At 35.9% G+C, this 72,089-nt stretch overlaps 1 protein-coding gene and 1 long non-coding RNA gene across 2 annotated transcripts; both read left to right on the top strand.

Annotated features, from left to right (window-relative positions):
* Nucleotides 1-1,413: 1,413 nt before the first annotated feature.
* On the top strand, nt 1,414-7,200 carry LOC116263135 (uncharacterized). The gene is made up of 3 exons (XR_004174572.2): nt 1,414-5,408; nt 6,680-6,760; nt 6,851-7,200. It is a non-coding gene; the product is annotated as an uncharacterized LOC116263135 (long non-coding RNA).
* Nucleotides 7,201-31,803: 24,603 nt separating this feature from the next.
* LOC116263365 (tRNA (carboxymethyluridine(34)-5-O)-methyltransferase) lies at nt 31,804-69,483 on the top strand. The gene is made up of 6 exons (XM_031643074.2): nt 31,804-31,904; nt 33,600-33,887; nt 34,034-34,133; nt 65,170-65,274; nt 65,570-66,735; nt 68,930-69,483. The coding sequence occupies exons 1-6, from the start codon at nt 31,804-31,806 to the stop codon at nt 69,012-69,014; spliced, it is 1,845 nt and encodes a 614-aa protein (XP_031498934.2). The 3' UTR covers nt 69,015-69,483.
* The last annotated feature ends 2,606 nt before the right edge of the window (nt 69,484-72,089 follow it).

Genomic DNA, 72,089 nt, shown 5'->3' with positions numbered 1-72,089 from the left:
CAAACGTGAAAAATATGAAAATAAAGGTGAAATACTAAAATAAACGTTGCAAATTTAAAAAAAAAAAAATTGGGGTACATGGGGATGATGTGGGTAATGCGCACACATCACCACATGCTAATGTGTGCACATCTAATAACATTGATTGGTGAATTTGCCAACTCACCTATTCAGTTGAGTCAGATAAAACTATTTTAAAAAGCTTTGAAAATGCAAAATAAAATAATTAAAAAAGTTAAACTATGTTTAAAAAGGAAACGAAAAGCTGACACCTTGCATTCTTCAAGCAGTGAGGGAATCGAAGGGCTCAAGTGTAATTGGATTTGGGTTGTGGTCTGATCCGTTTAATGTATCATCTCCTATTGCAGAGTTAAAAGTGGATAGTAAACTAATTATTAATTAAAATTGCTATAAAATGAGATGGGGATGGACATGGAAGAGGTTGACAAAAGTGAATATATTGACGAAGTTTTTCATTCTTTTAAAAAATTAGACTTATTTTGCCTCTCATAATAAAAGTAAAGAATCCAATGCCATGAATAAAAAGTAGACTTTCTAAATCCTCGTTTGATGACGACTAAAACAACATTCCTATGAAAAACCTAAGGGGTATTCATGCCCTTCCCAAAATGTAGTTTAGCTAAAATTGGCTTTTCAGAAATCGAGTTTTGATTATTTCCCATGCAGACTTTAAACATCATTTCGGAGGTAAAAGAACTCAAAAGGTGTTTAAGGGTGTGTTACAGACCTACCCTTGAGAAGGCTGAGAACCACAGCCGATGGTGCCGAGAGCAATCGGGCAGCGTCGACCAGGGCTTTAATGTATGTAGGCGCTCTCGTCTAAGGAGGTTGACTTGGTTACTTGTGGTGGTATTGAGGGAGGAGCGGGTGGAACATCATGAACTGGACATGGGCAACGAGAGGCGGATATACAGGGCGACCAAGGACTTATACTGGTTTAGATCGAGTGAGTCATGAGTCTAATCCAAAACCAGGTCACTCGGACAACGAGAGGCGGATATACAGGGCGACCATGGACTTATACTGGTTTAGATCGAGTGAGTCATGAGTCTAATCCAAAACCAGGTCACTCGGACAACGAGAGGCGGATATACAGGGCGACCAAGGACTTATACTGGTTTAGATCGAGTGAGTCATGAGTCTAATCCAAAACCAGGTTACTCGGAGTAGCCTAGGACCGAGCCTAGGCGGGTTAAGGGCCCAAGGCCAAAAGACTTACTTATGTTTGGACTTCCGAGACATATCGTCTCGAGTTATGTTTGCTTTCGCACTTTACTTTATGCTTGGTGTGGTGTGTGTCTCGGTTCGGTTCATTTAGAAAACCGAGACGATGTAGGAACTATTTAAACTTTTCATGTATTTTGTTTTCGCTACGTTTGAATAGAATTTTGGACCAATTGGGCATCAACATTCTCTCTCATCTCCTTCATCCTTCTCTCGCACCTCCGTCTTCTCTCTTCCCACCTGAGTCCTCTTCGTTTTCCGACGTTGGCCGGAGAGCTTCCTCACCACGAGATCGGCGACGGCCGGTTTCAACCCCACAAGATCGTCGGCTTCTTCTTTGTTCTCATCCCGCGCTCTACTTCTCTTCTCATCTCTCTTGGCCGACGGTTCGAAGGTAGAAGATCCCACGGGTTGCTGTCCAAGGCAAACTAAGGAGTCTTCTTCTTCGCGTGTTCATTCCCCGCATGAGTACCCAAAGGAAGATCTACGAGCGCTAGGTGCAATCTCCTCCAAACACAAAGGAGATTAGAGGCCAAGCACTCCACCGAGAAGGCTACAAGACTCCAGAATCCAACCACGGGTCACCGGCGTTCCGAGGCAGCGATAAATTCTCGAACTCCAAAAAATAGGCAAGTACTCGATTCCGTTTGGTTTAAGCATTTGGGTTAATCAAAAGTGAGGAGGATAGGCATTGATTCGAGGCCCTAGGAATCGGTTTGTCCCTCTGCTAACACCGAGAGACAGACCTTTGTCTGAAGGCTGAAAGTCACGGTTGTCTTCCTCGAGAAATCCCTCTCCCTTGGCCAAATGAAGTCTGGACCTGTCCACAAGTTGGGCGTTCGGAATCGTGAACTAAATAGGGGGCGTAGTCATCTCGGTTTTGGGCCTGTTCGTATCGCCGGAAAACAGTCATAATCCGACGGCTATAGTGATAGATCCGGGTGTGATCACGGTGCAAAAGCAATACCCAAAGCATCTCCCGGTGTAATTTGGTGTCCAATGGAGCAAAATCGAGGTTGTACTAGCCTGGGCCAGAATCCTTCGTATTCCGGTGGCCGCTGGTACTATTCCAGCCAGTTTATCGTCATCGGGAGATATTCTAGATTTGCCTCTGTATTAAACTTAGCATCGTTAAGGGAAATTAATATCGGGCAGGGGTAAATCAGTCCAAGGAGTTAGCCATTACAGTTAAGTATCATCCGATAGCACCTTCCTTAGCCGTTTCCACTCTCCTCGGCTAGGAGTGCCACCTCGCCATCGTGCCTCCATCCTCGCCACTCACCATTCCACGTGGCAAGCATCCATGAAGCCTACCAGCCACTCGCCCCTCTCACGAGCCTAACCCACTTAACCCGACTCACTCATACCCACCTAACATGCGTAACTCTTGACCCTTCTTAACTGTGAAGACATCGAGAATAAGAAGGCCAGAACCTACCGAGCGCCCTTAGCCTCACTTAACCCAACCCGAGCCATAGTTGCACCAAGTCCTCATCGTCGGCACCTGCTCGTCCATCGCTAGCTGCGGCTGCAAGCTTGTTAGCAACCTCGGCCTGCGCCTCTCTCTCGCCACCGTCGTCGTTGTCATCCTTGTTACCCATGGCGAGGAGGGTCGCGCCATCGCCGGCCTTCATCGTCATCTACTCGGCCAGGAGGGCCGAGCTCTTCATCGCTACGTCCTCGCCGTCACCACCGGTCGTGCCCACTGTCGGCCCGCGCATGCTTCTCGTTGGTGCCTTCGACACTCTCTTGCGGCCAGGGTGGTCCCAACTGTCTACCACATTTGTCCATTCCTCTCAGCTAGGCGGGCCGAGACCCCAACTTCGTCTTGGTCATCGTCAGCTCGGCCCGCCTCAACCATCCACCTTCATCCGTGCGCCACGACCACTTCATCCTCTTCCACCGTAGCTGAGATACACCGGGGTCGGCTTAGCCGAAGGTTTTTCCCGGTGTCATTTGCTGTTCAGCCGAGAGTCCCTCGGCCGGTAATCCCTTCTCCCCCCTTGTAGTTCTAGAGCGGTAGTTCTTGCTTATTTGTTTTCTGTATTTTGTTTTAACCTGACCTAACCCATTGTTACCCCGTGTGGTTCCTCTGAGGCTCTCAGCTAAGGACACAACTCCCGACCACCTATTGGGTTTTGGGTTTTGGGTGTGCTTTGCACGTTAGTCGTGGTTTGTTGTGTGACTTTGTGTGATTTGAGAGTGTTTTTCTTGTATCAATTACGATTCTAAAGATTTTTACCTTTAGTCTTGTAGTAGATTGTACATCTCGCAGGTTGGAAAGTATTCACTGTATCTTGTCCTACGGGTTTTGCACCGGGGTGTCTGTTCGGCCGGGTAGTTATTTGTAATTAACTCTCTTAGGTTTCAATTTTTTGATTGGGTCACCTCAAAGATCCTAGCACTAGGGCTGTATCGTGGCCTAGAGTCGGTCGACACTAGGTATAGTCCGATCAGGGTGCGACCAAAGCACACCCTTATGGACTCATCAAAGTTGTTTAAAACCTCAAAGGCACTCATATTAGGAAGTGCCATTTCCGATATTGCTAAATTGTGAATTCGCCAATTCAAATTGAATAGGCTCAATTCACATTCACTTTAGGAGCCAATTTGATGGCCATAAAAATCACCCCTTCTTTCATGAATTGGCATAACTGATCAAGAATCGTGTGATTCACATTGAATTGCTTGATTTTATCACTTTCAAAATCACAAACTACTGCAATTTGAACTATGTTCTTCTTTCTAGTCATTTTTTATTTCGAGTAGCGGAGCTACTTATTGGCTGCCGTGGGCCACTGCTCATGCCAGCCCATCAAAAATTTCATTATAACGTGTTAACTTCACGTTGTTATGATAAAATTATATTAAGTGACCAAACCAAAGTTGTGTCACCAACGCAAGTGCCCCATAGATGAAATATCTTCGCTCACCCAATGTCTATTTTCTTTCATCTTGATGGAAGCATGCTCATTTGAGAACAAAAGAGCATTGTTTGCTTGTTGAGCCTGTTGGAGGGGATTGCTAATTGGTACTTGCAAGTTGTAATCTAAAAGAGGTGCATTCAAAAATTGAAGGATTTGGAGCACATTTGTGACTTTTTTTTTTCCATTTTGGTAATTTGGAGTTCATGCTAACATTGGATAGCTTGTTTGCACTTTTTTACTTCCTTGTTGAAATTGTTTGGACCCGACGGGATTAAAGACGATTGGGCAAATAGGAACACATCAAGGATCATGCGCATAGTGATTTCCCTTTATTAAATGCTTCAATTCTTTCTTTTTTGGCCTATATTTTATGAATGCGAGAATGCGAATGGTTCTTTTATTGTGCAACGAAGTCCAAGGTAACCTCATGTTCATTTCTCTAGCTATTAGTGTTTGATGAGTTGATAATGGGAAAGTTGTTTTGAGCAAATATGCAACTTTTTTAGTTGGACTAAGTTACATTGGTGTGAGTATGAGTATGGGGAAATGGACACGTGCACAACAATTTTAAATAAAAAAAGGTGAGAATAAAAAAAGGTGGGTATGACGGTAATAACAATTATATATATATATATATATATTTATAAAAAGTGAGTAAATGAATTGGTTTGAGTATGAGAATGGGGAAGTGGACACGTGCACAACAATTTTAAATAAAAAAAGGTGGGAATAAAAAAAGGTGGGTATGAGGGTAATAACAATTTTATATATATATATATATAAAGTGAGTGAATGATGATTGACGCTAATTAACTAGAATTACCACAAATAAAAAAATTTGTAAATTAGGTGACAAAAATATTCTCTCACTTTGTTTTTTTTTTAACCATCCTTCAAGTTGGAACAAACAGATGACTCGGTAAAAAAAGCAAAAGTTACTAAGAAATAAACAAAAGCTACCTAATTAAGGCTATCCAAATCATTTAGATGATTAAAAAACAACGATGGATATATATATATATATATATATATATATATATATATATATATATATATGCTGCCCCAACGACAGCTCCGACCAGCGTTCCCGCCTGACGAGCTGCCCTCAACGACAGCCTCGACAAGCCCTCCCAACTACCCACCTCTCGCCTGAAGATCTTCCCTCCGCGATGTCTACCAAGCTCGACAGATGACCAGCTCCGAGCTGCCCTCCCGCCTGCTCACTCCCGCCTGAAGGTATGCCACCCCTTCGCTTTCTCTCTCGCTCTGCGATTTCGGTTAGGATGGGGGCTGCAATCTGGCAGCTCCCTTCGTTACAATTTTGGGAAAAAACGAAATGGTTTTGCCATCCCTTCGTTTTTTTCCATTTGGAAGGGCTGCTGCGTACAGCAGCCCCATTGGATCATGTCCGTCTGCCCCATTGGCAGACAAACATGATCCCTCTCACTAAGCGGCAGACCCTTCCTTTTTCCATGCACACCAAATGTTTAACAATATTCATGAAACTCAGAGCATGGATGTGATTTTCGGCAACTTCGATCGTTTGTTCTTTGTGTTTATGGATGTGAGTTTTTATAGAAAAGGAAACTTATGTTTTTTCAGTAGTTCCTTTCATCGTTCACAATGACAAAGGTGGTTTTTCTCATCCTGGTTCTCCGACCGGTGAACTTTCTGACTACCGAATTCATTAGCTTCAAATTTAAATCTCATATTTGTCCAGATACTCGTTTGTTTGAAGGCTACAACATCAGAGAGTAGCTTTCATGATAAAAATTTGGTAATATATTTACTGGGGTGTTGTTGGTTGATGAGTTGACTGTTGAGCTTATTTTGGGCAAATGCGATGACAGAAAATTCTAGTTTGATTGTAAATATGATGACAGCATAGTTTGATTGTCAATACCCTGTGTTTTCCTTTGAAGGCTCTCTCTGTGTATACAAGGTCTTTCATGGATATTTTTATGAATTATCATAATTTTTGGTGACATTTTTGCGGAAGATTGTTTAGTTTGAAGATTTCTCAATTTTTTTAAATTTCAATTTCAATTTCTTAGTAACATGATCTTGAGAAGAGGTGACGCCAAAGATGCGGCATGTGGACATTAGCAAATTCTCCACATTAAGCCTAGAAAATTGTTAAAATGCAAGTTTGACTGATTCCTACTGCATAGTTTTTAAGATTTGGAACTACATCTATCAGTTTTGCAAGGAAACCATGTTAAAACTTGAAAAAGGGAAACCATGTTAAAACTTAAAAAAAGACATTTTGCATTCTCCACCATGCGTTTAGCTGAGCTGAACCCTATTTCCCTCAAAGACTACTATGAAACATGCCTTATAATTGTCAACATGTAAATTTAAGATGTAAGTCTCAGACACGATCTTATGCAATGTAAGCTCTTTTTTGGGCAAAAGTGTTCGCTTACCACTGTTTATATGCAACTATGCAATGCAATCTTTTAGCGGAACTATGCAATGCGATCTGACACCATAAAATTTGTGCCTAGGACTTTGTTATATCATTCCTGAAAATATTCTCTCCCAATAAGCTGGACTGCGTACTCTGTGATTGTAGGGAATTGTGGAAGGTAACCAATTTTATTATGATGTTCTCCTAAAATATTGTTTTTTACTGCACGTTTGCAACTTATTATTCTGATATTCTGCACACATTTCAGGCTGACTTTGGTTGAGCACATCAAATTTGATCATGGATATACAACTAAAAGACCTGCAATAATCAATGTTACCAAAATCAAAATTTTTCATGAGCACAAAGCCAAGTGTTGCTGTGGGGATACTAGTGCTTGTTGGTTCGAGCCTAACCACTGCTGCTGTTATGGTTCTCTTCCATCTGACTGAAGCTTGTAGGTGGAATTAGTGGATCTTAGGCTATGTTACATAGGTACGAGTGCCGTTGCGAGTACAAGTACAGACCATTTTTAAAAAACTTGGGTGCGGGGGTACGACCGTACACACACTTGCACATATACATATATGTGTCAAAAAATTTTTAACAGAATAACATATTTGCACACACACACATATATATATATATATATATATATATATATATATATATATATATATATATATATATATATATATATATATATATATATATATATATATATATATAATTACAAACAAAATAACATATTCATAAATCATAATCTAAAATTTATCAATCTTGATTCTCATTCTTCTCAGTCGCATAATTAACATTCAAAATACATAAGGTTTGTTGATTCTCATTCTCCTCAGTTGCATCATCAAGATTAGAAGGAACAACAGGTTCTGTAAGATCCGTATTAAGAGCATGCAAATCATGTTCTCCTTCGAGTTCTACGTCAATGTCCTCTGGATTAACGTCCCAATACTTGGATGATCCTGAACTCTGCAAGTTGCAACAAAATCAAAATATGATTTAAGTTAATATTAACTTTAAACAACCAACATAATATACATATGTATACATATCAAATATATAAAAAGAAAGAAATACCTGTAATCATCTGAAGTACGTGAAAGTAAGCGTAGGTTGGAGTGGACATAAACTATATTTTCTGCTCGCTTACTAGTTAGCTTATTTCTCTTGATGTTGTGAATTTGAGAATAAGTGCTCTAATTTCTTTTACAACATGAAGAGGTTGCAGGTTGAGATAATAACTTCAATGCAAGTTGTTGGAGATTTGGTGTCGATGCTCCAAAACATAACTACCAATTAACAGGATCTTCTTCATCTTTTGCCATTGCAGCTTGTATTGAATCATTTCTTCATCTCTTGCCATTTGTATTGAATCATTTCTTTCACCAGAAAGCTCGCAAACTCATTATTTATTAACTTCAATCGATGAGAATCAAAATATAGTCTTCCCAAACATATCTCCCTATTTTTTGATATTTCTTGATCTTGATTGGGAGGAACACGACGAGTACCTCCTGCCAATCATGTTTGTCTATAATATTTGAGATTTAAGGAGTGTACCATACAATGCAAATGGTTATTGCTTCTATTCCATCTTATTAAAATTCTATATCGAAAAACTCAAAATCATTAAGTGCAACATTCTTCTTCTCATGTCTAAGAATGATGTTTTGAATTTTTTCAATCATGTTATCCTACATATCATAAGCTTTATGAAGCATGGACCCTTCTTTATCAACTTTTCTGAGCATCTGTAAACTGTAGAAAATATGTAACTTTATCCCACCATTTATCATCTAAAATACATTTTTTAATTTCTTGAGTCTTCACAATGTCATCACTCCAATAAAACTCTCAATCATTGTCAGTCACCATAAGTGTTAATGCATGTTTTACATGCTTTATTCTTTTATCATTACAATAATACATGCAAAATGAGTCTATGCTACCTTCAACATTTTCAAATCAGAATGCCTATTAAATAAAGCAAGAACATTGTTGTGGTTTACAACAAAATTTCTAATGTTTCTGACATCATGCTTAAGCTCCTCAATCCATGAACACAAGAAACTGGCATTTGGATCATCTTTTGATGGGTTACAAATTCTTTTAAGTGCTAAATTTATATTGTGTCACAAAAGAGTTTAAAATATGTGACTATACTTGGGATCACTTGTCAAATTCATCCCTGCTCATTGGCAAACTGGAGCATTATCAGTAATAATTTGCACAACATTATCTTCACCCACTTCTTTGATGACTTCTATAAATAGTCTTTTTAAATACTTAACATCTTTATACTCTCCAGATGCATCAACACATTTCAAGAAGATTGATCCATCAAGCGAACAAACAATAAAATTTATCAGTGGCCGCATTTGTATATCAGTCCACTCGTCAGAAACAATGGATACTCCATATTGTATCCATGAAAATTTCTTCTTCTCTAATAATTTTTCAATGTTTGTCTTCTCTTTTGCAAGAATTACTGTTCTCAACTTCTCTGAACATAACCACTCAAACTGCAATTAGCCAAATGTGCTAATGTTTTTCTTTTCTTTGAACTATCTTCACCTTCTTCAATAGCATAAAGAGGAACAAATACACTTGACTTGACTGAAGATTTATTGTTACTGCATTGTTCTTTTATGAATATCTTAATTTTCTCTTTGGTAACTTTTAGGCATGGTCTAATTCCAATGCCTGAGATATGCAACAAATGTGCCTTGCAACGTGTATAAGAGCCAATGAACGTCATATCACAAAATTTGCAAGAAAACATTACATTCCCACCACCACCTGGTTTTTTTCCTAGTTTTTTTTTTTACATAGCGCCAAAGAGGCTGAGATGGATTATCATTCTCTACTGCAATGGTATTAACACTACTACTGCTGCTTGTTACATTTCCACTTCCACTTGTAGGCATCATTTCTTTTCCTTTATCAGCCTATGTCTGAAAAGCACCTAGCAAAAGAGCTGACAGAACCAATAGAAACATGGATCATTCCAAATAGACGAATCCTCTCACAAAACGATATATCACACCAATAATTAGGGAAGACGCAAAGATGATAAATCTGCAAGAGGAGACTCAAACATGTCTCATTGTTAAGTTATTTGACCTCTTAATCAGAAAACGGCCATCAATTAGCCAAACCGGTTGCCGAACACATTTATCAACACATTGAATAATTCCAAAGCTAGAACCAAAAATCAATAATAGACACAAAAACAAAAACTAGAACCGAAAATAGAAAATAAAAACTAAAACCATAATGAGAAACAAAGGGAGCAGAAAAAAAAGACGCAAGATGGCCGTCTTCCGTCGCCGGCGGCAAAGGCAGGGTAGAGCCGATGAAAATGAAAAGAAAAATGACAAAAGCAAAAAAATACCATGACCGTTCGCCTCTTGTCGTCGCTGATCACTGTTTGCCGTTGCCAGTCGCCACTGCCGTCGCCGGTTGCGGTCCCTGTCTTCGTCGCCGGACATCGCTCGGTGAGAACAGAGAAACCCTTAAAACGAAAACATGTTTTAAGGGTTTCGAACTTACATTTTTTTTAACATTAAAATGGTTTTAAACGATAAAATCTAATCATCGTTAAAATTTAAAAACAAACACGTTTGGACTCGGTCAAAGTTGACCGTGTCTAAAAAAGATAAAAAATGACTTTCGGTGCGTTGACCGTACCAGGTACCGTCAACGCCGCACCATTGGCGTACCGAGTGCTGTACCCGTACCAGTATCGTATTGGTACCGTGTTGGGAGGGCTGTACCCGTACCAGTATCGTATTGGTACCGTGCTGGGAGGAGTACCCGTGTGACGGAGGTTTTAGGACAACTTCAATTGAAACATATGGAAGCTCTGTTTTCTGCTAGTGCATTTTAAAATGGGTAAGGGTGACATTTTAAATTGTGGCAGTGGAATTGCAGGTCAGGTTGGACCAGAGTGACTGGAGACATTAAGTAGAAAATCAGATTCATTAGAATTGAAAGTAGAATCCATTAGAAATTCCATGGATTCCTGTATTTACATATGATTGAAACTTTCATTTTTGTAAACACACATGCTCAATGGTTTTGTTCAATTATGAATAATTTTTGGTTGTGTAATGTTGTTATTAGTATTTCTCACATTCTTATTCAAATTCGACAACAAGCAGAAATGGCGAACTCCTCCAAGTATCAAAGTTACAAATGTAAATGTGGGTTGCCGCCATCTTTATAAAATGCAGTGCACCCGTTCTGTACTGGAGATGACAGGATGATAAAATTGAGTCATAACACAAGTATCAGTAAACAATCAGTGATTAACATAAGCAATCAAAACAAGAACTTAATATGGCTGTTAACACGCTCAGCAACACTTAATATGCCCAATGAAATGAATTTCTTCTGTGTCTTCTTTTGTGTTTTGTTGACCAAAGAACTTAGCCAACTTTTCAACGCATTTAATCTGAAGATGGTTAAGGCAACAAACCAACACCAGTGGAGGATTCCCAACCATCTCATAGCCTAACAAGTCCACAGAGCAACATAGGCTTATCATTCTCTTAAAATTTTCAAAAAAACAATGGAATTCATCCTACATCTGAACAAAAAAACTATAGGGGGATTAATCCTCCTGCAGCACCAACGTATCTTCCTTTACAAAGAAACTTCAGCGCTAAGATGGCAGCAAAATGGAGTGTCATAAATTGGCTATATCTCTAGGGATGTCAACATATCATATTCAGATCAGATATACCTTTTATCATCTAGTTTTTGAAATAGTCAATATTCATATTTGAACTTGGATTTAAATGCGGATGAAAAAAAGCTTATACCATATCTAAATTATACTTTAAGATCCACATCCGAATTCAATTAGAATCCAATTTTTAACTTATATTGGAATCGGATCCGAATCCGACTTTTAAGTCATATTCGAATTCGATTGGAACATGAATTTTAAGCCATATGCAAATGATCCAAATTTGACTTTTAAATATTATCCAATTTGAAATGTAATTGTATTAATTACCTAAGTTAAAAAAATATGTGTCTACATTCACAATTCGAATATTAGCCAAATATAATAAAATAAAACCAAAAACATATTTTCTTTAAATGTGTACCAATATTGAAGTAACGAGTAAATAATAAAGAAATGTATTCAAGTAACTATGAGATAATATGTACGAAAAATATACAGTAAACACCAAATGAATTATGAAACCCAATCTTAACCTTAGCATCAACTCGATTAGTGACAATTGTCAAACTTATTCAGAGAGAGAGAGAGAGAGAGAACAAACAAAAAAAAGTATATCAGTTACACTACATCATGAAACTAAACTTAATTCTCTACAGCATACAGATTTCAATTTTCAAATTTGTACGTGACTATTATTCATTAATGCAACAAGAGACTAGACAAGTCACTCCTTGACAACTTCAACCAAAAAAAAAAAAAAACGTTTCACCATATAATACTTGGCTATTGCTCTTTGAGGCAAAATACACACCACCACTTTGGCTTTCTCATAGAAAGAACAAGTAATTGAATTAGGACTCCCACAGGTTGGCACTGAAATACTTTTGGCCCTGATTGCAGAAACGCATCCAATTAACACCAATTTTAATTACTAATAGTGAAAGTGGTTGTCAAATAACCATCAAAATTTTGAAAATGAATTTGATATTTTAAAGAGCTAACTAGTAGAAAGCAATACCTGATGAACAAAGAGAAGTTGGGGCTTGAAAGATGATAAAAAGCAGTACCAGGTAGAAAGCAATACCTATATGTCAACGAACTTGAAACTTAGCTGGAACAACATAAAACTGAACCCAGCTCGCCAGTGAGAACATCTTATCTGCAGATCTTGGCCAGGGGTACTGATTTAGTGAATGAACTCAATAGGTGCGCGTACAGGTCAACCACTCTCTGGATGTTGTTGTTCAATCCTCTAATCAAGCTCGCTTTCCTGCTCAAGTTGTCAGGGATTCTCGACTCGTGGTTTTGGTTGATCTCGTGGATCAGTAACCCGTTCTGGTCAAGAATGTTCTGCACCTGAAGAAAACTCGTTTGGAAAGTCTGAACGACCTAGTACCATTCAACATTTTTGGTGCCATTTTTCTCCTGTTTTCCTGTTCCTTACAAAGACATCTTTTGTTACAAATCCCCTTTTCAACTTTTTGAGTTTTGCAAGACCCGTTTTTACTTTGTCCGACTTTTCTATTTCAGCAATCAGATTTTCTTTTCCTGAATATGCGTTCTATCCTTCTCGAGAAACACGATCTCCCACCTCTTTCCCTACCTTGGGAGGGTTGTTTTGGACGCCTGCCTTATTAAGAAACTTTAGGAAAAAAAGTTCTAGGTCCTTGATTGTTAAATTCGAGCTCCAAACTCTTGATGAGTGGTTGTAAATGAGTGTTTGCTATGTTCTTTGAATTGCATATCTGTTGCCGAGTGAATTTAGGGGATAAAAGGGAGGACCTCTACGCTGACCTGTCGAGTTCATTCCCTGTCATGGGGTCAATGACAAAGGTGCTATGAAAGCATCTTATCTGCAGATCTTGGCCAGTCTCAATCTTAATGAATTGGTGATAAACTTGAATCAATACTCCCACTACTTCTATCAGGGTCCAACCAGTAAATAATTCTTAAACCAAAGAGGATAGACACTCAACTCAAAGAGGACAACAGCCAAAAAAGTAAAGGGAAGCAGGTTGTGAGGAGAATGCTGCTTCTTGTACCCGCAGGACAGCTCGGCTTCAGCTTTATCTGCTTCCCTGCAATATCACTTCTATTTAATGCTCTTACAATAGAACAAAAAGAGAAAAAAAGGAATAGAAAGAAACGAGAGGACAAAAAGAGAACCAAAGAAACGAAAAGAGAAACCAGGAACATAAAAATCAACCTCAAAACAAAACAAAGATTTTCACCAGTCTCTCTTTCTTCTTTTTCAACAGTCCCTCTTTTAGTAGTCGTCTAATTTTTCTCCCTCCAACTTCAGTTGGGTGGTGTTAGAGAAGAAGTGTTTTGACAAAGAAGCGAGACAAAAAAAGAGCCAATAATCTCTACTATCGTACATGAAACCATCAATAAAAAAAACGTTTTTACAACCACAGGAGAATGAGCGGGAAGCTTCTTTATCATTTTTCTTTCAATATGATAAAGCTTTTAAATCATTTAAATTTTTTTAAATAAATGTTTGATTTCTTAATATTTTTCGTTTTTAGTTAAAATTTAATCATTCCGAATTCGCAAACGATTTCAATTAAGTGTGCTTGGGCCCATTTCAAATTTAGCACAAAAAATTAAAATAATTGAAATCAGACTCAATAAATTAAAATAATTGAAATGAGACTCAATCAAATGTCAATCTAGGCACCGGCCCAAGTGCAGTCTTAAAAAATGATTTTGACAACATTGGTTTAATTACAAGTCAAACCAAGCTTGAGTCGAGTTTTTGTAACTCAAACTTGACTCATTTAACGTTTCAAGTATAAGTTAAACTTGAGCTTGATTTGTTTAGCAACGACTTGAGTTTTTTTGAGCAAATTTGAGTCGGACTCCTTTTCATGGTGTCTAAGCTACTGCAAAGAACAGCTGTTGATGCATTTATTGATTGCATAAGATAGTTTAACTAAATAGTTGTAATTACATAAAATAGTTTAATAAAACTTGGGTTTAATTCTTAATTTAGAAAATTTAAGTTATTTCAAATACTTCCTTTAATCAATTCTCTTTTTTCTAAATATTTATCTAAAACAGCTAGTTTATCAACTAAATAAAATTTTTATGGGGTTGCATGTCTATACAAAAATGATATGTTTGATTAATTATTAAAGTAGATTGTTGAATAAATAAATTATTCATATGACTTTCATATTTTTTCTATATTAATTGTGCATATTGAACTATGATTTTTATATTTTTCAATAATTACAAATTTTAATTTAGTGGACAACTTTTTTTTTGATGATCATTTATTGATAATTATTAAATCAGGTGACCCATATTAGTTCTCATTTAAAAAGTACATTATTTAAGAAAATTTTCTCATTTCCTTCAGTTAATTAAAATAATTTGCTTTACATATGTATAACAGATGTTCACTGATGTCAAACCTTCGTTAGCTCCACATCATCACTAGTTCTTTGGGTTAGTTCTTTTAGTATATTAGTTTGCTTGATTACATAAATAAAATAACTTATAAATTGATCCATTTGCACATTTCACACTCTGAGTTATTGAATTGATTTGATGATTCAAATATTCAATCAATATTTTTTTCTTATTATTTAAAAGTTTTTGTTTTTAAATTGGTGGCTTATGTGTTATATATCAAATCAGTAAGACTTTTAGATAAGTTGTATGATTATACAAAATAATTGATTAAATAAGTAATTGATAAATTGATAAACAAAACCTTTTTTAAGAGTTTTGCAATTTTTCATATTAAATACATTTATTTGATTTTAAATTTCATATTTCTAAAAATGCCAATTTTGTTGAAATTTCTTAATTGAAAATTTCTTTATTATTTACAGTTAAATAAAACATTATTTAAGATATCCTGCTTATTTGATGTCTTAACTATAATAGTTTGCTTGATTATATAAAAATCTCAATTGAACAATAATATTAATTAATTAAAATTATTTTGTAGGGTGTAGTTATAAATATTTTAAGTCAAATAGTGTATGTGGCAATTATATGACCACTATTATTCATAACTCCATAAAAGTCATTAGCAACTAGTCGAACTTTTCTTCATATAAAGTTTATATTCTTGTCAAATCATGATGTTAAGTTGGTGCCTTTGCATAGACCTTTTGCCCAAAACATCCTATCATTATAGTGGTTGCAATTTCAAAACATAAAAAGTCACACCAACTCATGAATATAAGCTGGTTCCGATTCATATATCATATCAGGTTATAGTTCATATTCACATATACTTGTTAAGATGTTTAATATTTGTTTAAAACCAAATCCAAATTTCTTAAGCGAAGGTTAAATTTCTTTCTATATCCATTTTTTTTAAAGCAATTCGGATGGCTATCTTATTAGAATCGGACCCGTTGACATCTGACCATGGCAGCGTTCCCTTGATTGATGTTTTTTTCTCAGGCACCACATATGGTGGACCTGGACCTCCATATTTCCGTAGTTTTTCAAGCTCTATGAACAGAAAGATCACCTCCAAATTCAGGTGACTCCAACATACCAGTAACTCTGCCGTAATACAGACAAATCCAACATAAACTCATCGAACTCCACTTTGATAACTGTGGATAATTAACATATCGGTTTCTAGAGGACGATTTAAGATTCTAGAAAAGATCATTGATATTAACATTTAAGCATATTCATATGATTTAATGAAGTTCACACTCAAGGATGAATGGAGTTTCATGCATACAAGTTCACACACATGCTATGAAAGGAGTTTCATGCATGCTATGAGTTGTACTCTGATTGTTCAAAGAAAATTTAAAATTAGAACCTAAATGAATACGGTAATCAGATAGTTCCCCGGTCAGAGAATTCGGATGAGAGAAACCACCTTTGTCATTGTGAACGATGAAGGGAACTACTAAATAAACACAAATTTTCTTTTGTGTAAAAAATCACATCCATAAACACAAAGAACAAACAATCGAAGTTGCCCAAAATCACATCCATGCTATGAGTTTCATGCATACTGCCAAAGATTTGGTGTGCATTGGAGAAAAGAAGGGGGCTGCCTCTTAGTGAGAGGCATCCTTGGGGGAAAAAAAAAAAAACGCATAGGGATATGTCCGTCTGCCAATGGGGCAGACCGGCATGATCCAATGGGGCTGCTGTACAGGCCATTTTCAAATGGAAAAAGCAAAGGGGTGCTGCCCAAAATCGTAACGAAAGGGGCTGCGAGTTTGCAGCCCCCATCCTAACCAAAATTGGAGAGTGATACGAGCCTACTTAGAGCCCGTACTTCACACATTGGCACTTCCGCCGAAGGCGCTCAGATTTGTTGTGAGGCTAACCTTTGTGTTTATGAGTTTTGCGAAGAACAAGCGGGAGCGACTTCTAGCAAGCGTAAAAACTCTAGAGAGGTTAACTTTCGTAGTTTCTCTCTAGCGTTTACGGCTAAGGCATTTTCTAGCGGAGTTGATGAAAAACGTAGGGAGGCTAAACTCCCAAAAGCGTCTAAGGCATTCTCACGTGAAGGCGGTGTTTTCTCTTGTGAGGTTAACTCTCGAGCATGGTTCGACTTGAAGCGGAGTGGAAGACGCGTTGCAAACCCTTGTGAGGTTAAGAACGCGAGGTTCGAAGAAGACCTAGGTTACCTTGACCTAGGAGACCTAGACCCATCATGTCTAGGTACGAAAGACCTGGGCATGCTTGGCCTAGAGGATGAAGACCTAGGCGACCTTAGCCTACAAGAAGGTGGGCTCGGCATGAAGAGGAGCGATGGACCACATAGTGCAAACATGGACCAGCGTGAGGAGACAAGTGGATCCGGATCTAGCAAGATACAATAAGAAGATTGGAAGGACGGCCATAAGGGGATCCGAGATCCAAGAAGGATCCACACGCATGAGATGAAAGACGGGTCCAAGATCCAAGAACATGAGATTGAAGACTTCATTTGGGATCCGGGAGGAGCACCCAAGACTATTTTATTATTTTATTATTTTGTTTAAGTCATTTAATTCATGTACCGTTTCTCTTTTATTTGAGTCGGTTTTTGTAAGTCTCATACCGAGACAAGTTAGGAACCGGTTCGGCCTATGTCTATAAAGGCACGAAACCGAGACGATGTTCATTATGCATTGATTTTGAATGAAGTGAGAGAAGCTCTCTATTTCTCCCTCGTGGAGTTCCTTGGTCCTTAGGGCGTGGCTTCCATTGAAGCACTACACAGTAATACTCACCAAGCCGTGAGATTACTGGAGGTCTTCCATCCATTAATGGCTGCCGGTAGCCATTAAAGAAGAAGATGAACATCGAACCCGAACCAAGGAGTCCTTGGGTGGTCGGCTGTGTATTTTCCTTGATCACGAAGGGATCTTGAGGCAGCTGCTCCAGAGGGAGGTGAAGAAGACGACGTGCCGTGGTTCTGCCCGCCGGTTCTTCATCAACGACATCCGGCGAGACCTTCATCCTAAAGCTAAGTATTCCACCTTCCTAAGTACTTAGTGGAGGAGTTCTCGGTTTCGCCCTACCCACGACATCAACAAAGGTTCAAATCTTGCATTCGAGAGTAACATCTCGTCTAACTGGATTGGGACCAGCGGCATCGAGTGGAGAGGAAGATTTAGTCTTGGAGGCATCACGAGAAGGAAAGGAATCATCCAGCTGGTCCCTAGACAAGCAGCCTAAATTCTGATTCTTCTCTAGTAAATCCTGGCTAGATAAGGCTTTCTACATCCCCCATTTGAAGATATGATCTATTGAGGAAAGGTTGTGGGACGAGGAAGGAGGAGAAGAGAAGAAAAGAAGGCAAGTCGCGGAATCCAAAAGAGGAAACGCGCAAAGGCGGAGCCTCTCGGTTTTCTGAAGGAGGCAACAGCAGAAGCTTCTGATCACAGGACCATATCTCACTATCCGTTGTGAGTTAGAGGGCGTACAATATACCGTTGGAAAGATCTCGACGTCCTCTACAACATACAGATTTAGCGGTCAATAGAGATCGGTAAGACACTCAAATCTTAGGAGAAGGACGACGGTGTCGGAGAAGGCGATTCTCGGATTTTTGAAGGGAGCGCCAGAAATCATCCCTGATAAAATAGCTATATCTGGAGATCCACTGGGAGTTTTACAGCAATTGATAACTTGTTGGAAAGATCTCGCCTCAACTACAACATACTTAAATTTCAGCGTGATCGGACCAGGGCGTGCCAGGCAAATCTGCCGCAGAAGTTCGCTGTTTCTGCCGCCGCCGCTCAGGCGCAGTCCGCCGCAGAACCGCCATTTGAAGAGGCTGTTTCCGGCGATTCCGGTAGAGTTTTCAGGCGAGCCATATATCGTTGGATTTGTAATTAAAAGTTCTACAACATATCCAAAAATCAACGTATTTGGACTTCATTGGCCATTGAATCAGCGACTGCAAGTTCTGGGCGCCTGTAAGACTGTTTGCCAGATTTCATGGAGTAAATCAGAATTCCGGTCATCTTTCCGGTCAGATCCGGTAACTTCCGGCCTGAACCGACCACTGGGTACTCAGTTCCAAGTCTGCCCTTGCTATATCTTGATTTTACTTGAATTAATTCTTGTTTAGCATGGGTAAATTCGTCTGGAGATGAAAAGGCCGCCCTAACGCATAAGTGTGCCAAAAAGGTAGCATTTGGGCGACGTCTCCTTTCCAAATCCTTTGGCTACATTTTTGGGCAAGTGAGATCCGCAGTTGATCTTGAGAGGCCAGGTGTCAACGCAGGGAGGAAGGAGCCACCAGTTAGGGTGACATTTGTGGAAGGCGCCGCAAGGCACAAGGGAGGCGTGACAAGTGTCCAATCGTTCCCAAAAAGGAAGCTTTTGGCGCGTCCTACCTTCCTGATCTTTAGCGACAATCTTAGAAGGGAAATCTTCTACGCTTCCAGATACATCGTATCTGGACTCCATCAATAAGAGAAGAGGTGACGGGGCAGCTGGAGGCGAAGACACGTGGGGTGAGGCCAGCTCATCCCCACTTTGGCGAGATACCCTTCCTAATTTCCCTCCAATGAAATAGGAAGGAGATTATCTCGGAAGATTAGGTGCATTATACCTAGACGCAATCCACTAAAGGTAAGAATCTCGCCTAATCTCGGGAGATGAATCACCAACAATCAAGAGAGATCTTCCACGTGGAGATTGAAGGAATCTGAGCTCGCACCAAGATTGGAAGGAAGGATCTCGTGCACCAAAATAGGAAGGGATCCCTTGTAACGAGCAATCAACATCATTTGGGCAAGTCCTCGATCATCAGTCCGATCTTGGAAGATTCTACCACAATCATTGGAGGTGATCCCTGCACCATCTTTGGGAGGAGTCCAAATTGGAAGGAGGAGAACTCAGAAGGTGGACCCACCTACTGCTTGGACCTAGAAGGCTCGAACCAGCCAAACTTACCACCGGACCTACATTGAAGGAACCGCGTCTGCCAAGCGATATTGGCGATTGCTTCCCCCAACTCTCTCTTGCAACTTGGGGTCGATTAGGGTTTTGGTGAATGCATCTACCTTAACACTCTTGCTTGTTATACTTGATCGAATAGTGATTCTTTGTCACTTGACTGACTTAGCAAGGTGTACGGAAGCAAGGAGCTGGACATTCATGGCGGATCGTGAATACCAAGGGGGCAGCTAAGGCTGCGGTTTTCATCCTTGGTGATAGCAAGTGGAGTCCTCGGGCGTGGCCCCGAGAGGTGAGATTCGTGTCATCCTATAGACACGGGCTAAGGGTGTTATTGCTTGCACACCAGCCACATTAGCGTGTAACCAGCTGAGTTCCTCCAAAGCCCTCTTGGCCTAGGACACAACTCGGGGTTACTTGGCCTACCTAAGGGTTTGGAGCATGGTTTGTTTCGCCTAGGCATGGTTTGAAAGGATGGTTTGCTTGAATAAATGGTTTGAGTGAGTGAGGAGTGATTTCTTGTATCACTTATGTTTGTAATAAGCCTCACATCTTTTTAGATTTCTGTAGTAGGTTAAGACTTGGGCGGGTTTAACCTCACTTGTTCATCTTGACCCAAGGGAATATTAAGTCGGGGGACTGTCCGGCAGGGATTTGAAATTGTAAATCTTAACCTCACTTCGAGTGGTGCGCCTCCCTCCATAGATCTTGGGAGTAGGTTCGGTTGCTTTTAGACCGACCCTACCAGAGAGCGAGAGAGAAAATGAAGGGGTAGCATACCTTCAAGCGGGAGGTGAGCAGGCGGGAAGGCAGGTCAGAGCTGGTCGCCTGTCTAGCTTGGTAGACGTCACTAAGGAGGCAGGAGGTGAGTAGTTGGGAGGGCTGGTTGAGGCTGTCGTTGAGGGCAGCTCTTCGAGTAGGAGGGCTGGTCGGAGCCATCGTTGAGGGCTGTTCTTAAGGCAGGAAGGTCGTTGAGGGCTGTCCTTCAGGCGGGAGCGCTGAGGGTATGGGAGGTGGGCGAGCGGGAGGAGTGAGGGGAATGGATGGTGTATGTACATATATAAATATATATATAACGTCTCCTCCGCGTGTGTATATGCATGTTGGTTGAGAGGCGTCATTTATTCGCCAAAATCTTTTTAAGGGGCAGTCCACATATAAATAATTATGATGTATTAATATAGACATATTCAAATTTATGTTTTGCATACACAAGTCCATATATACCTCCGCCATTGATGTGTATGCAAAATCCCACAAAAAGTCAAAATTAAAGTAATATTTAATGTAAATAAGTAATATAAATAAAAATAGTACATGTTAATGACCAATAACTTGCCAAAACACAACAAACTCTGAGTAAAAAAAAAAAAAACTAAATCCCATAAACATAAGGTGCTTAAGGTGTTTGGATTAGTTTCACTCAAAAAAATACGCAGATGTGATCCTACACGTTTTGCCTTGTCGCCCCAACCTACGTATAGGGACCTTACCTAATTAAGTACCCATGTCACTTACTCCTCATCCTGCACAATCGAAGCTTGTGATGCTTTTATAATTTATACTATAAGTAAACACCATGTATATATTCTTTACTTTTCAACCACATCTTCTGCTTAGATTGATATTTCAAATTATTATGGTAATTTCTTACAACTGTTTCAAAGTTTCTGGTTAAACATGAAATCAATGTTGTTAAATGCATGTGCATTGAGGCGTGATATGCATGCCTCGGCAAGCATCAGACCTTCAAACGGATCAAAAAGTTGGTGTGAGGAGCATGCCATGCGCATCAGTCGAATGCACATGAAGTGCCTAATGCCCACACATCTGGCCTTATCTTTAATCCCTTTTTGAATTAATGTTTAAAACATTAATTTGGTTTTAAAGTCAACGTTTTAAAGAGTTAGGATTGATCAAAACGTGACAACAATGTTGTAAAAGGCAATAAGGAGAGGCGAGGCAAGGTGAGTCGTTAATTGAGGCGTAAGCTTCATGGATAAATTTGTGAATTATATAATATTTATAAAAATAACAACAAAACTGAAAAAAATGACTACAATACTAAGCATATCAATAAAGAACAATACACAACATATGCAAACTACAATAATTTGTAGTCCAAACAAATACAATGTCATAACATATATAGTACAAAGAGTGCTTACATAATTGGCGCATAGAACGACCTGTCCTAAATAGTTAAATGTATAAAGCTATCATTGAAAAACGAATAACTAAAACTAAGAAAACCAAGATTCAGATGATAATATCAATTAAGAAAATAAGTAAATAACAAGTATTAGTGATCAATAATATAAGCATATTGAAATATGTATATGTACAAAAAAATTATAAAAAGTAACTAATTTGTGAAATTATCAAGTGATATTTAACAAAGTTCAAATGACTTTTATAGGCAATTGGTCAATTGTATCTTCATCATTGTCATCTTTTTTAATGGATGACAGTCCATCTTCATTTGAACCATCCATATATTGAATAGGTTCATCTTTCTCTTCAATTGCTTCATCATCAAAACTCTCATGTTTTAAATCTTTTATTATTCATTTACCTTGATATAAAAACAATAATACATAACAAAATATAACAATTACTAAAAAAAAACAGACAATGTTCTTTACCTTTATTTCAAAAATTACAAACATATAGCATTACCTTTGTCAACACTTTTTTTTTTAAGATGAAACACTTTCACATTTTTTTATAGACCTTGATATATCTTCGAAAGGGTGGATATTAATGTCTTTAATCTCAAATGACCAGTGCAACCAAGAATCATCTAATGAAAGTGGTAAAACAGAATGTTCATGTTTAACAACCAATTCATCATCTGAATCAATAGTATCAACACATAATGGATCTTGAGTACTTTTCTTTCTCATTTCTCTTTCATTTAGCTTCATATTATATATGATCAAAACCAAAGAATTAAGTTTTTTTGCTCAAGGCGACTTCTTCTTTTTGTATGTACCTATCATGTAATTGCATAAGTAAACATTTAACAATTATAAAAGAAACATTTGAATGATAGCACAATAAATGATTTGAAAGTTTCATTTGTTTACCAAAGAGAATGAATTCCAATTATGCTCACAACCTGATGCACTGCATGTAAGATTGAGAATCTCATAGTTCATTCTTTTGCATCTTCACCACACGTATTCCACCAAGCAACTAACAAAAATAAAAAAGAAAAGTAGTTTAGAGAACTTCATTTGATCCACTCATAAGTTCATAATATAAATCAAAAGAATAAAAAACATTGTACTAAGATGTTTTTTCTTTTTTTGTTTTAATTGCTAATGATCTGCCGAACTCACCAACTTCATTCTCATATGAACCAAGTTGAACTAAAATATCACATATTTCTTATACAGTAGGCACCATAGTTTCTAAGCATTTCATTAGCCCAGCCTTTATTTTTCTATCTTTGATGACATCATCGTTATAATGAAAATGTGAGTTCAAATGATACCTTGCAACATGTAAACGATGTTGCATTTGATTATCCCATATATTATCAATTTGCCAAATTTTTATGTACCTTTTCCGATCATTATCTACATGGTATGCTATTTCTTCTTTTTCCCTTTTCATATTATTATACAAAAATCCCAGCTTTTCATCTGAATCAACAAATCCCAATTTCTTCACTAAAGGTAATGTAATTTTAATAATATATGATATTGTCTTCCAAAAACTTTCATCTTGAATAACAATTCACATTAGCTCTTTACCTTTGATATTTTTAGTATAATAATCACTGCCTTGAAATTTTGAAGACAGAAACATGTTCTTCAATACTATTTTGTTTATACGAATACTCTACAAAGTAAGATACGAAATAGCAAAATGTGTAATAGTAGGTCATAGAAGTTTTTTACCATTTGTATATTTTCTCATCAAATTTAATACCCATGTATGTCCATATATAAATTTATTTACAACTTTCACTTTTTCAATAATTTTCTTATGCAAACTTATCATAGCAATGACTTCAAGAATTAAATATAGGAAATGAGCTCCACATGGTGTCCAAAAAGTATGCTGAAAGCCATCAATTTCTTTTAACTTCATACCTGCAACTTTCAAGTTATCAGTATTATCAGTAACTACATGCACTACGTTTTTCTCTCCAACTTCTTTAAGTATCTCTATGAACAATAGTTTTACCAAATTATCTGCTGTCTTTTTTACACTACTAATATCATAAGATTTTAAAAAAACTATGCCTAAAGGATTATTTACAAGAAATTTAATCAAATTTCTACTTTTACTATCAGCATAACCATCTGCCATTATGGTACAACCAGTCTTCAACCATGTCTTATTGTAGTCCTCTACTTTCATTTGCACTTTGTCAACTTCTTCTTTTAGGATCAAAGCCCGTATACTATTGTAGGTCAGTGACTTTAATCATCGACCATAATTTCCCATAACTTCAATCATTCTCTCAAAATATAGGCTGTTACATAAGTTAAATAATAAAATATTCACAAAAAAGAATTGACGTATGACATAATATACTTGCTTTCTTTCCTCTTTCTTGAAGGCATTGTTGATTGTTGGTTGTCACATATTTGAAGTTATAAATTGATCCATTGGACCTCATGAAATTCCAAATTTATGAACATTGGTAGATGTAAGGCCACCACTAATTGTTCCTTCATCCAAACATTCATCTCTACGCAATTCAAGATTGTTTTTTTTTTTGTATTTCACTTTTTTGTACCTACAAATAATTATTAAAAAATTATAACACTTTGTGGTGCTTTGTCACATGATTTAGCATCTTTTTTTGTTCTAGCTAAGTGCTGTTTCATTTTGCAAACACCACCTTTATAAGTTTCCTTACAATAATCGCTATAACACTTTGTGGTACTTTGTCACATGCTTTAGCATCTTTTTTTGTTCTAGCCAAGTGCTGTTTCATTTTGCAAACACCACCTTTATAAGTTTCCTTACAATAATTGCACATCAAGTTTCCCTTTTTTCCTTTGCCATCAGGATCTTCTTCAATACAATGTTCCCATGCCGGATCTGACTGTGGCATTTTTTCTCAAACCTAAACAATGTACTACAAATACAATTCAATAAACATCCAATGAGTTTAATTATATTATGCAAAAGCTCAAATGGCTAAGCATACCCAAATATTAACAACACATAATGTAACACATATTAAGACCATACGACAAATTTGAATTATTAAAAAATAACAACATATTACAAACTTAACGCAAAACAACTATTAAAAACACATAAGAATATAGACAGATTGTCTACCACAATGCATCAATTGCCATTGCCATGTTCTTTAATATGATAACTATACTAAACAAAAGAGAAGAAGACGGACAACTCTTCCAAAATGAGAACATGTTTAATATAGAAATAAAGAAAAAGAAAAAAAATATAACCCAAACAGAAAAGAAAAAAACATCGACAAAAAAATATATAATAAAAAATGTAATTGTAGTAATGTAAATTTTTCTTGTTTCTTTATTTATTTATATAAAACAAAATGTAATAAATACTCTTGAATTGATTTGGTAAATGATTGAACATAGTTGTTGAAGCACAAAAAAAAAGGATGAATTAAGACCAGTAAAAAAAATTGAAAGAAAATATAATAAAGTAAAGGTACATTAAATGCCAAGTCATAAGGTAAGAATACAAATTTCAAAACATATAATAAACTAACACACCACTTGGTAACAATGAGAGGAGGACCACCAACCATGGAGTACACGTCCAGACTCCAAATGATGACAATAGTAAAATAAAAATAATTAAAACGTCTTTTTGAGATGATATGTAGCATGAACGTGTAATATGAGTGCAAGGATGACACACATGAAGAAAATAAGTTCTATTTATAAGCCACATTGCCACAACACGTAAGCCACAACACTAGCTATACACACAAAGTAACAAAAGTCATAGCAATGTAAGCCCCACGGTGACACTCTAAGCCACAGGACCGATCACAACCACGCACACAAAGCATGAAAGAGGGTGGCCAGTCATGGCCTGAGAATGAAAGGGTGGACATGGGCAGCACCGGCCATGGACAACATAGACAGAGAGAGAAAGGTGGCCACCTATGTTCGGTGACAGTCATGGAGAGAAAGAAGCTCAAAGAAAAAGACTTATAGCTGCTATGTTCGGTGACAGTCATAAAGAGAGAGACTCAAAGAAAAAGACTTATAGCTGCTATGTTGGGTGACAATGAAAATCCTGACATTGGGCGATGGCTCCACCTGCCGTAGCTCCAGCGTGATGGTTGAAATCTTCAATTTCACATGTGATTCTTGGGGCTACATGTGAATCTCGCTTGACCAGTTTTATTTATTTTTTAATGTTTTTAATTAAAAAAATTAAACAAACTTCGTCCCTGGAGCGTACCCCTCAAGCACTGAGCGTGCTACCAAATGACAAAGCCCTGCCTCAAGGCAGTTTTCCTAAAAAAACGCTTCGATTTTGCGTGAGCGCTTCTTACAACATTGCCCAAGGCCGCGCTGCTTCACACCAGCGGTGCAGAGGCCAGACGGAGGGTCCCGCCCCTCCCTCCAACTATCTGGTGAAGACACTAACGCCGCCGTCTGCGACTCCCTCCGACGAACAGTCCGGTGGCGGCAGCTCTCTCACCGGCAATGTTTTTGTAGATGTCCGATGGCAGCAACTCATAGAAATCGGTCTTTCAGTAGCCCTGTTTTTCTGCAGCTCTGCTCAGCCGGTCATGACAGCTGTCTCAACGACGACAACTCAACCAGTTATCACCTCTCCCATCGCCTGAGCCCTTTCAGTTTCAGCCGGTGCGGTGCCGCTCTTCGTCCATCAGGTACGACTTCTAATCTAAACTTAACAACATTGCTAGAATCCCCTTTTCTCATCTAAACAAAACCTCTCAAAGCCTCACCAATGATCGTCGCTCTCTACAGGTGAAGTGGTAATAGATGAGCACGTTTACCTTTTTCTCTCTTCTCTCTCTCTCGGTTTTAAACTGCTGGGAAGAGCGGTTTTAGACTGTTAGAAGCCAAGCACCGTGAGAGAAGGAGAGTGGCGATAGAGGAAGGCGTTGAATGATTGTAATAATTTGAATTACTTTACAAAAGAGTGCAAGACTGAATATATACAATGATTCCCAACGTCTCTAATGTTAACGTTTAGATTGTTAACGTCTAGGTTGAGAATGGTAAGAATTGATTTTTATTACAAAATTTCTATGTATGGCATTTCTATGTATGTCGTGTCTCTCATGCCAATGGTCAGCCATGGTCCAGCTCTTGACAACGGCATGTGTGGGTGTCTCATGCCAACGGTCTGCCATGTGTCCAGCTCTTGACACTCCCCCTCAAACTGGAGCGTAAAGATTTTTGATGCCCAGTTTGCTTATGAGATGTTGAAACGCTTCTCGTCTTAGAGTTTTAGTAAATAAATCTGCAAGCTGGTCTTTGCTTCTAACATAACATGTCCGAACCATGCCTTGTAGGAGTTTCTCGCGAACAACATGGCAATCCAGTTCAATATGTTTTGTACGCTCATGAAAGACTGGATTTGCCGCAATATGTAAGGCTGCTTGATTATCACAATAGACTGTAACAGGAGAGGTATGAATTACTTGAAAATCATCCAACAAGTTCCTTAACCAAGTTACTTCACATACGACGTTCGCCATTGCCCTATATTCAGCTTCTGCAGAAGATCTAGAGACTGTTTGTTGTTTCTTAGTCTTCCATGAAATAGGAATTGAACCGAGGAACACACAGTAGCCAGTGACTGAACGTCGCGTTTGTTTACATGCTGCCCAATCAGAGTCACAAAACGCACTTAATTGCATGTTGTTGTGTTTGCTCATCATAATCCCTTGGCCTGGATTGAGCTTGAGATAACGAACGACCCTGAGAGCTGCATGAAGATGTGGGAGACGTGGTTGTTGCATGAAGCGACTTAACATATGGACAACAAATTGTATGTCAGGCAGTGTAATACTAAGATAAATCAATCTTCCAACTAAACGTCGATAATATGTAGGATTTTTAATGAGCTTTCCTTGATCAACTTCTAATCCGTGGTGCTGCTCCATTGGAAATTCCATTGGTTTCGCTCCAAGTAGCGCTGCCTCATGTATAATATCCAATGCATATTTTTGTTGCGATAAATAGATACCTTGGTTAGATCGAGCAATTTCAATTCCCAAAAAATACTTCGGCTTGCCTAAGTCTTTCATGAAGAATTTTTTACATAGAAATTGCTTAAATTCTTCAATGACATCTTCTTTGTTCCCTGCAATAAGTAAATCATCAACATATACTAGCACAACAAGGAATATAGTTTTTCTTTTATATGTAAACAAAGAGTGATAAGCTTTTGATTGAGTGAACCCGAATTCTTCAAGGGCCATTGATAATTTGTGGAACCAATTTCTAGGAGACTGTTTTAGTCCATATAAGGACTTATGTAATTTGCAAACCTGATGCTCCCCCTGTTTAGCATATCCTTGAGGCACTTGCATATATATTTCTTCATATAGATCACCATGTAGGAATGCATTGTTGACATCCATCTGACACATAATCCAATCTCGGTTAGCAGCAATTGCGAATAGTGTACGTACCGTTACCATTTTTGCGACTGGGGAAAAGGTCTCATTGAAGTCAAGCCCTTCTTGTTGTGAATAACCCTTGGCAACCAACCTGGCCTTATAACGTTCTATGGATCCATCGGATTTGTACTTGATTTTGTACACCCATTTGCATCCGATCGGCTTGACACCTTTTGGTAGGGTAGTGATAGTCCATGTTTTATTATCCTATAAAGCTCGAATTTCAGCATCCATCGCATCCCGCCATTCTTTGTGTTGAATGGCGTCACAATAGCTTTCTGGTTCAGACTTAGATACTAAAGATGTGAGAAAAGCAGTATGTTTAGTAGAAAAGTGTTGAAAAGAGGTGTAACTTGATATAGGATACCTGGTTCCTTTCTTTTGTCCTGGCGCGCAGACTTGATTGGTTGATGGTGATGGAACAAGAGAACAATGGAAATCTTTCAGCCATGGAACGGATTTTCGGATTCTAGTGGACCTCCTAACTGGCTCAATGTTGGTGGGATCTGATTCTGGTGGAGCAATTTGAATCTCATTTCTATCGACATCCAGAACCCGTTGAGGAGAAATGTTTTCAACTGAATTTGGTCTACTATCATTTTGGTGGCTATCAGGGTCTTGATGATCGATTTGGTCATTATCCAAAGGTGTGTTGTTTCGTAAATTTGAAAGATGTTCATATGCATCTTCATCTAAATCACAAGGCATAGGGAGGACGACTTCTCTCTCACAGTCCTTTGTTTCATGAAAAGGAAATATATTCTCGTAGAAAACAACATCTCTACTAGTAAAAATTTTATGAGATTCTAAATCATACACTTTGTAGGCCTTTTGTCCATCCGGATAACCTATAAAAATACATTTATATGCCCTTGACCCGAATTTATCTTTGTTGGGACTTATTTTGGTAGCATAACAAAGAGAGCCAAAAGTACGAAGGTGTTTGGAAGAAGGTTTTCTTTTAAAAAGAATTTCAAAAGGTGTCTTTCCATTTGTGTTGGGTGTTGGAATACGATTAATTAAGTAGGTTGCGGTCAAGATGCATTCTCCCCAAAAACGAAAAGGAAGATTTGATTCAAACCGTAATGCCCTAGCTACCTCAAGTAAGTGCCGATGTTTACGTTCTACAACACCATTTTGTTGTGGTGTTCCCACACAACTATGTTGGTGAACGGTCCCTTGTTGGCACAGAAAATCTTTCATTTCTTGAGAAAAAAATTCAGATCCGTTATCGGAACGTAAAGTTTTTATTTGACAATCAAATTGAGTTTTGATCATGAAAAAGAAATTTTTAATGGCATGCAAAGTTTCGTATTTGTGTCTCATTAGAAAAATCCATGTTGCACGAGAGAAGTCATCTACAATGCTTAAAAAATAATGCGCGCCTGATAGAGAAGCTTGGGCATACGGCCCCCAAATATCACAATGTATTAAATCAAAAGAGCGAGTAGCCGAAATCTCACTTAAATCAAACTTTAAACGAGTCTGTTTAGCACGATGACATGCATCACAAACAAAATGTTCATTCAATTTAATGTTCAAATCAAGATAATCATTAACTAACTTTAAACGCGTCAAAGAAGGGTGTCCTAGCCTTTTGTGCCAAAGCTCGTGGCTGGCAACAGCTAAGCAGGAGTTTTGTTCAATTGTCTCTGGTCGAAGCATATACGGTCCTCCCCTTACATCACCTCTACCAATCATCGTCTTCGACACCAGGTCCTGCATAACACAGTAATTAGGAAAAAATGTGATAGAGCAATTCATGTTTTTAGTTAGCTCGCTAACAGACAGGAGATTCACTTTGAATGATGGGATATTTAACACATTGTTAATATCAAAATTAGGTAGCGACACCTTACCAATATGACGAACAGAAACCACCTTACCGTTTGGTAGTGTCACCGGTGTATCACAAGGTCTTAATTCTTTGAGAATAGATTGATCAGTACATATGTGCTGACTTGCTCCTGAGTCAATGATCCAAGGAGAATATTCAAGTGTTGAGGTGGTAGCGTTACCTGCAAAGTTGATGTTTGGTGTCTGATTTTTGACCAGTGATAGCAGTTTGTGGTACTCCTCCATCGTAAAAGCTGGGGCTGCCCCTTTAAGGTTTTGTCCAATGCTATTTGGCCCATGTATGCTCTCGTTGGGAGCCATTTGATTTGATGTAACATTGGCTGCCACCACAGGTTTGAAGTTTGGATCATAGAATCGATGTCCTGGAGGATATCCGATGAGCTTAAAACATTTTTCTTTGACATGACCTATGCCACGACAATGACTGCATGTGGGTCTAGCTTGCCGACTTCCTCGACCTTTCTGAAATCTGAAATTGGTGGCGTCGCGATTGGCAACCTTGTCATGGGTTGTTTGTGAGACGGCTAAGGCAGCAGTCCCTCCATTTGGTGTACTCAAGAACCTAGCTTCCCGTTGTTTTTCTTCTTGCAAGATTAACGCATAAATTCTCATCACATTTGGCAAAGGGTCTAAGAGAAGAATTTACCCTCTAATGGCATTGTAGGAGTCATTTAACCCCATCAAAAATTGAATACTTTTTTCCCTTTGAATCTGGTCTGAATATACCTCATTGCCCCACATGAGCATTCGGGAAGTGGAGAATACGATCCCAATTCATCCCACAAAGCTTTCATTTTGGTGAAGTATGAGGTCACCGACATAGTTTCTTGCTTGTAAACGAGAGATGGAACTTTGGATTTGATATATCCTAGTGGCAAGGCTTTGGTTAAACCTTTCTTTTAGATCTTGCCAGACCTCTCTTGCTGTGGTAGCATAAATAATGCTGGTTGCAATATCTTTGCTAATGGAGTTTAAAATCCACGATAATACAAGATGGTTGCATCGAACCCAATGCGGATATAGTGGGTCTGTTTTCATAGGTTCCGTAATTGAACCATCGATGAAACCCGTTTTGTTTTTGGCCGAAATAGCCATAGACATGGCCCTACTCCATGTACCATAGTTGTCCTCATTGAGAGGTTGCGACACCAACATATTTCCAGGGTTATCTGAATGGTGAATGTAAAAAGGATTAGACATCACCTGGTGTGAATCTGAACTAGTGGAGTCGCCATGAAATGCATCGCTCATTTTTGCTCCTTCGACGTTCATGCTTCAATGCTCTGATACCATGTTAGAAGCCAAGCACCGTGAGAGAAGGAGAGTGGCGATAGAGGAAGGTGTTGAATGATTGTAATAATTTGAATTACTTTACAAAAGAGTGCAAGACTGAATATATACAATGATTCCCAACGTCTCTAATGTTAACGTTTAGATTGTTAACGTCTAGGTTGAGAATGGTAAGAATTGATTTTTATTACAAAATTTCTATGTATGGCATTTCTATGTATGTCGTGTCTCTCATGCCAACGGTCAGCCATGGTCCAGCTCTTGACAACGGCATGTGTGGGTGTCTCATGCCAACGGTCTGCCATGTGTCCAGCTCTTGACATAGACTGCTCGGAGAATGGCAAACCTCCAGTCAGTAGTCAATCTTGCCGGCTCTCATGGGCAGATGACGCCTAGATCCATTGCTCTCCCTCTATCTGTCTCTCTGTGTAGCGCATGGTATTGGGCTACATCATCGTCTCCCTGTTGTGAGGGTTATGCCCTCTTCTTTAACCCCTTTTTCAGTAGCCGTGACATGCATCTTGTACAGTTTCTAACAGATTTATTGCCTCGTTATTGTGTTCAACTTCATATCTTATGTGAGCTGACTTGTCCAAATGATCAAAATTTTCACCGTTCTACGAGCAATATGGTTACGTCATGTGTGTATTGTTCTATCCATTTGGCATATTGAGTCACTACAAAAAAGTGGCACTTTCTTCTCATTGTTCATTATTTATGTAGTTGTTATTTTTCATTTTTTTACATTCCAAGGATATTATAAACTTCAAAATTTTAATTGTAACTCTTTCTTCACATTGATCATTATTTATGTACTTGTTATTTGTTATTTTTTACACTATTTTAAAATGTTATAAACTTCAAAATTTTGGACATGGTTGATTGTTCATTATTTATGCAGCTATTATTTTAGTTATTATTTTTCATTTTTATATTATTCTAAGAATATTATAAACTTCAAAATTTTGATCCAAATGCTTTGTTTACATTGTTCATTATTTATATATTTGTTATTTTCGTTGTTATTTTTCATTTTCTACATTGCTTTAAAGACATTATAAACTTCAAAATTTAGGTCGTGATACTTACACATCACCTTGCCTCATTGCGCATCGCCTCTCCTCACATGCTCAACACATTACTTCATCTAAATGCACGTAACAGTATTGCACAATGTTGTTAAATGCACATGCATCCAGGTGTGATGCACATGTCTCGTAATGTGCATGCCTCGGACCTTCAAACACATCAAGTTGGTGACCCTGATTGCGTACCCCGACATCAGTCCAATGCGCACAAAGCGCCAAATCAGTGAGCATCAGGCACCGTTTTTAACCATTTTTTTCTTTGAATTAATGTTGTTCATTTGGTTTTCAAAGCCCAACAACATTGTTTCAGCAGAGGCCAGACGAACCCTCCACCTGTGAGATCTAGTTGCATGCACATATGCCTATGCACAAAAGTTTTGTGCACATGATGCTGCTGTGTGGAGTCGGATGTTTCGAGATTCGATCATGGAATCGTGCATATGTGGGGTCCAATAATTATGTTCCAACATTGTCCTCAATCAAAGGAAGAATTTATAGCGAGAACCTAAATGCCCTTTTAGTGTACATACACAATGGAAAATAAGAATTGATCGCCTTAACTTAAATGCCTTTTTAGTGCATAGACGCATGGAACATGTATTTTCCTGTCTTATCCTCTCGCTTGTTATGTAAAACTCGGGCAGGTTTTTTGCAGGCATTCAATATTTCACAATGTCAATGTGCTCTTTAGGGATTGAATTTTTTTTGACCGATGGACACTCGAAGATATTGAACAAGCTCTTCCAGACTCCATGAAGCTCAACACTACTTGCACATAGAAAAAAACATGCAGCCAATATGTACGACACTGTCCCGTACACTATCACCCATGTGATCAATGATACGGTTCCACACTCACCATATACACTCTCTCCAACAAGATCGCAATTACTATCATTATTTTGTCGTTGATACATTTACCACTCAAACTATCGCCATATTATCGCACAACTTATCCCAGTTCTCGCTCACTGCATCGCTGTTTTTGGGTGTGTGCAATTTTAAGCATTTGGTGTGTGCAATTTAAGCATTGATTCTGAGATAGCATTACTATCGTCCTTTCATCATCATCTGAAAGCAGCAGTGAACAATCTGATTTGGCAGCAGAAGATTGTGAATATGACGAAGAAAACCAGTGTTCATTGCATGTGGCTGAATGTTCACAGGAAAACTTATTGCCCGGTGATTATCCTTGTAAATTGATGAATGATAATAGTGCATATGCATGGGCAGGAATAGATGTTCCTGTGGTAGGCATGGTGTTTGACGATGAGTCCGATGCTTACATATTTTACAATGATTATGGACTTAGACACAAATTCAATGTTAGAAGGTATAGGAAATATAAAAATGTAGAAGACATTGTTATGAGAAGGTCATTTGCTTGTTTGAAGCAAGATTGGAGGAAGATGGATAAAAATGTAAAAAACATAAGATTGATACAAGATGTGGCTATGCATCTAAATTGGTGTTGGGAAGGACTTCCAATGGAAAATACTGCATCAACACATTCATAGATGACTACAATCATCTGTTGGCACCTTCTCATATGAGTCACATGTTGAAGTCTTATCGCAAGGTATCTACATCCCATTATGTCATTGGTAAGCTAGCTGAAATTCCAAGTTCATTTTAAGGGCATGCCAAGTTTGACTAAGAGATTCACCAATTTATAAATCACATTTTTCAAAATTGACCAAGCTGAATTTGACCTAATAAATGAAAACATTGAAGGTAAAATGGAAAATAAAGATTTTAAGTTTGTCTATGAAATCTAATCACACTGATACTCTTCTGAGTGACACTGAATCCATTTGTATGTTTAGATTGAAAAATGGTTTTTCAAATCTCTCAAAAATCAATTCAAAAGTTACTAGTGACAATGTCCGGATGTGAACAATGCAAGAGTAATTGAAAAACTACAATTGTGCTCAATCTAAGTAGATCCACTATTGAAGAATATGCTTCCAGCTCAATTTAAGCTGACTCACTCGAATCAGGTAGAAATGATAATCAAACACTAAAAAATGGGTAGTGGGGTACAATTTCTTAGAAATGGTTGCTCTAACACTAGAATTCAAGCTTGAAAGCTGAAAATGGAGCTGAAAATATTGCGCTGACATTGTATAGAACCTATCATGGATCTAATCATGTCCGTAGGTGCTTTCATAATGGGAAATGCTGGAAAAACTAGGGAAATGAGCTATTTCTGGACTATTTTTGACCAAATGTAGGATGGTAAACTTGTCCTATGGATTCTCGTTGACTTGTAGAGATGAAAATAACTCTGACTGAACTTGGGTAAAACAGTTATCAAGATTTCAATAATTGTTCTATAAAATTAGAAAAAGTATGGCAAAATGGTCATTTTCTAGGTGGCGACAACCTGAGGTCCTAGACCCAATGTTTGATACCTACAGTATATGATTTGATTTGACTTAGTTCATGACCTCTAGGCTTGAATTTCTTTCAAAAAACTAGTTCAAAAATCTCAAGTATGAAGGGTAAAATGGTGATTTTGACTTGCAAAAGTTTAAGGTTTCTAGAAAGGTCTAACATGAAGAAAGATAAAACAAATTTCTCTTAATTATGGATTAACTAGAGTCTTGCAGTTTGCATGAAGTGGATTTTCCATCCATTTCAATCAGCACTAACTAGCTAGATTGTATGATGAAAAATTTCCTATAGTATGACAAGACCAATAGGACGAAATAGTACTTGGTAAGCTAACAATAGTGCTATTCATAGAAAGTGTCTTTTCAGTATCTTGGGTTACAACTATTGAGGGAAGTAAATAATAGTTAATGAGCCAAACCATGCTAAGTTAGTATATATATAAAAAAGTGGTCATTGTGGGTCCACCACTTTTGTCAAGATTTTTCTTATAAGAGCTTTTAGATGGATTGAAGGATCCAACAGAAATAGCTTTAGCTACTTGAGAGAGGTCTTAGTCTAGGTTCTAATGCTTTATTTGGGGTCGCACATGGATGAGGTTCAGATCGGGTCAGCCAGTCCAACCTTGAGTCAACATTAAACAACGACACCCAAGCTTGACTTGGACTAAGCTCTATTAGTGTATGTTGCCAATTAGCATGACCATCACAAAACATTGCATTGATTGTGAGTGGAAGTTTTTAGATTTTTTTTAAAAGGTTGCAGATATGTTGCCCTAGAAACAACATCTACTGTTAATAAAGTAACTCAATCATTAATTATTTTTCTAAAAAAGAGTTAAGGATTAATATTATAATCTTTAAAATATAAAACAACACTTCTTTCCAATGAATTTGAAGAAGGTAGCTCATAAAATAACCTTTAATATCATTTTCAAGGACTAGGTAAATTTCTCTAGAACATTTCCATAATTCAGTTTTCTTCTTTCCTAGATTTCCTAAGTTGAGACAACAAAAAATCATTGGACGTTAAATCAAAATAAGATTTAGTAAATTACAGATTACCAGAATCCTAAAACTATATTCAGATAATCTATATTTTGGGTAAATTCAACAAGTGAACTTCCATTAGCTTGAATTGAATTGCAAATTGAATACAAGCTCAAACTCAATTCTAAATGAACCAAGCTCTAGTTTGTCTCAACCAGCTTATCTCAGTACCAATACCAGACCCAATGAAAATTCAGTTGCCCCCTTACTCTGTATCCTTAAATTATAATGTTGAATATGTTGATCCCCATGATAGTGAATAAATTTTGCATTTATAAATACTTTTGCTTGGAAATTGACTAAAGTTAATCTATGCATATTCAGGAATGATAAGAGTGTGGTACTCTATAGTAAGAGATGTTGAGGTGTAGGGAAACTTGCAAAAAAAAAAAAAGTTGAGAGCTGACCTGAAGGAAAGACCCACCTCCAAAGAGTGCATAATGGTGGAAACATCCAAGACTCCTGCATTGAATTTCGCCCTACCACTTTAGAAGAAAACTTTCAAAGGAAAAGAATGAATCTCTATTGGTTTGCTGCATAGATTTGCTTCAGGTATGATTTGTTACATATGATAGTATAGCTTTGAAACACCCACAACTTGGAAAATCTTTGCAAAATTACAGTGTATTTGACATATACTATTCTATTTTTAATAGAAATGTAGAACATTAGTTAAGGATATGTCAGACACCACTTTATGAAGTGAGTAAATATTAACAAGTCATTTATGTCAATGAGTTGGTTATGATCATCATAATCAATATTCAATCAATGTTTATAAAAAAGCTGTAGAGAGTTGGAAAGTAAAAAACATATAGAATACATCTAAAGCACCATTTGGGACCCTTGTACTAAAATATGACTTCAACTCTTTACTGAAAAGTGATTGATAAGTTTATTTAGTTGCAGCCACCACAAGCCATTTGGAAGCTCTTGCTTGGCTTGCAAACCATAGAAGGAAGATATGAAGCTATATCAAAGCATAATGTTGTCATTGATTGAATACCTAAGACTGTTGAAACATAATTTTGATGCCATAGTTTCATTTATAATATATTGTTTTGTTAAAGCTACTGTGGATGCTTAATGCATTGTTTAGGAATGTAGCGCTTAGAAATGAGAAATGGATTTAAAGTGCCAATATTGCTACAAAAATTACTAAAATTAAACACTCAATGTTGTAACTCCATTCTTAAAATCATGTTTTAAATCTCGTTCGAGATATGCAGTCTTCACAAAATACTTCGGAACAACTTCATACTTTTCCAACAAAAAAAGTAAGAATGACAATCAAGTCCTTTCCCATTTGCATCATAAAAACATACAAAAATAAAGTGCCCTACTAACATTTGAAAAATTTTCCTCTTCATAAAACTAAAATTTTTGTTTTTCAAATACATGGAAAACATATTTTACAAGAACTCAAAGCATCAACTGAATTGATGTCCCTAAACTCTGACTTGAACAAGATACTTTAATTTTATAGTGTGTTTTTTCCTTTATGTTTAAGGATAATCTCATTTCTTTTCTTCTTTACTAGGTTTATTTTTTATGGAAAATGTACCTGGTTTTTTATTTTCATTTAGCAGGATTCAATTTGTTATAGATTTATTTTTTGTCTTCCATTTCAGAATGTTTAAGTGATATTTGGAAAAGATTATAGAAATGAACTTCCACATCATTATAAACTTTAGAATATGATGTTTATTTAATATCAATGAGGGAGTAGATATTATTTGCAGCTAACATCATGGTGGCAGAACCAAGATTTTTCATTTGGATGGGTCATTATATGATTGACAAAATGTTTACTAGGTTCAAATTAATTTTTTTAAAAATTTTAATAGTAGAATTTCATTTTTTCAAAAACTTAGGATGGGCCATGGCCCTTACTGCCCCTTGGCTATGCCCCTGATGATAGATGCAAAACAAGTGGGCATAGTTTTGTGGGCTTTGACTGTTATGCATGCAGTTATGGTTCACATCTCATGGTATCTTCCTTCCACTAAGTCAATGCAATGATAAGCTCAACATAAGGTTGTATCATCATGACAACATGTATGAAAGATCATAATAGCAACCACACAAAATAATTAAGAAAGGACACATGAACTAACATGGTTCTATTAAAAGCATAGAGCTAGGTAGAGAGTCCCTTTAGGAGAGTAAATGGAATTGATTCTAAAAGCTCCTCTATGACAGCTGAACACTCTCCAATCATCCCATCTCAGGTGAGTAAGAGGGTTAATCCTACTGCCCAAAGTGAGTGAAGCACCCTTTTTCCCTTGCCCCTGGGTCTAGGTCTGCTTTTGTACCTGAAAGCGAGGTCCCTATATGCTTCAACTTGCATACAGTGTACCAGCCCCTCCATAACACAAGGACATAGCACACATGAGAGTCTAATGGGAGATGTGCTACCTACATGCCTCCAACTTATACATTTCCACGTACCCTTTGGGGCACAAATCATCCCACCTCTGCTTACTACTTTTTCAAATTAGAATGCCTGAGGGACATTATAGTAGCCTAGTGAAAACAAAATAGGAAAAGAATTGCTCTCTAGAAGACTAAAATTTTCTTTTATGTTGGGTGTCTATGAGTGGTTAAGCACGTTGCTTTCAACATTAACCATTTTAGGTTCAATGCCTTTGAGATCCCTAGAACCATCACTCAGAAGCTTAGCACATTCAATTACTTAATTTGGATATTGTGGAAGGGCAAAAAATGGAAGGTTAATTAAGTAGTCCTATAAAGATCTTCGATGTAATAGGGCCTATGGGATGTGGTAAGCAGTCTAAAAGTTGTATGGTCAAAGCTTCTGGACAGTCATTATGAGCACTAAATACTTGAAAAAAAGTAATTTGTGCATTAGAGTTGGATGCAATGACTTGTGGGCAAGGCATGGTCTTGGTTTGTGGATAAAATGAATATTGAAGGTTTCGTTGAATGGAGAATTGGAAATGACCATGAGACAACATTCTGGTTCAAACATGGAGATCTGGAATAAAGAATTGGCAATAGTCATGAGATTGCATTCCGGTTAGAAAATTAGAGTGTTGTTATTCCTTAGAGGAAAGTTTTATTTGGAGAACTACACAACATACAACTCTTTGTGAGCTTAGAGGCCATTTGATAACCATCTCATAAGACAGAATGGACAGGACATCCTGTCCAACACACCTTTGTTCTCTCTGTCTTGTTAAGAGTGTCATTGTCCATCCTTTGATAGTTTTAAGAACAAAACACAATGTCTATTCTGCCTATTATTTGTTTTATGTTATTTTGACGTTTGTTTTGTATTCTATTTGTTTTGTCTGACGTTTGTTCTCTATATTGTTTGTTCCATCCAATGTTTGTGTCTTGTAATGTTTGTTCTGTCCATTCTGTTTGATGTTTGTTTTCTATTCAAACGGTTATATTTGTACCAATACCATTACAAATTTATAAGAAGACTGTTATATTAAAATAAACACATTTAGTATCAAAATCTAGCTAAAGCAAGACAAATGCACAAAACATCTATATAGAAAAATCAATTCATACAAATTGATTAATCTAACAAACCATCATCAGTGTTAAATGTCATATGTTAAAATCAATAATATTAAATAAAACTACAAAACATTAAAATAGAAACAACTTAAAATATTTATTTGTTGAAGGTCATACATCAGCACACATTGATACAAAATGCAACATAAATGTTCACAGACTCAAAAACAACAAGATTAAAGATACTACAAACACAGTGACACCTATGGCAATTATCCAACAATAAGTCTTCTTAGATGTATCACTCAAACAACATTTGACCATTGTGTATCATCTTATCATCCTTTTGAAAACCACATAATACAAGATGAACATCACTGTGTAGTTACTGCATTTGTAAAAGTAAAATAACAATGAAATAGTTAGATTAGAAGTATACTACTAAATTTTAAAGATATTACACAAATAAAACAATAACATGTAACATAATGATGATATACATTGACATACATGTATTGTCCATCAAATTAGAGATGAATAGAGCCCTTGTTACCAATGGTCCATTTTGGGTTTAAATGCAACAAATTAACATGCATCTTCTCAAGTGCAATCTGAAAAAGTGTTGGGTTTCCTTGTTATAGGAAATGGAATTTACATGTCCAGAGAAGGGGAGGGACTTTTGAGAGAGAGAGAGAGAGAGAGAACCAATGTTCTTAAAGCCATGCGTTCAGGATTTCCTTAAATCCAGCAATAATTATATATTCCTTCCTAATACAAGCTGTCTAACCTGGACCAATTCCTAGTTACATATGCATACACATAAATTCATAGATCTTTGATGCCTCATGTTAGAAACCAAAGACCAGTTCAAAACATAATATAAAAACAATCAGCACGGAAGCGGTAATGCCCATCAAAACAGCATTAGAGAAGATCTATAGAAAGCCAATAAATAATGCCCAAGGATGATATAGCTCCTCTTAAACAAATGGCTTGTATGACATCACAAAAAATCAGACTCATCATATTTTTTCACAAATTCCTGTCAAGTCAATTAGTGTGGAAACTTTAAAGTTTTTCTTTGAATCTTCAACAGGCCCTTATGTAAACAGACTTGACTCTGTTTCGGATGCATCCACAAGATGCTACATTATAGGAACCAAGACTTAAAGGGGAAATTGTTTGAGGAAAATTACTCTTTTAAGTTTTTAGGAAACAGGTTGTGGTGGGCAGGCTGATACCATTTATTACTTGGAAGCTCTTCACAATGTTTACATTCAGCCACATCTTTTAGGCTCCTTCGAAAATGATAGCCAAATAAAGATCACAACTAGCTAGGACCAGAGATTCAGAAGAATTGGCAAGTAAAGAGGGAAACCAGATGTTTAGGCTTCTTATTTTGGTTTTTCAAAGCTTTGTCTCAATCACAACGGGAGCACCGCAACTTTGTCTCAATCCAGAAACAGCAACAATGTTTCAATATGCCACCTTGATGCAACAAATGCATTTACTAAAGAGAACATATTTACATAAAGAAAAGGTTACCAAAGCATTAAGGTGTAATTAAGTAAAGAATGCAAGAACCACGTAGAGAACCTTGTATAGTAATTTATTTTCCAATTCATTAAGGGTCGTCATTCTAGCATCCATTCACCAACAATGACTTTTTCGCTCTTTTTTATATGGAATGATATTGTAATAGTAACTCTATGCTAATCATAATACTTCAGAAGCCATATGAAGGATGACGATGTAAAGAGCATTTTCATGATAATATCCTTAATTTTGAGAGGTCATTTTCTGAAAAGGTAATTGACTGATCTTTAGAGGCTCAAATTCAGTCTTCCTCAATCATATGTTCTTTCAAGGGAAAAACGTCATCCAACTAGCATGGATCCTTGTTCGATGAGTCATCTGATGATTCATCGTTTCTGCCTTGTAAGACAAAAGTCTTTAGAATTACGACAATAAAACCTAGAAGTTTTTTACCTTGATTCGTCATTATGACTTTGTATGAATTGCTTCCATCACAAGGACGGATGTGCTCCTGCGGATGATATGGGAATGGAGTGCATGTGGTGATCATAGCTACTACCGCCTTCTTATGATCAAGAAATGGATTCCTTAATACCTCAGAGATGCTATCATCATCAACTTTGAGATCCTTGTTGATGAAATCTTGGATAGTGTTTTTGAGGACAAATCAAACATCGGTGTCATGACCAGGAGCACGATGAAACTTACATAGTTTTTTTTTTTTATTTTCTCTCATCATTTTTGAAGGCTCTTACATTTTCAGCAAGACGACAGTTCCTTTGGCGAGGAGGTACTCTAGGATCTTCCACGAGATTGACTGAGAGGAATAAACTTTCGGTCATAACTCCAATCAGGGTATTTGTTCCTTCCTTTTTTGTTTTTTTTTGGAAAACTATGTGTTCTTCTTGTGGTTGGCTTCTTTGGCATGCTTATTACTACTACAGTTACCCGTTCGAATGTCGGCATTTGCTATGAAGTGTGTAGGAAACTATATTCTCCCTCCTTTCTTACCCTCTTCTTTGTACTTGAGAGCAATGATTCCATAAAAAATGCCTTTCTCAATTTCTTCCTCTATTGAATCTGTTTGTTCAATCAATTTGGTGAAGGTTTTGATTGGAGCACTGCGCATGCGACTTTTCAAGGGTTGGGCAAGATTTTTCCTGATAAGTGACAGAGCTTGTGTTTCAGAAATGGGCTCTTTCATCTTGTTGTATTGAATTCTCTATTTTTAGATGAATTCTTGAGCCTTTTCCCCTTGTTTCTAACAAATACTGCAAATGGCACTGAGGGTTGGAGACATGAGAACATTTTGTTCTAATCTATCGACAAACATGTTAACCAATCTATAAAATTCCTTTAGTTCAACTGGGTTGACATTTTCTTTATACCATTGTGCGGCGATGCCTTCAAGGCTTCTTAGACAGTAACAAAACAAAGCTTTATTATTCACCTGAACCTTGTATCAATCATTGATGAATGTTGAAAGATGAATGTGTGGGCTGGTGGTTCCATCATGTTTGACGAACTTCTTGGGCAATTCATGTCTTCGTCTTATTCAATGCCAAGGTAAAAGTATGAGTGTTTTCCTTTTCCCCTAAATTCGAGGTTGCTCATTCTTTTCTCCATTTCATAAAACTTGTGTTTGGTTGGACTTGCATCCCCATTTGATTTAACCAATTCTGGTTTTATCTTTTTCTTCTTGCCCTTGACCTCCTTTACTTTTTTTTTGAATTCTCACTGTCCAAGCTACTTCTAGGGATGTACTTATTTGTCTTTTTGCCTTTCTTAGCAAGCTTTCTTTTTTTTTTTTGGCTTCTACTCTGAACCTTCACTGGTGACGGGGCTAGGTGAACTGCTTTCCTCTATGATTTCTTTTTCTTTCTTGCTTTTCTTTGTTATTTGTTTCTTCTTGAGAGGAAGCAATTTGAGCTTTTCTCCTCACTAGTTGCTGAGTTTGAATCTAGATGACCTTTATCTCAATCTGTAGGAGAAGATTTGCTGTTTTTTTGTTTCTCTTTTGCTTGGTCGGCTTTTCAGTTTCTGGTTTTAGAGTAACCATCAGGGCCTTTTGTTCATATTGTTCATTCATGAATCTTTCAATGAACAACTGGAACCTATAGTAGCCTTCTAGCTTGATTGATGAAAAGCCAAGTGTTTCTGGCATATAATCAAAAGATGAAGTCTTGTTCTGAGGAGCATGCTTAGCTTGTGCCTTGATTTCAACCATCTTGTTGGTTTTCAAGTATTCACCTTGTGAAATAGGAAAATGAAGGGTCATTAGAAGAAAATGATGACTAAATGAAGGTTCATGTTGCATTAAGAGATTTAAAAATTACATCCTAAGGAAACACTAAAAGACGACAATGACTAAAGATGAAATAAGGAGTACAAAGTTAACGACAAAAACTTTTAAGGAAGGATGGATGGTGTTCGGTTGGCTTCTCACCACTTGGCATATTCCTTCTTTACAACTGCGCTTGTGAACCAAGTGCAAGATATCTATGTCTTTCCCACTTGTCTAGCCACTGCGAACAATGCTGCCCATTGAGGAGAGTTGAGGTTGAATTCAGAAATAGCTCCAATTGGTGCATGTATAGAAACCATCTTCTGTCTCTGAGAGAATTATCTCATGTATCTATCAGCACAATAATCGACTATGAACTAAGGGCCCAAAAGTGTGGTACATCCATGATGATGGTGAATGTATCGATGCAGATTCTTACAACGACCATAATAATCCCAAATGTTCTCCTCTCAATCTAACTGCTCGATCAAACAACAATATTGTTCTAAAACTGTCAATGCTACATCAATATTTCTGAATAGACTGGTTTTTGGTCTTGCGTGCTCGAGGAACCTTGTAAAACATATGTGCATCCTTCTATGAAGTCGGTATCTCCAATGGTGAAGCGGGTGAGTCCTTGGTGAAGGAAAGGCAAAACTATCATTGCTATACGAACATCTAGAAGGTCAGTTCTATTGGTGAAAAAGGTTACTCCTACTGCAAAAAGCATCATACAATGCTTAATTCTTCATATGTTTTTTTGAGATAAGGTGGAAGGTTTAACATAGGCTCCAAATTCTTCATACAGATTTTTCAAGCTGATGCTTTGACTCTCATAGTTTTCTACTAGGGGCCAAGTTTTTCATCCAGTAAAGTGAGCTATAAGGTCATTTGCATTAACTTTAGTCGGGTTCATGAGGAACTATTTCTCCAATAGATCATTTGGGTCACAAGTTGGGGTAGAGAGGTCTAATATTTCAGCAAATTCATCTAATAGTATTATAATTTCTCTCCATGAAAACCAAAAAGAGGAGGTCATTGGGCTCCATCGCTAGGCAATTGCATGTGCCGAATTTCCATCAACTGATTGCATTTCTCTGGCTGCCACTATCTCTTCCCACATTCAAGTAAGAAGGAAACATCCGAAAGAAGGTGGGATGCCAAGACCGATACCATTCAGGAGCCAAAGGTTTAGACTCAAGAGTAATATAAATAGACTGTTCGGGTCCTTCCCTGAAGAGAATGTAGCCATAAGGAAATGTGACACCACATTGAAAATGATACATCTTGAATGATGACTCTGAAGGATATATATTAAATCAGTGAGAAAGATTGACAAGGTTGACAAAGATGAATGATATGAGGTAGAGGTATGAGGTTGTAAATCATCACATAAGGTTTTATACACATCCAACATTCTCTATGTGAAAAAATTTGGAGAAAATGGGGTATAGGGTCCCAATTGAGATAATTTTGTGTCATGATAATTCAATGACAAGTTATGCTTACATACTTTAGTGAAATGACTTAGTACCAGCATAGATTATTCCTTAGGCAACTAAGAGTAGGGTTTATCCACTTCATCTTAGACACTCGTCGATATACCATAAGTTACCACTCATGATACTAACGAAGGGGCTTTCCCACCCAAGGTGTGGTTTAGTTGTAAGGCTTAGTCTTGTGCTACTACCTAAGACCAAGCTTGGCAACATGATGACCAGGACAAATAGGTATGACAAGTTTTTTGAAATATGAGCAGACATGCAAAATCGGTTGTCTCTAATGTAGTGTTTCTTAATATAATGATTAAAATAAGAAGAAGAACACAAATTGTTTTTAATGAAGTCTTAAATTGAGGAGGGTTGTATTTGATCATAGATCTAAGTGAATGCGATTGATCTTATATCTATGTGAACATGATTGATCCTCCAAAATTAATCTTATATGCAAGAAAGAAAACACAATCACCAAACAATGTAATGAAATGCCGATGGGGTCAATGCCAAAGAAAGAGACATGCTTTATCATCGGCAATATATGAGATGTTCAAGTTAGTGAAAATGCATCAACGATAATCACAGTCAAACGATGAGATTTTATTTTAAATGTGAGAGAAAGGAACTCGCCTGTCGGTATGAGGATTGGCCATTCCCGGTGCCTTGATGGGGGTAACCAATCCAAGTGCTATGTTTGTTCTTGATGCATTTTGTTTTGGCTTAAACATCTTTTATTCCAAATGCATTATAGTGTTTCCGAAAATATTGAAAATTTGATGTTTCAAATCTTAGAGAAAGGTTTTGAGGAGGCATTTGAGAGTATAAAATATTTTGATTTGAGAAATTTTGTATTGATAAATCAATACAAATATCACTTGAAAACTTTTGGAGATCACTTTTTGAAGTCACTTTAGTGTTCTCTTAAGACTTTAAGTAAGTTTGAGATTTTGCCTAATTCGGTTACTACCTAATTTGAGTTTCATCTCATCTTAAGTTTTTTTACATGTGTGCTTGTGATCATTCTTGATGTTAAGTGAATGTAAATGTACAAATGCAATAATCCTACATGATTAAAAAGAAATTATTCATTCCTACTATAACATTCATTTAGAAACATTCCTACCATCACATATATCTAAGTTTGTCATTCTTATTTATAAAATTGTCATAAGTATTTATATGAAAAGAGAAAAGTTTTTGAAAATGGAATGAGGTTGTAGACCATCAAGCATGATTTCAATATTTGAACATTACTTGATTTTTGGTCTTGGTGAAGTTAACAAATGGAAAGTTAAAATTTTAGATATTTGGGAAAAAATATCCAAAAGAATGGAAAAGATAAAATACTTTCATAGAGAGAAGGAAAGAAAAAGATTTTGAATGCATTTTTAACATGAACATATTCGTGAATGGCTTTCCCGGGTTGGACAAACCCCAACCTCAAAATCAACATAATAATGAAAAAAATCCTAACCCAAACACTCATTCTCACTGTCCATTCATATATGAATGGGAAAAATCAATCAACTATGCATGAATAGTATCTCAACACAAATCAACATTCAAGAAAAGGGAGAACATGTTTCAATTCTAAAACGAAATCTTATTTCTCCTTCTCATGCTCTCGGTGCAATCAAGAATAGCTTCTTGGCTCTGAAGAGAACATTTAAGAGCTATCTTATATGGCCATAGGGAGATAAAGAAGGGGGAAAGTAAAGAAAATAAATAGAGTGAGATATTGATTACATACCTCTGATAAGAATGATTTAGAAGATGATCCTAGGATTGCTTTGGATGAGGCTCAAAGGTGATAAAGATATGCCTTTAAGAGTTTTCTTGTGCTCCCTTGAAGAGTTGGACCTTGAAGAAGCTTACTCCCAAGGTTGGAGAAGAAGAAGAGAAATAGAGAACAAGAGCTAAGGGAAAACTCCAAATCTTCAAGTAATACACCATTAAATGTTCCCCAAGGATTAGCTTATGCCTAAAGGAGAATATTGTTGGGGTATTTGTAGAGAGTTTGGGTGCCGAAATTCAAAATTTGAATTTAACAAAATTTTCATGCGAATTTCAAGTATTTTTGAATAATTTTTTATTTTTTTAAAAATAGGTTTTTACTAAGTGGGATTGGCCATTAGCACTACAAATACATCTTTGGGGTGTGGGCAGGGCTATTGCCCACCCAATAGGGCTAAAACTACCCCCAAGAGGTGGTTTTCATCACCAAAATGGGGCCTATGCGCTCAGCTCAGGCGCATCACCGATCAACGAGTGGCAGCGCGCAACATGCTGTCGCGCGTAGGCGATCGCATGGCTGCATGTCACGCGGTCAAGCATGACTGCACACCTGCGCATCGCACGGCTGCACGATCACATGTAGCTGTGCGCCTGTGCGTTGAGTGATCACTCGTGGCTGCATGCGACGTGTGAGAAAAAATAATTTTTTTTTAAAAAAAAATAGAACAAAATAAAACCAAATAAACTCAAATAAAATAAATGAATAAATAGATAAATAAAAGGTTATTTACATAAGAAGCATGAAACAATTTTTTTATTTAAAATGTGTAAAAAAATGGTTCTTGTTATAAATGGCAGAACAACTCGATTTTGAGTCACTCCGGTTTCGTTTTGAATCTGGATTGGGTTCAATTTGTCGCTGATGTGTTCTATTGAGTGATTTAAGCTCAAGAACTCATTTTTGGTGCAAGGACGAGAAATAAAACAAAAGGAAGTTTTGTGCATGTGCATGCGCGTGCGGCACTCAATAGCATTAAATTTCGTTGTTTTGATCTCAGGCTTGGATTTTAAGATTGAAATGCTTGATTTGGATCTAGACTTTGGTTTTGTGTCTAATCTGGATCCAAGAGTTGGTTTTCGATTTAAATCTCGCGTCTAAAGTTGGGATTTGTATTTGAATTTTGTGTTCGGGTTCAGACAAGAGTTCAGAGATCCATTTTGGATCGTATAGTTGCGAATTTATGTTGGGTCTAGGAATTGACTTAGGGTCTACAAATAAAATACAGTCGTTTTTTAAAAAAAAATTGAGGTGATGACAATATGACAACGACAATGTCTAGATTGGTTTGACGATAAAAGGGCATTTACCAAGAGGCGATCAGACAAAATAGATTGTGATAACGCAACTATTGGATTCATTTTATGATACACTTAAATTAAATTGTATTTGCAAGGACACAAGAAGCGCTAAAAAAAAAAGTGACAATGACGCTGTATGGATTAAATTATGATAAAAAGGCATTTTCTAAGAGCCAAGAAGCAGTCGAGCAAAACAGGTTGCAATAATGCAAGTGCTGCATTTGTTTTATGATACTCTAAAATGAAATCATGTTCATAATGATGCATTAAACACTCGAAAAAATTATATACATGGTCTGCATAATAAGACGCGATAAGCAATCAAACAAAACAGATTGCGATAACGCAACTACATGATCTGTTTTACGATACACTCAAATAAAATCATGTTGATAAGGATACAATAAACACTCAGAAAAATTAGAACTGACAGTGTATGGACTAGTTTGATGATAAAAAGGCGTTTACTAAGAGGTGATAAGCAATCATACAAAACAGCTTGCATTAGCGCTATTGTAGAATGCATTTTACAATACAATAAAATAAAACTGTGTTTACAAGGACACAATAAGCACTCAAAAAATTTAAATGAAACAATGACACTATATGGACTAGATTTAGGACAAAAAGTTGTTTACTAAGAGGTGACAAGCAGTCGAACAATGCAGAGTGTGAGAACATAACTGTAGTTTTTGTTTTACAATACACTAAAATAAAATCATGTTTATAAAGACGCAATAAGCACTCAAAAAGTTAAATGTGACAACGACACTGCATGGACTGGTTTTATGATAAAAAGGTATTCACTAAGAAGCAATAAGCTTTAGACAAAATTGATTGTGAAAATGTGACTGTAAGATTCGTTTTACGATACACACAAATGAAATTGAGTTTACATGGATGCAAGAAGTACTCAGAAAAATTAATTACAACAACGACACTCTGTAGAGTGGTTTGATGATAAAAAAGGTGTTCACCAAGAGGCGATAAACACTCTAACAAAATGCATTGCAATAATGAAACCACAGGATTTGGTTTTCGATATAGTCAAATAAAATCCTATTGACAAGGAAAAGATAAGTACTCAAAAAAATTAAATGCAACTACAACACTATATGGACTAGTTTTGCGATGAAAAGGTATTAAGCAGTTAGACAAAACCACAAAATTCATTTTATGATACACTCAAACAAAATCATGTTTAAAAGGACATGATAAGTAATTGAAAAAATTAAATGTGACTATGATATTGTATGAACTAGTTTGACGAAAAAAATGCGTTTACTATAAAGCGACAAGCAGTCAAACAAAACATATTGCAACTCAACTACATAATTTGTTTTACTATACACTCAAATAAAATTATGTTCATAAAGATGCGATAAACATTAAAAAAAGTTGAATGTAACAACAACACTGTATAAACTGGTTCTAAAGAGGCATTAACTATGAGGAGATAAGTAGTTGGACAAAAAATCATTCGATAACGCAACTACAAGATTCATTTTGTGATACACTAAAATTAAATCATGTTTACAAGGATGCAATAAGTAAAAAAAATAGTCCAATAACACAACTTCATGATTCATTTTGTGATACACTAAAGCAAAATCGTGTTTACAAGGATGTAATAAGCACTCGTAAAAATTAAATGCAACAACAAAAATGTTTGGACTGGTTTGATGGTAAAAAGGTGATTACTAAGAGGCTATAAGCAGTCATACAAAGCAGATAGCGATAATGCAATGGCATCGTATGGACTGGTTTTACTATATAAAGGCACTTACTAAGAGGTGATGAGCAATCAAATAAAACAGATTGCGATAATGCAACTACAAGATTTATTTTACAATATACATGCAAAATCATGTTTACAAGATCATGATAAGCACTTGGAATAATTAAATGGACGACAACGCATGGACAAGTTTTATGATAAAAAGGCATTTATTAAGAATCAATAAGCAGTCTGACAAAACAAATTGTGATAAAGCAATTACAAGCTTCATTTTATGACACACTAAAAAAATCATGTTTGCAAGGAGACGATAAGTGCTTGGAAAAATTAAATGCAATAACAACATTTTATGGACTGGTTTTATGATTAAAAGCCATTTTACTAAGAGGTGATAAGTAGTCAAATAAAACATATTGCGATAACATAAGTGCAAGATTCATTTTACGATAACCAAATACGACACTCGAAAAAACTAAATGCGACAATGACACTGCATGGATTGGTTTGACAAAAAAAGTCATTTACTAAGAGGTGATAAGCAGTTGGACAAAAGATCAACCAATAACACAACTGCATGATCCGTTGTACGATACACTCAAATAAAAAATGCGTTTACTAGAATATGATAAGCACTCAAAAAAATGTGACAACATTGTATGGAATGGTTTTGTGATAAAATGGTGTTTACTAAGAGGGGATAAGCAGTCAGACAAAACTGTACAGAATGGTTTTGATATAAAAAGGTGTTTACTAAGAGGGGATAAGCACTCAGACAAAATAGACTACAATTATGCAACTACATGATTCATTTTCTGATACACTAAAAAATTCATGTTTACAAGGACGTGATAAACACAAAAATAAATGCAATGAGGATATTGTATGGGCTGCTTATTGACTGTTAAAAAGGCATTTATTAAGTGTCAAGCAATATTTTTGTTTACAAGTAGGCAATGACACTAAAAAAAAAATGAAATGAGGACAATGTATGGTTTGATTTGATGACAAAAGGTCATTTACTAGGATGCGATAAGCAGTTGGACAAAAGATCAAGCGATAACACAACTATAAGATTTGTTTTACGAAATAGTCAAATAAAAGTGAGTTTACTAGGACATGATAAGTACTCAAAAAAATTACATGCGACAATGATACTATTTGGAATGGTTTTATGATAAACTGAAAAATAGATTGCAATTACGCAACTACATGATTCGTTTTACGATACACTAAAAAAATTGTGTTTACAGGGATGTGATAAGCATAAAAAATTATGAAATGATGCAACTTCAAGATTCATTTTATGATATACTCAAGTTAAATCATGTTTACAAGGATGTGATAAGCACTTGAAAAAATTGAATGTGTCTATACACTATATGGACTAGTTTTACGATAAAAAGGTATTTACTAAGAGGTGATAAGTAATCAGACAAAGCAAATTGCGATAACGCACCTATAGGATTCATTTTACGTAAACTCAAATAAAATCATGTTTACAATTGTGTGATAATTAGCCATAAAAATTAAATGCAACAATGACATTTTAAAGATTGGTTGGATGATAAAAATGCATTTACTAAGGAGAGTGAAATGGTCTGACAAAATAAATTATGATAACACAACTGTTAGGATTTATTTTAGGATACACTCAAATAAAATTATGTTTATCAGATCGTGATAAGCACTTGAAAAAATTAAAAGCAACAATGACACTGTATGGATTGTTTTTACAATAAGAAGGTGCCTACTTAGGGAGACAAGCAGTTGAACAAAAAATCATGTGTCAACACAACTACAGGATTGTATTGCAATACACAAAAATCAAATAATACTTATAAGGATGCGATGAGCACCAAAAATCATGTGATAATGCAACTTTGTAATTAATTTTAAGATACACTCAAGTACAATTGTGATAACCATGATGTGATATGGAATTGAAAAATTAAATGCAACAACAACACTATATGGACTGGTTTTGCGATAAAAAGGCAATAGGCAATCAAATAAAAAGCATATGATAACACAATTACAGAATTCATTTTACGATACATTGAAATAAAATCATGTTTACAAAGACATGATTCATGCGATAAAGCAACTACATGATTTGTTTTATGATACGCTCAAGTAAGATTGTGATTACAGGGGCACGATAAGCACTCAAAAATTTAAATGTGACGACAACACTGTATGGACTGGTTTATTGAAAAAATGGTGTTACTAAAAGGCGATAAGTAGTCAGACAAAACAGATTGTGATAACGCAATATCAGTGTTAATTTTACGATACATTCAAAAACTATGTTTACAAGGACGTGATAAGCACTTGGTAAAATTAAATGCCACAATAAAACTAAATAGAAAGGTTTTACGATAAAAGGGCATTTACTAAGAAGCGATCAGCAGTCAGATAAAACAAAAAATGATAACACAATTGCAGGATTCACTTTATGATACACTAAAATAAAATCATGTTTACAAGGACATGATAATAAACCAGAAAAATTAAATGCGACAACAACTATATAGACTGGTTGGAGGATAAAAATGTGTTTACTAAGAGGTGTTAAGCAGCATGACAAGACAAATTGCGATAATGCAACTACATGATTCATTTTAGGATACACTAAAATAAAATTGTGTTTATAAGAACGTGACACAAGCACTCAAAAAACTTAACTACGGTAATAGCACTATATGGGCTGGTTTAACGATAAAAAGGTGCTTACTAGAAGGCGATAAGCAGACAAACAAAAAATCATGTGATAAGACAACTGCAGGATTTGTTTTATGATACACTCAAATGAAACTATGTATATATAGATGAGATAAACACAAAAAATAATGTTATAACGTAACTACATGATTCATTTTATGATGCACTCAAGTAAAATCGTGATTACAAGGACGTGACAAGCATTAGAAAAATTAAATGCAATGACACTACATGGATTCGTTGTAGGATAAAAAGTTGTTTTACTAGGCAATAAGTAGTCGAACAAAAAAATCATATGATAATGCAACTGCATGATTTATTTTACTATGCACTCAAATAAAATCGTGTTTACAAGGATATGATAAGAACAAAAAATGATGCGATAATGCAACTACCAGATTCATTTTACATTGCACTCAAAGATAGCCGTGTTAACAAGGACGCGATAAGCACTCGAATTTACTAAGATAAGTAGTCAGACAAAACAATTGCGATAACTCAACTACATGATTCACTTTATGATACACTAAAATAAAATCATGTTAACAAGGGCATAATAATAAACAAGAAAAATTAAATGTGACATCGACATTGTATAGACTGGTTGGATGATAAAAATGTGTTTACTAATTAGTGTTAAGCAGTCTAACAAAACATATTGTGATAACACAACTGAAAGATTCATTTTAGGATACACTCAAATAAAATTATGTTTATAAGGATGCAATAAGCACTTGAAAAAATTAACTATGGCAACAATGTTATATGGGCTAGTTTAACGATAAAAAGACATTTACTAAGAGACAATAAGCAGTCGAACAAAAAAACGTGCAATAAGACAACTGTAGGTTTTATGATACACTCAAATGAAACGTTGTTTACAAGAACACAATAAACACAAAAAATAATGCAATAACGCAACTGCATTATTCATTTTACATTGCACTGAAGTAAAATCATGATTACAAGGACGTCATAAGCATTGAAAAATTAAATGCGATGACACTGTATAAAAATGGTTATTCGACAAAAGTTATTTAATAAGAGATGATAAATAGTCGAACAAAAAATAGTGTGATAATGCAACTGCTTGATTCATTTTACAATACACTCAAACAAAATATTGTTTACAAGGACATGATAAGCACAAAAAATCATGTGACAATGCAACTGCCGGATTCGTTTTACGTTGCACTCAAATAAAACAATTTTTAAAGGGATGCGATGAGCACTCAAAAAATTTAAATGCAACAAAAACACTACATGGAGTAGTCTTACGTTAAAATGGCGTTTATTAAGGGCAATAAGCAATCAGGCAAAACAGATTGCGATAATAGAACTACAAGATTCATTCTATGATCCACTAAAGTAAAATCATGTTTACAAAGATGTGATGAGCACAAAAAAAAACATGCGATAATGCAACTGCATGATTCGTTTTACGATACACTTTAGTAAAATCGTGATTATGAGGACATTATATGCACTCAGAAAATTAAATGTGACAACAACAATGTATGGACTGGTTTTATGATAATATGGCATTTACTAAGATGCGATAAGCAGTCAAACAAAAAATCATGTGATAAAGCAACTGTAGGACTTGTTTTATGATACACTAAAAAAAATCATATTGACAAGAACGTGATAAAGACAAAAAATAATGCAATACCACAACTGCATGATTCGTTTACATTACACTCAAGTAAAAACTTGATTACAAGGATGCGATAAGCATTGAAAAATTAAATGCAATTACACTATATGGACTGATTTTTTGATGGGCATTTACTAAGAGATGATAAGTAGTCGAATAAACAATTGTGTGATAATGCATCTACATGATTTATTTTATGATACAATCAAATAAAATCATGTTTACAAGGACGTGATAAGCATAAAACGTCATGAGATAATGCAACTGCTGGATTCATTTTACGTTGACTCAAATAAAGTTGTGTTTATAAGGACGTGATAAACACTCAAAAAAGTTAAATACAACAACGACACTATATGGACTGGTTTTACATTGAAATGTTGTTTATTAAGGCCGGTAAGCAGTCAGACTAAACAAATTGCAATAATGCAACTGCAGGATTCCTTCTACGATCCACTCAAGTAAAATCGTGTTTACATAGATGCAATGAGCACAAAATATAATGCAATAACACAACTGCATGATTCATTTTACAATAAAATCAAGCTAAATCGTGATTACAAAGGCACAATATGCACTTAGAAAATTAAATGTGACAACGACACTGTATGAATTGGTTTTATGATAAAAAGGCGTTTACTAAGTGGTGATAAGCAGTGAAACAAAAAATTGTGCTACAATACAACTGTAGGATTTATTTTACGTATATTCACATAAAAAAATATTTACAAGGATGTGATAAGAATGAAAAATCATGCGATAACGCAACTACAAGATTCATTTTACAATACACTAAAGTAAAATCATGATTACAAGGACACGATAAGTACTTGAAAAATTAAATGAGACAACGTTGCTATATGAACTGGTTTGCCGAAAGGTGTTTATATGAAGTGACAAGTAGTTAGACAAAATAGATTGTGATAACGCAACTATATAATTCACTTTATGACACACTCAAATAAAATCGTGTTTATTAAGATGCAATAAGCACTTAGAAAAATTAAATGTGACATGCACTATATGAACTAGTTGTACAATAAAAAGGCATTTAGTAAGAGGTGATATGTAGCAGACAAACATCATAAGATAACACAATTGTGGGATTTGTTTTATGATACACTCAAATAAAATCGTGTTTATAAGTACATGATAAGTGCAAAAAATCATTCGATAACGCAACTTCATGATTCATTTTACGATACACTTAAGCAAAATCCTGTTTACAATGACTGGTTTGACAACAACACTGTATGAATTGGTTTGACAAAAAAAAGGTGTTTACTAAGTGGCGACAAGCAGTCAGACAGAACAAATTGTGGTAATGCAACTGTAAGATTTATTCTACAATAAACTCAAAAAATTAAATGCGACAACACTATATGAACTGGTTTTACTTTCAATGGGTGTCTACTAAGAGGAGATAAGTAGTCAGTCAAAAAATCATGCGATAATCCAACTATACCATTCATTTTACAATATGCTCAAATAAAATCACATCCACACATACACGACAAGTGCAAAAAGTGATTTGTTAATGCAACTTCACGATTCATTTTACGGTACACTCTAGCAAAATCGTGTTTATAAATACGCAATAAGCACTCCAAGAAATTAAATGCGACGATGACACTGTTTCAACTGGTTTGACAATAAAATGGCAATTATCAAGAGGTGATTAGCAGTCCTGCAAAATAGATAGCCATAATGCAATGACCATGTATGGATTCATATTATGATAAAAAGGCGTTTACTAAGAGGCGATAAAAAGTCATATAAAGCAGATTATGATAACGCAACAACAAGATTCGTTTTACAACACATTTAAACAAAACCATGTTTCTAAGGATGAAATAAAACAAAAAATCAAGTATGACATAAAAATTATGTTCACAAGGACATAATGGCTCTTAGGTAAATTAAATGTGACAAGGACATTATATGGACTAGTATGAAATAAAAAAATCATTTACTAAGAGGTGATAAACAACAAGACAAAAAATTGAGTGATACCGCAAATGGAGGATTCGTTTTAAGATACATAAAAGAAATCATGTCTATTACAACGTGATAGGCACTCAAAAAAATTAAATGCGATAATGACAGTCGGACAAAACAAATTGTTATAACACACTCAAACAAAATCGCGTCTACAAAAACGCGATAAGCAATCGAAAAAATTAAATGCGACAATGAAACTAGATGGATTGGTTTTACGATAAAAATTTGTTTATTAAATGTGATAAGGAATTGGACAAAATAGGTTATGGAAACACAACTATAGGATTCATTTTATGAAACACTCAAATAAAATCATTTTTACAAGGGTGCGATAATTCCTTAGAAAAAAGTAAATGTGACAATGACATTGTATATACTGGTTGGTAAAAAAAATATGTTTACTAAGAGGCATTAAGTTGTCTGACAAACCAAATTGCTATAATGCAACTACATGATTCGTTGTAGGATACACTCAAATAAAATCGTGTTTCTATGGATGCGATAAGCACTTGAAAAAAATTAAATGCAACAACATTGTATGGACTGGTTTTATGATAAAAAGGCATGTACTAAGAGGTGATGAGCAGTCAAACAAAAAATCACGCGATAATGCAACTACATGATTCATTTTATGATAAACTCAAATAAAACACAAAAAATCATGTGATAACGCAACTACGTGATTCGTTTTATGATACACTCAAGCAAAATCATGATTCCAAGGATTCGATAAGCACTCAAAAAATTAAATGTGACAGCGACACTATATGGACTGGCTTTACAATGAAAAGGTGTTTAGTAAGATGCAATAAGCAGTTAGACAAAATAGATTGTGATAATACAATTGTAAGGTTTGATTTACGATATACTCAAATAAAACTGTGTTTACAATAACATGATAATCACTCAAAAAAATTAAAGGAAAAAATGATACTTTATGGATTGGTTTTACGATAAAATGTTTTTTATTAAGAGGTGATTAGCAGTCGAACAAAATAGATTCTAATAACACAACTACATGATTTGTTTCATGATACACTCGAGTTAAATCGTGTTTACAAGAATACATTGAGCACTCTGACAAAACCTAAATGGCACAATGATACTGTATACACTAACTTTTACGATGAAAGGTCATTTACTAAGACACGATAAACAGTCAGATAAAACATATTGCGATAACACAACTGTATGATTTGTTTTACGAAACGCTCTAATGAAATTGTGTTTTCAAGGATGCGATAAGCACTATAAATTTTGTGATAACTTAACTTCATGATTCATTTTACTATATAGTCAAGTAAAATCATTTTTACGAGGACGTGATAAGCACTCAAAAGAATTAAATGGGACAATAACACTATATTGACTAGTTTTATAATAAAAAGGCCTTTACTAAGAGCCGATAAGTAGTTAGACAAAAGAGATTGTGATAAAGCAAATGTAGGATTCATTTTAGGATACACTCAAATAAAATTGTGTTTACTAGGACGTGTTAAACACAAAAAATCGTGCACTAATGCTGCTGTAGGATTTGTTTCATGACACACTCTTGTAAAATCATGTTTACAAGAACACGATGAGCACTTGGAAAAATTAAATGCAACAAGGACACTCTATGGACTGGTTTTGTGATAAAAAAACATTTGCACAACAACGATGAGCAGTCAGAGAAAACTATAGGATTCATTTTACAATACTAAAAAAAATCACGTTTACAAAGACGCGATAAGCACAAAAATTCATACGTTAATGAAATTGTAAATTCAATTTGCAATACACTCAAGCAAAGTCATGTTTACAAGGATGCAATAAGCACTCAAAAAAATTAAATGTGGCTGCGACACTGTATTGATTAATTTTAAGATAAAAAGGTGTTTAATAAAGGGTAATAAGCAGTCAGACAAAAAATTAGGTGATAACACTACTGCAAGTTTCATTTTAGGATACACTCAATAAAAAATTGTGTGACAACACAACTTCATGATTTATTTTATGATACACTCAGCAAAATCATGTTTACAAGGATGCAATGAAAACTTGAAAAAATTAAATGCGATAATGACACTATATTCATTGGCTTTACGATAAAAAGAGCTCAACTAAAAGGTGATAAGCAGTTGAACTAAGTACATTTCGATAACGCAAATGTAGGAACCGTTTTACAATACAGTCAAATAAAACCATGTTTAAAAGGATGCGATAAGCACTTGGAAAAACTAAATGCGATGACAATGTATGGTCTGGTTTTATGATAGAAAGGCATTAGCTAAGATGCAATAAGCAATCAGACAAAAAAAATCATGCGATAACGCAACTACAAGATTCATTTTATAATACACTCAAATAAAATCTTGTTTACAAGGATCTGATAAGTACTAAAAAAATTTAAATGCAACAATGACACTGTATCGACTGGTTTTACGATAAAAAATGCATTTACCAAGGGACGATAAGTAGTCGGGTAAAGAATCATATGATAATTCAATTTCAAGATTCATTTTACGATACACTCAAATGAAATCATGTTCACAAGGATGCGATAAAGACTACAAATCGTGTAATAACACAACTTCACGATTCGTTTTACGATGCACACAAGTAACATCATGTGTACAAGGATGCAATAAATGTTGTGAAAATTTAAATGCAACAATGACACTGTGTTGTTTAGTTTTATGGAAGAAAAGGCCTTAACTAAGAGCCAATAAGCAGTCAGACAAAATAATTGCGATACTGCAACAATAGGATTCATTTTATGATATACACCAAGCAAATAATGTTTATGAGGACATGATAAGCACTCAGAAAAAAACTAAATGCCACAATGACAATATATGGATTGGTTTTATGATAAATAGCATTTACTAATAGGTGATAAGCAATACCATGGTGTTGTCACATTTAATTTTTTGAAATGCTTATCGTGTTATTGTAAATATGAGTTTAGTTGAGTGTATCGTAAAACGAATCTTGTAGTTGTGTTATTGTACAATTTTTGGTGCTTATCATGTTTCTCAAACAAAAAAGCATGTGAGAATGCAACTACGGGATTCGTTTTACGATACAATCAAACGAAATTATTTTTACAAGGATGCGATAAGTATTAAAAATCATGCGATAATAAAACTTCATGATTTGTTTTACGATACATTCAACTAAAATCATGCTTACAAAGACATAATAAGCACTATAAAAAATTAAATATGACAACGACACTGTATTGATTGGTTTTACAATAATAAGGCCATAACTAAGAGGTAATAGGAAGTTAGACAAAATATATTGCAATAACACAAATGTCGGATTTGATTTACAATACACTCTAATAAAATCGTGTTTACAAGGATGCGATATGCACTAAAAAAAACTAAATGCAACAATGACACTGTATGTGTTGTAGTACCGTGTCGTTGTTGCATTTAATTTTTCTAAGTGAAAATCATGGCCTTTTGAACCCGAGTTTGCATGAGTTAATCGCAAATTGAATCTTGCTGTTGTGCTATCATACGGCATTTTGTACTTATCGCATCTATGCAAACACGGTTTTATTTTAGTGTATCGTAAAATGAATCTTGTAGTTATGTTGTTGCAATCTATTTTGTCTGGCTACTTTATGCCTCTATGTAAATGCCTTTTTATCATAAAACTAGTACATATAGTGCCATTGTCACATTTAATTTTTTTTGAATGCCATTGCATCCTTTTAAATACGGTTTTACTTGAATGTATTGTAAAATAAATCCTACAGCTACATTATTGCACAATTTTTTTATGTTGATCTCATACTTGTAAATAGGAATTTACTTGAATGTTCCGTAACATGAATCCAGTAGTTGTGTTATCACAATCTGTTTTGTCTGTACTTATCGCTTCTTAGTAAATGCCTTTTTATTGTAAAACTAGTCCATACATTGTCCTTGTAAACATGGTTTTATTAGAGTGTATCATAAAATGAGTCTTGCAGTTACGTTATTGCAGTCTGTTTTGTCTGACAACTTATCAACTTTTAGTGAATGCATTTTTAACAATGTCTTTGTCGCATTTATTTTTTTTCAAGTGTTTATCACATCCTTGCCTGTAGTTGCATTATCACAATCTATATTTTTCGACAGCTTATTACCTCTTACTACATGCTCTTAATCATAAAACTAGTCAAAAGAGTGTTGCTATCACTTTTATTTTTTTCCTGTGTTTATTGTATTCTTGTAAACATGATATTATTTGAGTGTATCATAAAACGAATCCTATAGTAGCATAATTACAATACGTTTTGTCATTGTAACATTTAATTTTTTTCGACTGCTTATCGTGTCCTTGTAAACAGAATTTTGCTTGAGTGTATCATGAAACAAATAATATAGTTGCCTTATCACACAATTGTTTGTCCTTATTGCGTCCTTGTAAACACTATTTTATTTGCATGCATCGTAAAATGAATCTTGTAGTTGGGTTATCACAAGATTTTTTGTCTGACTGCTTATCGCCTCTTAGTAAACGTCTCTTTTTCTTCAAATCAGTACGTATAATGTCATTGTCGCATTTAATTTTTTTGAGTACTTATTGCATCCATGTAAACTCAATTTTATTCAGTATATCATAAAATGAATTCTATAATTGCGTTATCACAATCTATTTTATCTAACTGCCTATGCATCTTAGTAAACACATTTTTATCATCAAACATGTCCATACAATCTCATTGTCACATCTATTTTTTATTAGTGCATATCGTGCCATTGTAAACATGATTTTGTTTGTGTGTTTTGGAAAGTTAATCCTGAAGTTGCGTTATTGCAATCTTTTTTTTTTTTGTCTGCTTATTGCCACTTAGTAAACTCTTTTCTATTGTAAAACCAATCCATATAGTATTGTTCTCACTTTTGATTTTTTTCGAGCACTTATCATGTCCTTGAAAACACAATCTTATTTGAGTGTATCATAAACTCAATCCAATAGTTGTGTTATTGCAATATGTTTTCTCTGACTACTTATCACATTTATGTTAATGCATTTTTATCAAAAAAACTAGTCCATACAGTGTTGTTTCACATTTAAATTTTTCAAGCGCTTATGATATCCTTGTAAACATGATTTTATTTGAGCATATCGTAAAACAAGTCCTGCAGTTGCTTATCATATGATTTTTTGTTATTTACATGTCCTTGTAAAGACAAATTTATTTGAGTGAATCGTAAAAACAATGTTGCAGTTGCATTATCACAACTTGTTATGTCCAACTACTTGTCACATCTTAGTAAATGCCTTTTTATTGTAAGACCAGTCCCCACGTTGTCGTTGTCTTAACTAATTTTTTTGAGTACTTATCCCATCCATTTAAACATGATTTTATTTCACGATATCATAAAACAAATCCTACAATTGTGTTATCCCAATCTCTTTTGTCCAACTGCTTAACGCCGCTTAGTAAATGTGTTTTTATTGTCAAGCCTCTCCATATAGTCTTGTTGTCGCATTTAATTTTTTCGAGTGCTTATCACATCCTCATAAACATGATTTTGTTAGAGTATCTCATAAAATGAATCTTACATTTGGATTATTGCAATTTATTGTATCTGACTGCTTATTGCCTCTTAGTAAACACCTTTTTATCATGATACATGATTATATAGTACCATTCTCACATATAATTTTTTCGAGTGCTTATCACGTCCTTGAAACATGATTTTTCTTGGGCGTATTGTAAAATGAATAATGCCGTTGTATTATCGCACGATTTTTTGTGCTTATCATATCCTTGCAAACAATATCATATTGAAAATATCATAAAATGAATCCTATAGTTGATGCATGTAATCACGTGATTTTTTGTCTGTCTGCTTATCACATCTAAATAAATGACATTTATCATAAAACTAGTTCCAATATTGTCATTGTCACATTTAATTTTTTTGAGTACTTATCGTGTCCTTTTGAACACAATTTTATTACAGTATATCATAAAATGAATCGTGCAGTTTTGTTATTGCAATCTGTTGTGTCTGATTGCTTGATGCCTCTTAATAAATGTCTTTTAACATAAAACCAGTCCACGTTGTGTCGTTGCCGCATTTAATTTTCCTAAGTCCAAACTGCATCCTTGTGAATACGATTAAATTTGAGTGTAGGTAAAGCGGATCCTATAGTTGCATTATCGAATGATTTTTTGTTCTTATTGCATCATTGTAAATGCAATTTTACTTGAGTGTTTGTAAAATGAATAATGTAGTTGCATTATTGCATGACTTTTTGTGCTTATTGTGTCCTTGTAAACACAATTTTATTTGAGTGTATCATAAATTGAATCCTGTAGTACCATTATCGCATGATTTTTTGTCTGACAGCTTATCACCTCCTATTAAACACCTTTTTATTGTAAAAGCAATTCATATAGTCATTGTCGCGTTTAACTTTTCTGAGTGCTTATCGCTTCCTCGTAAACAAGATTTTGTATCCTAGAACAAATCTGGCAGTTGCATTATCGTAATCTGCTTTGTCTGACTACTTATTGCCTCTTTGTAAAGGACTTTTTATCATAAATACAATTAGTTGTCTCATTTAATTTTTGTAAGTGCTTATCCCGCCATTATAAACACAATTTTACTTGAGCGTAGTTGCATTATTGTACAATTTTTTGTGCTTATCTCTTCTTTGTAAGCCCAATTTTATTTGTCTATATTGTAAAACGAATATTGCAGTTGAGTAATCACAATCTATTATGTGTGACACCTTTTTGCCTCTTAGTAAACACTATTTTATTGTAAAACTAGTCCATACAGTATTGTTGTCACATTTAATTTTTTCAAGCATGATTGCATCCTTATAGACATGATTTTACTTGAGTGTACTAAACAATGAATCCTACAACTATGTAATTGCATGATTTTTGGTGTTTATTACATCCTTGTGAATACGATTTTGTTTGAGTGTAAAGTAAACAAATCCTATATTTGCATTATTGCAATCTCCTTTGTCTGACTGGTTATCGACTCTTAGTAAATGCCTTTTATTATACAAATCCATATAGTGTCATCACAATTCTCAGAGTGCTTATCATGTTCTTGTAAACATGATTTGACTTTAATGTTTAGTAAAAGGAATCTTGCAGTTGCGTTATCGCACAATTTTGAAATTTATTCTAAAATTGTAAACACAATATTATTTAAGTGTATCCCAAAACGAATTGATTATCGACTCTTAGTAACTGCCTTCTTATCATATAACCAGATCATACAATGTCCTTGTCGCATTTAATATTTTTGAGTTTTTATCATGTCCTTGTAAACATGATTTTGCTTTAGTGTATCATAAAACAAATAATGCAGTTCCATTATCACATTGTTTTTTGTGCTTATAGCATTCTTGTAAACATGGTTTAATTTGAGTGTATCTTAAAATGAATCTTGTAGCTGCGTTATCGCACAATTTTTTTCCAACTGCATATCATCTCTTAGTAAATGCCTTTTTACATTAAAACTAGTCCATACAGTGTCGTTATCGCACTTAATTTTTTTGAGTACATATTGCATCCTTGCAAACATGATTTATTTTAGTATATCGTAAAACAAATCCTATAGTTGCATTATCATAATTTGCTTTGTTCAACTGTTTATCACCTCTTAGTAGATACATTTTTACCGTAAAACCTATCCATACTATCTCATTATCACATCTAATTTTTTTAAGTGCTTATCGTGTCCTTGTAAAAAATGATTTTATTTGAGTGTATCGTAAAACAAACCCTAGAGTTGCGTTATCACAATTTGTTGTCTGATTGTTTATTGCGCGTTATCACTATTTGTTTTGTCTGATTGTTTATTGCTTCTAAGTAAACATCTTTTTGTCATAAAACTAGTCCACACAGTTTCATTGTCGAATTTAATTTTTTTGAATGCTTATCGGGTCCTTGTAAACATGATTTTACTTCAATGTATCATAAAATAAATCCGACATTTGCATTAACGCACAACTATTTGTGCTTATTTGGTCTTTGTCAACAAGATTTAATTGGAGTGTAACGTAAAATGAATGTTTTAGTTGCTTTATCACACGATTTTTGTTTGACTGCTTATTGTCTCATATAAAATGCCTTTTTATTATCAAACCTATCCACATAGTGTCACTATTGTATTCAATTTTTTGAATGCTTATCACGTCCGGTAAATGTAATTTTACTTGAGTGTATCATAAAATGAATAATGCAATTGCACTACTAATTATCATCTCTTAGTAAATTCATTGTTGCAATTAGTTTTTTTGAATGCTTATTACATCTTTGTAAACACAATTTTATTTGATGTATTGTAAAATGAATTTCGCTATTGCATTATCATAATTTGTTTTATTTGATTGTTTACCTTTTTATCATAAAACCAGTCTGTTCAATCTTGTTGCCGTGTTTAATTTTTTTGAGTGTTAATCATGTCCTCGAAAACAAGACTTTATTTGAATGTACGGTTAACTAAATCTTACTATTGTGTTATCACAATCTCTTTTGTCTGACTACTTATCACCTTTTAGTAAACAGCTTGCCTATATAAGCCTAGTGATTCCCTGACTTAGGGTTTTATGGAGAAAAACCTTAGTCGGCGCCTCACAAAAGCAAACCCGAAAATTATTGACTGTTTTTCTTCTTCTCCCTGTTCCTATTGCCGTTCAAAAGATTCGTTTAGAAGCTGTTCCGCTGCCTGAGTTCCAAGTTCCAACACAGCTAGGGAGGGAGGTCACGAAGCGCCTTTAGACGCTGGTTCAAGAACTCAGCATTTTTTGATCGGGGACAGTTCCAATTTCTGGCCTTTTATTTTTTTGGCCGAGCAGAGATGGGATTAATTATGTTCAGCTTAGTCCAATTTTTTTTTTTTTGTAAGGGCAGGAGGTCTATCCTCCAGCAGTACAGTTTTCTGAATCACTGCTTTATCCATATTTTCTTTTATCTATCTAATGCGCGCCCTTCAAATTACCACTTTTATTATCCATATACATTTTCTTTATCTATCGAATAGAATACCCTTGCTTCTCATATTTAATTAAGTCCTATTTTTCTCCTATTAGGAACATCAACACATGGAGAACGAATCACATCGGTTGAAGTTTCTCACGATATTTTAGACGCCGATATTTAAGGTTTTAAACTCTCTGTCTTTTCACTGTCGAGGTTATCTGTCGAGCAGGTCCGTGGGCAGCCAACACTATCGACGCCGCCAACCGCGCATTCACCATCACCTTCAAAGCGCCTGCTGGAGATTTTGGTGAAGGCCGGGTAAGTTTCGAAGTAAACGTGGCCTTTTTTTTTTTTTTTTTTTCCACGAATCATAGTCAAATCCTGTATTTCTCATACTGTTTCCAAATCCCAAATGCAGCCATACTGTAGAAGTTTAGGGCTAATCTTGGTTTTACCTTGTTACTATGTAGAATTTTCATGAATTGAGAGAACTACTGTCGTCAAGTTAATACAAAAGCAACCCAAAATCTACCCAACTCATGGTTTTGCTGATGTATTCTGGTCCTTTCCTTTCATCTGCCTACTTTCTTTTTCCCATTTTCTCCTTTCCCAGGCCGATGCAGCGATATTGATGATCATCCACGGTCTGAAACACCTTCCGGTACTTGAACAAACATCAACAGTCAGTGCCTTGAGTTTCTTCGAGCGATCTACGCAAATTGGGCTGAATCCGCGACATCGATGGTTTCTAGGCGTTGATCTCAAGTCTCAATCGGCCACCATGTCTGCAAATCTTAATTCATGCAGTCACACCAATGGCTTCTTTTCAAGTGTCGAGGCTTGTGCGGCAGCCGAACAAAGCGGCGGGCCCCCGGGTGAAATGTCTTCTTCTGATTTTGATAGATGCGCGCAGCCTGGAAACTCTTCTAGTATTGAATCAGTTCCTGATATCGAAAAAAAGTATGTTCATTGTGTTTATGATGCAATTGCTCCTCATTTTAGCTCAACAAGATATGCAAAGTGGCCGAAGGTTGCTGAATTTTTGAATTCGCTGCAGCCGGGATCTGTAGTCTTGGATACAGGATGTGGAAATGGGAAGTATTTATCTTTCAATCCGCAATGCTTCTTTTTGGGATGCGATATAAGTGCCTCGTTGATTAAGATATGTGCTGATAAAGGACATGAAGTCATGGTTGCAGATACTGTTAATCTTCCTTACAGAGATGGCTTCGGTGATGCAGCGATTTCTATAGCTGTATTACATCACTTAAGCACAGAAAATCGGAGGAGAAAGGCAATATCTGAATTGGCTAGGGCAGTCCGAAAGGGTGGCTTAATTCTTATAACTGTTTGGGCAGTGGAACAGGAGGATACTTCATTGCTTAAAAAGTGGACTCCTCTTACTTGCAAGTACGATGAGGAGTGGGTAGAACCAAACTGTGATGATACTCGCAGTTCGTTAGCAATCACATTGGAAAGCATTCCAGAAACAGATGAAAACTATAATAATGTTCATGACTGTAAGAAGGCTATGCATTTAGGGGATAAAAGCTCATCAGTTGCCTCTGAAGAAAGAAAGCATGTGCCAAGGGCCATGCCATCTAAAACTCTTAGCCACCAAGAGTATTTTGTGCCATGGCATTTGCCTTATCATCGAGCTGAGATAGCTGGGGCATCTGCTTCTGCTCTTGCATGTGGTTTGGCAACTAAAGATGATAAGAAGGGAGCTGTAGTATACAATCGGTATTATCACGTATTTGCTGAAGGTGAAATTGAAAGGTAAGGCCTTCTCTATATGCTTTGTGTGTATTGCATGTTTTCCTTCGTTTCTTTTTAGTTTTCCTTTTTTATCCCATTTCACTGCAGTAGTTTGTGTACAATCTGTAGGTTTCGATGGCAACTTGCATTTGATGTTCTTATTTTTAGTAAGTGTTATAGATATCGGTCTATATTGGCTGATGCATATCAGTTCTCAAAGAAGGCAGAATGATAACTTGATAAGGGAGCTGACATCCCCCCTTAAAATAATGACCTATGTGTCAGCCGAAGCAGCCTTTATTAGCCTTTATGGGGCTAATATTACTAAAGATTTTCATCTTAATTTAGCAGGGTCGATATAACCCGATACGGGCGAATGCATGTTAGACAGCACTCATTGGTTTTCATGCTGCCCTGTAACCAGATCCAATATTTACAACACTGGGTTTGGACGTTCGCTATCCTCATTGTCCTCGTTGTTGCATGACATGTTCAGTTATGTTTTCCTAACTATTAGGTGGTTTTGGATAACAAATACATACAATTCTATTGGAAATATTCACTAATTCCCTGTTCTGCTCTCTCACATGCTTTATTTGTTTATATGTTATGAATAAGTTTCTGACCTTTATGTGACTAGCAGAATTTTACATAGCTTGTTAGTTTGTTTCAATGTTTATGTAGAAAAAACCCAAAACTAGTATTAGAAAATAAAAAGGAATAAACAGGATAGACATAGGAGGAGGTACTGTAAGCATTGGAATTATGTTGATGGATGACTAGATCGATATATGAGAGCATCATTTGCCATAGGATCGATACAATAACCTCTGAGAGCCATTCAAATGGGATGTGTGGGCCATGAGTGGGCAATATTCAGTGTAAATTAAGAGCCAAGGTAAGCTTCTTAGTATGGCCATGGGGCAGTCTGAGCCAGCACGGGGGCCTTTGTACCCTTTGGAAAACATAAACCATGTTTTCCATGCAATGTGGACTGGTTCATTTTGGGCGATCGTCATTTTCTGTTGGCTAATACTTGATTCAAGTGTTGAGGGTTCTTGCCAGCCAAACCCTGCCTGTTCCCTGTCAATGGGTTATGTGCATGAGAAGATAGTCTTCAAATCCAGCAACGACAGAGTTAAAGCTTCACTGGCTTCAAGTTGTGACTGCATTTTTTCAGAAACAGATCAAAGCCAAATTCTATCCTCAATGTCTGGAAAAGTAGTTTATGGGCCCACAATCAACAGAGGCTATCCAACGGAGGGAACATACTGCTGTCCCACCTAAAGCTGCTCTCTTCCCTCTGCCTATTACCACAAGTCCACAGGAGACCCTTGATCAAGCCACACGGAAAGAAAATCCTAGGAGTGCTTCTCTCTCTTCAAACACTCTCTTTCCTTGATTCGGCAGATGCTCTTAGCCCTACTTGATACTCATATTTACTATAAAGTAAAAATCAGGAGTATGAGCTTTTCTTTCTTTGTCTATCTTCTGCAATAAACGAAATGATCCTTGTGACCTTTTTGTGGACTTGCCTGAAAATTTTTCTTCTTTTATTGTCCTTTCTCTACACGTGGTTGTTTCAATCTTTTTTTCCCTGAATTATTCTGAAAGGTGCATATTAGTCCACTTGAGTTTGCTGCTTTAAAATTTTATCCTCCGTTTGGGCTACGTGTTACGTATTCTTATTATTATTATTTTTCTGTTTGAAGATGAATAAGCAACTCATGGTGGAAGAACCGAAGAAGTATAAAACATTCAGTCTTAGCATGCCATATCTTATCATCTGGGAGAACTTGTTAACAGGTGTTCCACATAAGTACCCTGTTAAGGATACCATTTCTGATGCCAGTTTCCTGTGATATCAGGAAGTATAACAAAAATGAAGCAATATTGTAATCACGTCTAGTAATTGTAGCATGCACTAAAGGCAAGTAAAACATTGTGTGACAATTTTCTTGGGTCTTACTTTTTAGAATGAACTGTGGAACAACTGTGGACACGACAATAATTTTTCTAATTTTTAATTAAAATTTCGTTCTGAGGTCCACTTATTTTAAGTGATACTGGTCATGAACGACAAATTTGAAAATTGTATTCAAAAGATCTGGAAGAAATTGGCTTGCTTGTAAAAAGGATATTGAAACTGCATTATTTTTTTAGGTGGCTCATATTTTGACTGACAAATACAGTGGGATGTGCACTTGGCTAACAGATTGGCATCTGGGATTAAGAATGTGAAAGTTCGTGAACGATTCTATGACAAATCAAATTGGTGCATGGTGCTTGAGAAGATCTGAATCTGCTGCGCGTTGTGATTCCCTGCTTCGTTAAAAGTTGAATGTATCTATGGGCTGTGATGCTGCTCTAATGTAGAAAGTGGATGAGCGGATGATGCGGATGAGGTTCAAATGCTAATTAGCTATCGTCAGTGCACTGGCAAACATTTTGTTGTCAAGTGTACCTCGAATTTCTTGTTGATATACCTCAACATAATGAAAGAACACGCAAAATGACATCCTTTTTACACTTCCATGCTAGCAAGTGTACTGAACGAAGTCATGAAGTTGTCTGTTTAGGTGAGCTTTATCAACGAATAGTTCTTTAACCACAAGCTTGTTTGAGGAGAGATGCTGTCTGGTTGCTCTTATTTGAGATGCTGTCTGGTTGCTCTTATTTGAGATGCTGCCTGGTTTCTCTTATTTTAGCTCTAAGCTTGTATTTGTGTATGTGCATTGTGAGCAAAGGATCATTTTATTTTTTTAAGCAGTGGCGGCCCAAGAGGGAATGATTACATGTCCTATCCGATTATATTGTGTTTTTAGGAAAATAATCACTTGGACGTTATTGGCCACCTTTGGAGGCCATTTGATAGCAATGGAACGCACAGAACAGAACGTGTGTGTTCGGTTTTAATAATTTTCTATCAGGCATAGTCTGCTCTGCTGTACAAGGTAGACAAGGTGGACGGTGGGACGGGGGGTATAAATTTCACCCTTGTCCCGCACAGTTATGAGGTTACGCTTAGAACTCTGCCGAACAGGATGCCTCTTAACGCATTGAAAAGTGTTTTTTTATTGAGCCATCATCGCTGGATTGCACTTCCACTACTAAAAAGCCAACAGTTAAAATGTCACACACTCCCCGTCTCTTTCCAATCGGTGTCTCTCTCTCTCTCGCCCTCTCTGTCTCCAGGCACGATTGAATGCCCCAAAGAATCATCGTTGCCGATCTCTCTTTCGTTATCATCTTGTAGCACGGCTCTCTCTCTCTCTCTCTCGCCTCTCAACCTTGTAATGCGTCCCCCGTCTGGCGTCCGCCTCTTCCTCTCGCAGTCATCAACCTTGTAGTGCGTCTGCCTCTTCCTCTCGTGGTCATTTCATCTCTTGGATCATCCACTTTGAAGAGAAGGGATGCTTCTGTTATTTTCTGATTATCTCAACCAGAATTTACTTCAAGCACTGGCCTTATCTCGGAGCTAGGGTAAAAGTTTTTAGTTGTTTCTCATCTTTTCATTTTGCTTTTCCTCAACAAAACAAGTGACAATGGTTCATCGGCAGATTATCGAGTTTGGTGAGCTGCTGCCTTGGTTATGTCTTCAATCATCAAACCTTTTTCCTCTGTGTGGAAAAATTGGGACTGCAAGAAAACTGTTTAATTTGATGAATAAACTCAAAGAGATGATGTCCTATGGATGATCGTGGTTGAATTGCATATGCTCATTTGGATGCTTTCTTCATGACTGCTTTGTGTAGAGAAAATCTTTGTATAATGTTGTATTTTTTTTTTTTTTGGTGCGTGTCTACTTGCATAGCTGTGGGAGACCATTTTATGTTTTTCCAAGATCTTTTTTAGTCAATATTTTGCCTCCTAAAACCCAGTTACAGGGAAAGTCATTTCTCTCTCTAATTCATGGTTGATCACTCATGTTTGATGTCAAGGGAAATAGGTATCTAAGTTCCTTTGAGATCAATACTTTTTTTTCTCTCTCAAATTATGCTTCATTGGTTTCACATTTCATAGCAAAAATGAAATCCATAATAATGTAAAATCAAAATGGCAGTAGCTTTAACTAGTATCGTGCTTTTAGTATTCTTGTTTACTAATATATTTCATTTGAACGACCACTTATCCTAGTGAGTATTACTGGCCTACTGGGCCGGAAGCTTCTCAAGTTCAAGCATTTGCTTTTCTAGTTAGAAACTAACGTATTGGGGCTAATGTCGGTCTACTCAAACACTTGCTAGTTTAGGTAAATATCAAATGTGTTCTCCGACCAAAGAGACTATTTTTGGTGGGGAAACTATGTGTTTGTGGGATCTCCGTGCTCCTTGGTTGGAACCCCTAAGGGGACCAAATGGTATGCACTTGAGTAGGTTGAAAAATGACATACAACCTTGGCAAGAATGAGTGGAATATATGACCCATGCTCCTTTAGGTTCTATAAAGAAGATCAAATCTCCAGGTACGAGCGTGGAGGCAAGCAAAGCAACTAGAGAAAAAGTAAATGAGAATATTTCTAAATTTCAAGAGACATCTGCTATCCATAAGCAGGAAATTGAACATGCCTGACCCAGGCTGACATATCATCTTCTCATATCTACATACATATTATTGTGTTCCCTCTCAATTTTTTTGGGTTTATCTTCTATCTTAGAGTCAGAATTTGGTGTGTTAGTTCAACTTTGGGTTTAATTCATGCTTTTGTTAACATCTGTAAGATTGCAAGGCCCATCTTTAGTGTCAGCCATATGTTAGAAAGCAATAGAATGTAGAATACAGGATGTAGACTTGGAGTCCAGTCTTTACTAATACTGAGATTTAGGTGTCTACCTATTAGGAGAAAATTGAATCTGAATTGAAGACTTATAATCATGATATGAAATATTTTACATAATTCTTGTTCTAGATTTGAAATAGGAGATGTTATAGAAGTCAAAATATCATTTAATACGATTGAGACTCATGATCCAAAATCCAAGGTCAAAGATCCACTAAATTTGATCTTGTATTCATGATTGAATCTTTTGAGATCCAAATTCTAAAAAGATAGATCCAAATCTGACTATTACAAGGTTTAAAATCTTGTATTTGGGTCTAATTCTACGGAAATTGATCTAAGGTTTATGATCAAATACTCATTTGCTTTGAAATTCAATTTGAGATCTAAGATCCAAAAATTGGGGTTTGAAATATGAAATCTATAATCCATAATCTGGTATTTATGATTTGAAATGTGTATGTGAAATCTGATTCAAAATCCAATGTCTAAAGTCCAAGATCCAAAATACAAACTCATAATCCAAGTTCCATGATTTGAGATCCATAATTTGAAACCTAAAGCCCAATAATTGAAATATGACTCCATGTACTAG

Source organism: Nymphaea colorata, chromosome 10 (genome assembly GCF_008831285.2).
Source record: "Nymphaea colorata isolate Beijing-Zhang1983 chromosome 10, ASM883128v2, whole genome shotgun sequence".
Lineage (NCBI taxonomy): Eukaryota > Viridiplantae > Streptophyta > Magnoliopsida > Nymphaeales > Nymphaeaceae > Nymphaea > Nymphaea colorata.
This window is presented reverse-complemented; position numbering and strand designations above follow the sequence as displayed.

Coding starts and splice junctions, on each gene's coding strand:
- LOC116263365 (XM_031643074.2), top strand. CDS start 31,804: ATGGCAAACCTCCAGTCAGTAGTCAATCTTGCCGGCTCTCATGGGCAG. Junction 34,134..65,169: donor TGTTGAAGTCTTATCGCAAG/GTATCTACATCC, acceptor TTCACTGTCGAG/GTTATCTGTCGAGCAGGTCC. Junction 66,736..68,929: donor GCTGAAGGTGAAATTGAAAG/GTAAGGCCTTCT, acceptor CTTGGCTAACAG/ATTGGCATCTGGGATTAAGA.